General features: G+C 38.3%; 1 protein-coding gene and 1 long non-coding RNA gene across 2 annotated transcripts; one reads left to right on the top strand and one right to left on the bottom strand.

Annotated features, from left to right (window-relative positions):
* Window positions 1–23,741: 23,741 nt before the first annotated feature.
* On the top strand, window positions 23,742–25,061 carry LOC138900047 (uncharacterized). The gene is made up of 3 exons (XM_070186751.1): window positions 23,742–24,073; window positions 24,228–24,642; window positions 24,915–25,061. Exons 1-3 carry the CDS (start codon window positions 23,742–23,744, stop codon window positions 25,059–25,061), a joined length of 894 nt encoding a protein of 297 aa, XP_070042852.1.
* A 7,893-nt stretch (window positions 25,062–32,954) lies between these two features.
* On the bottom strand, window positions 32,955–49,357 carry LOC138900575 (uncharacterized). The gene is made up of 2 exons (XR_011411684.1): window positions 48,771–49,357; window positions 32,955–33,202 (listed from the first exon to the last, which is right to left on the bottom strand). It is a non-coding gene; the product is annotated as an uncharacterized lncRNA (long non-coding RNA).
* Window positions 49,358–72,089: the final 22,732 nt, after the last annotated feature.

Here is a 72,089-nt window from a genome sequence, read left to right as displayed (position 1 = left end):
GGTGAGAATAGGAAGTTTAAGTCCTGAAGTTTGACCGAGAAGTTGACATTTTGATATCGGGGTCAGAATCCAGTTCTGAAAATTTTTATAGGACCTTTATGACTTATGTACAAAATTTGAGGTCAATCGGACTTGATTGGATAGGTTTCGGCATCGAATGTAGAAGGTGGAATTTCTTAGTTTTATTAAGCTTGAATTGGGGTATGATTCGTGTTTTTAGCATTGTTTGATATGATTTAAGGTCTCGACTAAGTTTGTATGATGTTTTAGGACTTGTTGGTATAATTGGTTGAGGTCCCGGGGGCCTCGGGTGAGTTTCGGATGGTTAACGGGTTAAATTTGGACTTAGAAAAAGTTGAAACTTGTTGCGTACTGATGAAATCACACCAGCGGAACTTATCTCGCTGGTGCGAGCTCGCAGAAGCGAACTTGGATTGCGCAGAAGCGGAGGGCTGGCCTGGGGCTAGGCCGTAGGTGCGTGAAGGTCTCTGCATCTGCGAGCCCGGAGGTGCGAGCCATGCTCCGCAGATGCGGAATGAATGGGGCAAATGGATTCCTTAGAAGAGGCTTAGGCAACCGCAAAAGCAAGGCCGCAGAAGCGGAATCTTCACCGTAGAAGCGGTTAAAAATTCCGCATAAGCGAAATCTCTGGGCAGTGTACAAAAACAGAGGGGTCCGAGGTTTTCTCATTTTGGACATTTCAAATACGAGTTGAGGCGCTGTTTCAGAGAGAATTTACGGGAAATATTAAGGTAAGTCACATGTGATCATTTTTAGTCATTAATATTGAATTATCATCGAGTATTTCGACTAGATTACATATTTTTGAAGTGAAATTCGAGGATTTGGGCCTCGGGATTTGAACATAAGATTTGAGAATTTGAAGGTCGAGTTGATGTCGAAATTTGGTAAATTTGGTATGGTTGGACTCGTGGTTGAATGAGCGTTCATATTTTGTAACTTTTGTCATGTTCCGAGACATGGGCCCTACTGACGATGTTTTAGTTGAATTTCGAATTTTGTTTGAAAGATGTTTTAATATTTCTATATGGAATTCATTCCTATAATTTGTGTTGATTGTATTAAATTAATTGTGACTAGATTCGAGACGTTCGAAGGCCAATTCGCGAGGCAAAGGCATATTGGAATAAATAACTTGCACGGTTTGAGGTAAGTAATACTTCTAAACTTGGTTCTGAGGGTATGAATCCCTGAATTACGTGCTATATGAATAGTTTGGAGGTGACACACATGCTAGGTGACGGGCGTGTGGCCGTATACCATGGAAATTATGACTTTAAATAAATTCTGTAGAGTCGCACAATCAAAGAATCATGTCATTATTCACATGTTCCCCACGTGTTAGAAAATTTGAGTTGAGGCTCGTATTAAAGATCATGTTTAGGCTACGTGCCGATATTTTGGGACCCACATGATCGTGTTATTGTTGAATTAATTGTTTTAAAATGTAAATTTCATACTCAGTCATGTTCATCCATTTGTGAGGATATTTTTGGGATCGAGCTGCACGTCGCAGTAGACCATATTAGCTTTATATTTATTATTATATCGATCGGGGATGTACGCCACAGTAGGCCATATTGGCTTTCAAAAGCGCTTGGGCTGAAGGAGCCCCTCCGGAGTCTGCACCCCCCCCCCCCCACACACACACAGTGAGCGCAATTGATGTTTATATTTGGGATGGATTTCCCAGGGCATGTAGTTGCCTTATTCATCTATTTATATGAGGGATGGATCTTCCCTGGACTGGATTTGCCCATACAGTACTGAGTGATTGAGTACTCTGAGAGTGTGAGTACGTGAGATTTTCATTATGTTGTATGTAGACATAGAGACGTCATACTCCTCATATCATTCAGATTTGATCTATTTTTCTTATATTGAGTTTAACTGCTGAACTTGAAAATATGCCTACATTTTTGTACTATTATTTTTATATTGGACTGTACTTGTTGAGCTCGTCACTACTTCCATCCCAAAGGTTAGTCTTGTTACTTATTGAGTACATGAGGTCGGTTGTACTCATACTACACTCTGCACTATGTGTGCGGATCCAGGTACTTACGGATACGGGAGTTGCTAGATTTTGGAGTTTCATCTGTTGGAGACTATCGAGGTAGCTGCGTAGCGTCCAAAGACCTTGACTCTCCTTCCTTTCAGTTATTTGTATTGTTCTACATTTCCAGACAGTGTTGTATCAGTCAGACTATGTTATCATTTAGATGCTCATGTACTCAGTGACACCGGGTTTTGGTAGTGCATTTATATCGGTATTTGAAAGATTTTCTATTGAATTTAAATATTATGTTTTCAAACTTAAAACAAATTATGATTTATTGAGGTTGTCGGCTTGCCTAGTATTGAGATAGGTGCCATTATGACATGCAGATTTTTGGGTCGTGACATAAACATTTATCAAGTTTTGTATCCCAAACTTTGATCGAAGCGGCACCACTTCTTATATTTATATAGGTGAAGATTTAACAAACTCCTTAAGAGGGACTTCTTTAGTTCTTAAACCGAACTATTTTTCTTCAATAAGAGTATTTTTATACTCACCCTCCTTTTGCTAGGTACTAATGTCCAGTACCTACTATCCATCACGACTATAACTTTTTATTACCTTTTAAACCTTTAAAATTGTTAAACAATAAGGTAAGATTCATGTTACTAGTGACATATTTAAATTATCTTAGACCCATATCACTTGTTGTGCTTATTATCATATCCTTCGCGAGTCCTTTAGTGAATGGGTGAGCAAGGTTGTCTTTAGAGTTGATATATACAACTGTAATAATTCCATCCGAAATTAGTTATCTTATGTACTCATGTCTCAAAGCAATATGTCTAGCTTTTTCATTGTATATTTTGCTAAATTCCTTATACATAGTTGCTTCACTATCACAGTGCAAGAGAACAACTGGCATTGGTTGTGGCTACAACTTTATATCTAACAATAGATTTCTCAGCCATTTTTCCTCTCTTCCCGCAGCTGCTAAAGCAACAAACTTAGATTCCTTTGTGGAATAAGTAATATACGTCTGTTTCTTAGAAGCCCATTAAATTGCTCCTCCGCCTAAAGTGAATATCTACCCAGACGTTGACTTGTTATCACCAATACTAGTTATCCAACTAGCATCACAATATCCTTTTAATACTGAAGGAAATTTGTTATAATACAAGGCAAAAGTATTTGTCCTTTTCAGATAACCAAGTACTCTCACTATACCTTTCCAGTGATCACCACTTGGATTATGACTATATCTTGATAATTTATAAACTGCAAAAGTAATATCTGGCCTAGTGCAGTGCATAGCATACATTAAACTACCAAGTGCATTAGCAAAGTCTAACTGACTAACAGATCTTCCGGGGTTCTCAACCATCTTGATAGAAACGTCAAATGGAGTATTAAACTCTTTAATACCCAAATGATTAAATTTGGAAAGCACCTTGTCAATGTAGTGAGACCGACATAAGGAAAATATCCCATTATGTTATTTAACTTAATCACCTAAGATAGTATCAACTTCTCCTAAATCTTTCATTTTAAATTGAGAAGTTAAATACTTCTTAGTTTCATTTATGCCTTGCAAGTTAGTTCCTATGATTAGCATGTCATCAACGTAAAGACATACTATCACTCCATAATTCTTTGTAAATTTGGAATAAATGCATTTATCTGCTATGTTATGTTTAAATCATTTGATAATATAACACTATCAAATTTTTCATGCCATTGTTTTGGATATTGTTTTAATCCATATAAGGACTTAACTAATTTGCAAACTTTCTTCTCATTTTCAGGAATCACAAACCCTTCGGGTTGCTCTATATAAACTTTTTCATTAAGATCTCCATTTAAGAATGTCGTATTAACATCTATTTGATGGACATTTAGATTATATATTGATGCCAAAGCAAAAAATACTCTTATTGAGGTAATCTAGGCCACAGGAGCATATGTGTCAAAATAATCTATTCCTACCTTTTGTCTAAATCCTTTGACAACTAGTCTAGGTTTAAAAGTTTGTAGAGAACCATCAGTATTGTATTTTCTTCTGAAAACCCATTTACACCCAATAGGTTTAGTATTAGAAGGTAAATATGTCAATACCTATGTACCATTTGATAAAAGAGAATCCATTTCATCATTTACAGCTTCTTTCTAGAAAATCGAATCCCACGAAGCCATAGTCTCACTATAGGTTTTAGGATCCTCTTCTAAATTTAAAATAATGGGTATTTTATTTATTACTTCATCTCTACTTCCTTCTACCAAAAACACTAGTGCTTGAGAAAGAAATAAATTCAGAACCCATATTTTTCTCCTTTCTAACTCTTTAACTTGTCCTTAGTTCTACAGGATATTCAAATGCCTTTCTTTTATTGTTAGAAGAAGAACTATGTTCTGCACAATTTAATTTGAGTTACTAAATTATCACCAATGCTTGCTGCATTACCACCTTGTTTAGTAATTTTTGTATCCTCATGTGAATTATTAGAATCACCAATAAACTTTGTTTTCAAGAACTCAACATCTTTATATTCCACAATATATTTAGACTCAATGTCCAATAACCTGTATGCCTTTGAGTTCTCAGCATATCCTACAAATATGCTTTTAATTCTTCTAGGTCCTTACTTAGTTCTTTTAGAATCTGAAATTCTATAATAGGCAAACGGCCTCATACCCTTAAGAAATTTAAGTTAGGCTTTCTTATTTTCCATAATTCATATGGTGAAACCTTAAAATTCTTTGAAGGTACTCTATTGTGCACAAAATAAGCCGTTAACAAAGCTTTCCCCCACAAATTCGTTGGTAACTTTGCATGTAAAAGCATGGTATTAACCATATCTACCAATATTCTATTTTTTTTTCAGCAAGACCATTTTGTTGTGGGGTATACGGTGCACTACCTTGATGAATCAAACTATTTTCTTCACAAAATACAAAAAAATTATTGGAAAGATATTCGCCTCCTCGATCACTACGTAGGATTTTAATCTTCTTTTCCAATTGATTTAAAATTAATGCTTTGTAACTCTTAAACATATCAAATGCTTGAATCTTTTGTTTTCATTAAGTAAACATGTGTATATCTAGAATGATCATCTATAAAAGTAATAAAGTATCTATTTTTAGCTCTAGTAAAATGACCATTCAATTCGCATATATCGGAATGCACAAGTTTAAGTAAATTACTTGTTCTTTCATTCTTTGAAAAAGGATTTCTTGGTCATCTTAGCATGCATGCATGCATATTTCACATTTTTTATCATTATTCTCAACAACAGAAATTAATTTATTTCTAGACATAAACTTAACATACTGAAAATTAACATGTGAAAGTCTAGCATGCCATAAATTAATAAATGACTCAATCATATAAGTAGAAACTTGAACTTTAATAATACTTAATTTAAACATGCCCTCACAAGAGTAGCCTTGTCCTATAAATACACCATTCTTAGAGAAAATAATTTCTGCCTCTAACAATTTTGAGGCCTTTTTTACATAATAAACTTGTAGAAATTAAATTCTTCCTGACATCAGGTACATGATGAACATTCATTAAAATAAACTTTTTTTCCGAAGTGAATTGTAGTACAACTATTCCTTTTCCAAAGACGTTGGCGGTGTCATGATTTCCCATTAAAATATTTTCATCAATTGTTGCAACTTCATAATGTTTGAAGAAACTCTTGTCATTGAATACATGAACTATAGCATCGGAATCATACCACTAATCTGCACACTTCATAGTTTCTGCCATGTTACATTCGGTCACTATACTCACATTCAAATTAGCAAAGGCAGAAACCATAGAAACGATATCCAAAGAAGAAGCTTGTTGTTGTTCAACATTATTTACCCTCTTCTGTCCAGCATTTTCTTTATTTTTCTGTCTCTTACGAAATCTGCAATCTCTCTTAAAATGGCTAATTTTTCTGCAAGTATAACACAGACCTTTCTTTATGTTAGAAGAATTTTCCTTTCGAGCAGCCTCAAACTTTCTCTTCTTTCCAGCCTTGTTTCTAGATTTTCCAGAATTGTTTGCCTTACTAGACTCAACATAATTCACCTTTGAACTAGTTTTCGCATCATATTTATTTTCATGTTTCCGTGACTCTTCTTCAATCCGAATATGCTTTGTCAACTGGTCCATATTAAAGTCTTCGGAAGAATGTAATAATTTTCTCATATAGTCATTCCAAGTGGCTGGTAATTTTGCAAGTACAGCAGCCACTTGAAGAGATTCAAAAACTCGACGTTAACATCTTTGAGTCTATATATCAAGACAAGCAACTCATCAACCTATTCCATGACAGATTTCCCATCTACCATTTGAAATTCAAAAAAACTCATTCCAAGGAATCTGTCTATTCTTTATTTCACAACAGTATATTTATGTTCCAAGGCTTTCCAGATTTCTTGTGGTGATTTGTGAGGACGGAACAAATCATATAAACGATCAAAAAGTAAGTTTAAAATAAAACCTCTAAAATGCACCTCATCATCTTCACGTATTTTACGTACCGCCTTAATTTTGCCAGAATCTTGAGCAGTAGGTTCTGGTATTGCAAGAAGATCATAACTCAGCATGTATGCTATTCCCAACTCCATGCGAAAGAACAACAATTTATCTATCCAACGGGTGAAATTTGAGCCATCAAATCGATCCAGTTTGAACACTTCGAATATCTTGTTAAAACCAGAATCACTACTAGAAGTATCCATTGTAGTGTTGTTTAAGTTTCTTAAGATTGTTAGAAAAAATAACAGAATATGAGACAAAATATTTAGGCCTTGATAGTCTAGTCACCGTCCTTAAGGAATTTAAGTATCCCAATTTTGTTGCTGCAAGGATTATGGAAGAATTCCTCCAAAATTCTACAAAGTCTCTGAAATTCGAGTAACGGCAATTTACTCAAATTTCCAATATATCAAACTTTGTAAATTGTAGATAGCAGAAAGAGAAGAAGATGAAAAACTGTTATTTTTCTGATGATTTTATTTTGGAGATGATATGGGTATTTATAATACCTCTAGAAGTCTGTTGGAATTAACAGACTCGTCTTTTCATAACAGACACCTTTTTGAATTTAAAAAGAAAGTTGTTAAAAAAATAATTTATCAAATTTAATTTAAAAGACGTTTTAAAATAATTAATAAAATAATAGATGACTAAAATACTAATTCCGGACTACTTAATAGGCCCAAAGCGCAAGTGCCAAATCTTGACTATTAATAATATAGTCAAATTTCGAATTTCCCTCCAAAACATCCTTTAAGATATTCAAACTATATAAGACAAAGAATTGATTTTAAACACTTCTTTCTTACTTTCTTTTTCCAATGAAGGACAAAACAAACTCTTCCCAAATACTCCCATCAAATACTAACTAATCTAACAATTCCCCTCTTAGTTAGTGATTGATGTTGTTTATAAGATTCATGTATATAATAGGTATATTTTGATTTAAACCTACTACTTGTATAAACTATTCAAGACCTTGTCGAAATTGATTGTTAGATTAAGCTCTATTAAACCACAATTCCTATATGACAAGATGGAAAAGTTTTATACACATAAATCGCACCAACTCCACAACGTGTTCACCGTTAGTTTTAGCACCCGATTATGGCCTTATGCTACTTTCTTAATTCATAAACACTTATCAAGTTTTGTATCCCAAACTTTGATCGAATCAGCACCACTTCTTGTGTTTACATAGGTGCAAATTTGACAAAGTCCTTAACACAGACTTTTTTAGTTCTTAAACCGAACTACTCTTCTTCATCAAGAGTATTTTTATACTCACCCTCCTTTTGCTAGGTACTAATTTCTAGTACCTGCTATCTGTCATAACTATAACTTGTTGTTACCTTTTAAACCTTTAATATTGTTAAACCATAAGAAAGGTAAGGCTCCCGTTACTAGTGACAAATTTAAATTACCTTAGACCCATAGCACTTGCTACGCTTATTATCATATCCCTTGTGAGTCCTTTCATGAATGGTTCGTCAAGGTTGTCTTTAGACTTGATGTACACAACAGTAATAATTCCATCCGAAATTAGTTGTCTTATGTACTCATGTCTCAAAGCAATATGTCTAGATTTTCCATTGTATATTTTGCTAAATGTCTTAGACATAGTTGCTTCACTATCACAGTGTAAGAGAACAGCTGGCATTGGTTGTGGCCACAACTCTATATCTAAGAATAGATTTCTCAGCCATTATGCCTCTCTTCCCATAACTTCTAAAGCAACAAACTCATATCCATTGTAGAATGAGTAATATACGTCTGTTTCTTAGAAGCCCATGAAATTTCTCCTCCGCCTAAAGTGAATATCCACCCAGATGTTGACTTATTATCACCAACACTAGTTATCCAACTAGCATCACACTATCCTTCTAATACTGAAGGAAATCTGTTATAATACAAGACAAAAGTCTTTGTCCGTTTCAAATAACAAAGTACTCTCACTATACCTTTCCAGTAATCACCACTTGGATTATGAGTATAGGTTGACAATTTTCAAGCCGCAAAGGCAATATCTGGCCTAGTGTAGTGCATAGCATACATTAAACTACCAATTGCACTAGCATAGTCTAATTGGCTTACAGATCTTCCGGGGTTCTCAACCATCTTGCTAGAAACGTCAAATGGAGTATTAAATTCTTTAATACCCAAATGATTAAATTTGGAAAGCATCAAGTCAATGTAGTGAGACTAACATAAGGCAAAGCTCCCCTTATGTCTTTGTCACGAACACAAAACCAAATGTCGTGACGGCGCCTATCGTGGAACTAGGCAAGCCAATTACTCAACTATTCCATCATAATCAAAAGCTTTGAAAACAAATTCGAAAGCAGTTAATATTTAAGGAAAGCCTTTGAAAACAAAAATAAATACACAACCTAATACAATCTCTCCCAAAACTGGGGTGTCATTAAGTACATGAGCATCTACAACGGATGATAGTTTAATACAATGTCTAAAGAGTAAAAAATAAAATACAAGTAAAGATAACAAAGGAGGGTCAAGGTCTGCGAACGTCATGCAGCTACCTCGATAGTCTCCCGAGATCCTGACTCCACACTCAGCAGCCGCCGTGACCGAAAGCACCTAGATCTGCACACGAGGTACAGGGTGTAGCGTGAGTAAAACTAACTCAATAAGTAACAAATCCAAACTTTGGACTGAAGTTAGTGACGAACTCAACCGACACAGTTCAATATAGAAATAACTATGCAGAAACGTAGGCATGCTTTCAAGTTCAACAGATAAACTCAAAACAGTAAAATAAATCAAATCTGAATGATAAGAAGAATATAACTTCTCTACTTCTACATGCCAATGCACATGCTAAATGTGATGCACTATGCTGACAGCTTCATGTGCTCATACTCTCAATTGTTCAATCACTCAGTACTGTATATGGCCAATCCGGCCCAGGGAAGATCCATCCCAGAATATATACATCGACTGACCATCAGTCACCAAGTACTGAGTAGGACCAATCCGTCCTGTGGGGAAGATCCATCCCCAGGTATATAATGGTTCGGACAAGATCCATGTCCAGGGAAGATCCATCCCTCAATATAATCAACCGCGCTCACTAGGGTGTGGGTGCAGACTCCAGAGGGGCTTCTTCAGCCCAAGCGCTATCATAAATCAGTATAACTGGTGCGGTGTGCAGCTCGATCCCATAAATATCACTTATAATCAGGCCCTCAGCCTCACTCAGACACCAATCTCTCCAGTCTCTCTCACGGGCTCACCGTATCAATGAAACTAGCCCGAAAATAATGATATGATGCATCAATAAGTAATAACAAAGACTGATATATGATGTGAAATGAATGAATATGACTAAGTACGAAATATCAATGATATCAATAAGACAACAGCAAGAAACGACAATTATGGGTCCCAACAGTACCGGCATATAGCCTAAACATGATCTCTAGTATGATTAACAGCTTAATTACCTTATCACATGATAAAACACGGACATCAACAAGATAAGTCCACTATACAATGCCATGGAATCGACCAGGTCACAATGCACGCCCGTTACTTGGCATATGCGTCACCTCAACACCAATCATATAACACATATTTCGGGGTTTTGAACCCTCAGATCCATGTTTAGAAGTGTTACTTACCTCAATCTAAGCAAAACTCTACTGCAACATGCCTTTCCATCGTAAATCGGCCTCCAAATGCCTCGAATCTAGCCATAAAAGTACGATACAATCAATACGGGCTAAAGGAATCAATTCTACAAAAAATTACGAAATTATAACTCCAAAATCCGAAATCGGCTCAAAATCGGCCCCCCAGCCCACGTCTCGGAATCCAACAAAAATCACCAAACCCGAAAGCCCATTCAACCCTGAGTCAAACCATATCAAATTTACTCAAATCCGATAACATATTCAAAACCTCAAAAATCTAGCCCAAGAACTCTTCTTCAGTTTCCTAACTTTTCCACCCCAAATCACAAATTTAATGGTAGAATCAAAGGCATAATCATGAAAATTAAATAAAACTAGATAGGAATCACTTACCACAAACACCCACGTACAAATCCCTCCAAAAATCGCCTTCTACTGAGCTCCCAAATCAATTTTGTGATATGAACTCGAAACCCTTGTGTTTTAATCTTTTATTCTACCCAGTTACGCCTTCATTTCGAACGCTTCCCTCCCCTCGCGTTCGCGTAGAACAACTCAGACTGCCCCTCAAATTAATCCTTTGCGAATGCGTCCTCTAACTTGTGAATGCGAAGCTTTGCTGACCCACTCATCGTGAACGTGACCTCACCCCCGCGAACGCGTAGGCCAATAGCATGGGTCCCCAACTGTCTCTTCCCTTCTTCGCGAATGCGTCCCCCTTCTCGCGTTCGCGATGCATTCTCTGTCCAACCTTCGCGAACGCATCCTCTTCTTCGTGAACGTGAAGAAAAATTCTCCCTCAGCCTCTAGATGCACTTCATAAATGCGAGACCACTCTCATAAATGCGTAAGAGGAAATCAGAACAGCTATACCAACAATCTTTTGCCAACAAGCCAAGTCCAAATATGATCTGCCAACTATCTGAAACTCACCCGAGGCCCCCGGGACCTCAACCAAACATACCATCAAGTCCCAAAACATTATACAAACTTAGTTGAACCCTCAAATCACCTCGAACAACATCAAAAACATGAATCACACATAGATTCAAGCTTAATGAACTTTGAATTTCCAAATTTCTACAACCAACGCCTAAACCTATCGAAACACATCTGATTGACCCCAAAGTTTTCACACAAGTCCCAAATGACATCATGGACCTGCTCCAACTTTCGAAATCGGAATTCGACCCTGATATCAAAAAGTCAACTCCTAGTTAAGTTTTCCAAAAATTCAACTATCGCCATTTTAAGCCTAATTCCGCTACAGACCTCCAAATCACAATCCGGACACGCTCCTAAGTCCAAAATTACCCAACGGAGCTAACGGAACCATCAAAATTCAAATTCGGGATCGTTTATACATAAGTCAACATCCGGTCAACTTTTCCAACGTAAGCTTTCCATTATGAGACTAAGTGTCTCAATTCATTCTGAAATCTCTCCAGACCTGAACCAACTAACACGATAAGTCATATAATAGCTATAAAGCACAAAAGGAATAGTAAATGGGGGAACAGGGCTAAAACTCTCGAAATGACCGGCCGGGTCGTTACAGTCTTTTAACTTTAACACCTAACATAGTATCAACTTCTCCTAAATCTTTCATTTTAAATTGATAAGTTAAATACTTATTAGTTTCATTTATGCCTTGTATGTTAGTTCCTATGATTAGCATATCATCAATATAAAGACATACTATGTGTAACAATCCGACTGGTTATTTTGCTTTCTAGGTCCCCGTTCCCCTAATTTAGATTCTATGTATGTGCCTTTATTATTTTATGACTTGCGGGGATGGTTGGTTCGGGTTTGTAAGGGTTCGGGTTGAAATTGTAACACTTAGTTCCTTAATAGTGGCTTATGATGGTTAAGATTGACTTGGTTCAACATTTTGAGTAAAGGACCTCGGAACCGGGATTTGATGGTCCCAATAGGTTTGTATGATGAATTCAGACTTGGGCGTATATTCAGATCGGGTTTTGGATGACCCGGGAGAGTTTCAGCGCTTAATATTGAAAGTTGGCGCATTTAAGATTTTCAAGTTCTTTAAGTTTGGTTTGGGGTAGATTTTGGTGTTATCGAGGTCCGTTTAGGATACCGAGCTTGGGAATAGTTTCGTATGTGATTTATGACTTGCTTGCAAAATTTGGTGTCATTCTGAGAAGTCTATGTATGATTCGGCGCGTGCAGAGTAAATGGAAAAACTTGAAGTTCATAAGTTGATTCGATTTGATTTGGGGTATGATTCTTAGTTTTTATGTTCTTTTACGCATTCCAAGGGTTCGAACGAGTCCATTTTATGTTTGAAAACTTATTGGTATGTTTGGACGAGGCCCTGGGGGGCTCGGGTGCTATTCGGACAATGTGCGGAACATGTTTGAACTTTAAAGAATGGCTGAAGCAGCAAGGATATGGTGCATTCGCACCTGCGAAGAATTAGCTACAGGTACAGCACCGCAGAAGCAGCTGGCTAGCCACAGGTTCGAAGCTTGGCAAGGTGGGCTGAGCTTGCAGGTGCAGACGTGGGGGCACAGGTGCGCGACCGCATAAGCGGTTAAAGGTTAGTTGAAGCGGCATAGAGTTGAAGGGGCAATGGCGCAGTTGCGAGAGTTCGACCGCAGATGCGAAGAAGTCGTCGTAGAAGCAGAAGGAGGCCAACTGGGGAGGACAACAACTGCAATGCAATTTTCACAGATGCGGAGCCGCAGAAGTGACAATATTCCGCAGAAGCGGAACCACTGGGGGTAGAAGGGTGCATTTAAGTTGGGACTTAGGCTTATTTGTCTTCATTTCTCTCACTTGTTGGTCGAAATTAGAGCTCTTTGAGGAGGTATTTTCACCTAGCACTTGGAGGTAAGTAATTTCTTTACAATGTGAGTTTAAATGATGCATTATGGATAGATTTTAACGTAGAAATTGTGAAAATTATAAGCTTAGTGGAAAAAGCTAGGCCTTTGATAAAAATGGAATTTGACCACGAAAATGATTATGGAATTGAGTAGAAATTATATATTTGGATTCGTGAGGCTATGGGTAATATTTATCTTCAAAATTTTCCAGAACCCGGGCACGTGGGCCCGGGGGAAAAGTTTAGGAAACTTACAATTTGGATTGGGTTATGACTCTATAAGCTAAATTATGAACTTTTAGGTATATATTGATAAATTTATATAATATTTGGCTAGTTTCGGATTGTCCGGCATCGACTTAAGGATTTTAGATTGATTTGGGGACCGGAAAGTGGACTTTGGAATGAGGTAAGTCTCGTGCCTAACCTTGTAAGATGGAATTTATCCCATAGGTGTTTTAAATTACTAATTGCTACTAATTGTGGGTGCTACGTACACACGAAGTGACAAGAGTCCATGCGTAGCTACAAATCATGCTTATGTCCGGGTAGTTTTAGAACTCTATCATGTAATACGTGTATTAATTGCACTCTACTTGTTAATTTAGGTGCTTAAATTATATTTCAACTTGATAAAGGATTCTTAAATACCGAATTTCATTTACTTTGAGTTTTGGCGGGTTGCTTGACCGTTAGTAGAAATTGTGCCTCCTTGTGTATTAGTCTCGTAGTAGCCATTAAATTGGAGTATGTAGAGTATTCTCTCTTCTTGTGTAGCGGGCCGAACGCCTCAGCAGTATAATAGATGCATCTATGGTTCGTGCTGGTCGACTTATGGCAGTGTACACATTATTCTGAATTGGGTCGTACGACCTCGGCATAAATTGTGCGTGATAATTATCGGAGTCCGATTACACTTGATATTATTATCATGACTTTTGACATTATAATTTACTTGATGGCCCGTATTTGTTGAATTAGTGTGTGTCAATTGGAGATTTTAAATTGACTTATAATTAAAGAATCACTTATTTGGTGTTTGTTATTGTGTTATTATTATTATTGATGTATTCCATGCCTATTTAGAATTTTTGTACTCTATTTATTAGCCCATAGTAAGTGTCAATATCGACCCCTCGTCACTACTTCTTTGAGGTTAGACGAGATACTTACTTGGTACACGATGTTTATGTACTCACGCTATACTTCTGCACCAATCGTGCAGGATTTGAGGCAGGTGCATCTAGCAGTCATTCAGGCGCACACCCCTGTTACCCCAAGGCATAGTGGTGAGCTACTCTTTGTGTCCATTCTGCAGCACCCGCCGTCTCTCTTTTGTATTTACTTTTGCTCTATCTTATTTCGGACAGTAGCATAGGTGGTTTATATATTCTACTAGTTATTCATACACTTGTGAAATCGGGTTTTGGGAACATTCTAGTAGATACTTTATTGTTTTGAGCATTAAATTTACTGTATTTATTTTCTCATTAGTTTATGCTTTACTTTACTATAATTTTTTCACTAATCATTTTCTTAATAAATAAAAATCAACTACTTTGAAATTATTAAAAAGAACAAATACATGACTAGTTCACCGTTGGCTTGCCTAGCGGCAACGTTGGGCACCATCATGGCCTAAAAGGGGAGTCGGGTCGTGACAACTTGGTATCATAGCACTAGGTTCACGTAGGTTTCACAAGTTATGAGCAAGCCTAATAGAGTCTTGTGGATCGGTGCAGAGATGTTTATACTCATCTTTGAGAGGCTACAGGTTATTAGGAATCTTTTCTTCCTTCATCTCCTATCGTGCAGTTGATGTTGTGCTAAGTATATTTATCTTATTCTCTCACAGATAGTGAGAATGCGTGCGACAGATGTACCTGACCATGGAGGAGTTGTTCTCTCTATTGCTAGAGGCCGAGGGAGGACTCCAGCTCATGCTAGAGGATGAAGGCATCCTAGAGTTGCTCCAGTTGTGCCACCAGTGGATCCAGTGGAGGATCCTGTTATTGAGGAGTAGGGCGAGGTACCAGCAGTGGAGCCGGCCCCATCAGATTTCATATCCGCACCAGGATTCCAGGAAGTCATGGGTCGTATGCTACGAATTATGGACTCTATGACGCGGGCTGGTTTATTTCTAGCAGACCTAGGCACATCCTAGGCAGGAGGGGGAGCACATACCCTTACCACTCTGGCTCCAAGGCATGCCGCTATCATATTTCAGTCTCCGGGTGCACTACCCGTGGGCGGATCTCATCCAGTTACAGAGGCTATACCAGAGCCCAGACCAGCCGCGACCGATGAGCCGCATAAGCTATTGGATAGATGGATCATGATAAAACCTCCTGCCTTTGGCGGTGAGCAACATGAGGACCCCCAAGACTTTATTTATTGTTGCAGGGACATACTGCACAACATGAGCATATTGGAGTCCCATGGGGTAGACTTTACAATCTTTCAGCTGAAGGGCAGTGCCCGTAGATGGTGGCAGTCCTATCTTCTCGGCAGACCAACAGGTTCACCTCCCTTGACTTGGGACCAGTTCACATGTCTCTTTCTGGAGAGATATATCCCACCCTCTCATAGGGAAGAGATACGGGGTCAGTTTGAGCGGATCTAGCAGGGTTAGATGTCTGTGACCGACTATAAGGCGAGATTCTCTAAGTTGTCTCGCCATGCACTTATGATACTCTTCACTGATGTAGACAGAGTGCGGAGTTTTATTGTGGGTTTGCACTATGGTATGCAGGTCACTATGGTCTGAGAGGTTGAGAAGGGGACTCCTTACGAGCAGGTTATGGAGATAGCTCGGAGGATCGAGGGTATTCATCAGTAGGGCCGAGACCAAACACCAAGGGACAGGCGGTTTTAATATTCTAGAGGGTTAAGTGGTGCTCTATCTGGGGATAGAGGTCAGTCTGTGAGGGGACAGTCTAGTAGGCCTACGTATCCAGCACAACTGCCTTCTCGGGGTGCTCTAGTAAGGCCATATTTCAGCATCATTCCAGAGAGCTCCTACCGTCCACCGGCAATTCAGGGTTTCTCCATTGGGAGTTTAGGTCCCCAGATTCATAGTCAGGGTCAATCATCTTCTGCACCGAGAGGTTATTTCTAGTGCGGGGATCTTGGTCATGTGAGGAAATTCTTCCCCAGCCTTCAGGGCAAGGCAGTAGAGCAGGGTCATCAGCCTATGATTACCGCACCAGCTGACACACCATCCGTCCGGCCATCCATAGGTAGAGGGCATGTGGGTAGGGGACGTCCTAGAGGTGGAGGCCAGCTAGGTGGCGCTCCAGCTAGGTTCTATGCCTTTCCATCCAAACCAAATATAGTAGCCTCAGATGACGTGATCACATGTATTATTTCTGTCTATGGTACGGATGCTTCGATACTATTTGATCCAGGGTCTACGTATTCATATATTTCATCTCTGTTTGCTCATTTTTTAGGTGTTCCTCGTGAGTCCTTGGGTACTCCTGTATATGTGTCCATGCCAGTGAATGATTCTGTTGTTGTGGATCAGATTTACCGGTCTTGTATCATGACTTTATGTGGTTATGATACCAGAGCAAATCTTTTGTTGCTCGATATGACCGACTTTGAGGTCATCCTGGGCATGGCGTGGTTGTCTCTGTACCATGTTGTCCTTGATTGCTATGATAAGACTGTTACCTTGGCGATATCAGAGTTGCCTAGATTGGAGTGGAAGGGTACATCTATCAGTGCATCTAGTCAGGTTATCTCTTTCCTGAAGGCTCGACACATGGTCGAGAAGGGTTGTTTGGCTTATCTAGGTGACGATTTATTCATTGCCCACGGTGCAGGAGTTATCTGATGTGTTTCCTTCTGATCTACCATGCATGCCACCAGGTCATGATATCTTAGGGTGTTCTCTAAGATCAACTTGAGATCGGGGTATCATCAGCTGAAGATTCGTGATTAGGATATTCCGAAGACGGATTTCCGGACTAGATATGGCCACTATGAGTTTCTAGTGATGTCCTTCGGCTTGACCAACGCCCTGATGGTATTTATGGATTTGATGAACCAGGTGTTCAGGCTATATATTGACTCGTTTGTCATTATCTTCATTGATTGATCTACTCGCGTAGCTTGGAGGAGCACGAGCAGCATTTGAGAGTTGTGCTTCAAACCTTGCGGGAAAAAAGATATATGCTAAGTTCACCAAGTGCGAGTTCTGGCTAGATTCTATGGTATTCTTGGGGCATGTTGTATCAGGAGAGGGTATTAAGGTAGATCCCAGGAAGATCGAGGTAGTCCAGAGTTGGCCTTGTCCTACCACAACGATCGAGATCAGGAGCTTCTTGGGGTTAGCAGGTTATTATCGCCGGTTGGTGGAGGGCTTCTCATCTATTGTAGCACCCTTGACTAGATTGACATAGAAGGGTGTTCCATTCGGATGGTACGATGATTGCGAGGCAAGCTTCAGAAGCTCAAGATCACATTGACTACAGCACCGGTGTTAGTGTTGCCTTCCGGTTTAGGAATGTATACTCTATATTCCGACGCTTCATGCATTTTCCTGAATTGTGTATTGATGTGGGAGGGGAAATTTATTGTATATGCTTCATGTCAGCTGAAGCCCCACGAGAAGAATTACCCCGTACATGATTTGGAGTTGGCCGCGATAGTTCATACTCTCAAGATCTAGAGGCATTATTTTTATAGGGTGTCCTGTGAGGTTTACACCGACCATCGCAGCGTGCGGGATTTGTTCAAGTAGAGAGATCTCAATTTGAGACAGTGCACGTGGCTTGAGTTACTAAGGACTATGATATTACCATCATTTATCATCCGGTCAAGGCGAATATGGTTGTGGATGCCTTGAGCAGAAAGGTTGAGAGTATGGGTAGTTTGGCATTCATTTTAGAGGAGAAGAGGCCATTGGCTTTGGAAATTCAGTCCTTGGCTAATAGACTTGTGAGGTTAGATATTTTCGAGCCCAGTCAAGTTCTTGCATGCGTCATCGCTCAGTCTTCATTATTCAAACAGATCAAGGCTTGTTAGTATGGTGATCCACACTTGTTGGTTCTTAGGGTGACGGTACTTCGGGGTGGTGCCAAGGAGGTTACTATCGGTGAGGATGGTGTTCTACGACTCTAGGGTCGTCTATGTATCCCTAATATTTATGGATTGAGGGAGAAAATATTAGAGGAGGCACACAGTTCTCGGTATTCTATTCATCCAGGTGCTACGAAGATGTATCGCGACCATAGGAAGCATTATTGTTGGCGGCGGATGAAGAAGGACATAGTTGAGTATGTAGCGAGGTTCCTAAATTTCCAGCAAGTTAAGTATGAGCACCAGATGCCTGGTGGCCTACTTCAGCAGATGGTTATACCTTAGTGGAAATGGGAGCACATCACTATGGACTTTGTAGTTTGGTTGCTTCGGACTTTGAGGAAGTTTGATGCAGTTTGGGTCATTGTCGACAGGTTGACCAAGTCAGCACACTTTATTTTGGTTGTGACTACGTATTCCTCAGAAAGATTGGCCCAGATTTACATTCAGGAGATTGTTCAGTTGCATGGTGTGCCTGTTTCCATCATTTCAGATAGAGGCCCTTAGTTCACTTCGCACTTCTGGAGAGCAGTTCAAAGTGAGTTGGGTACCCGGGTAGAGCTTAGCACAACCTTTCATCCGCAGACCGACGGACAGTCGAAGTGGACGGTTCAGATCTTGGAGGATATGCTCAGAGCATCCGTGATTGACTTCGGAGGGAAGTGGGATCGATTCTTGCCTTTGGTCGAGTTTGCTTATAACAACAGTTATCAGTCCAACATTGAGATGGCTCCACTTGAGGCTTTGTATGGTCGGCGATGTCGTTCGCCCATTGGATGGTTTGAGCCCTGCGAGTCTAGGTTATATGGTACTAATTTAGTGAAGGATGCCTTGGAGAAGGTGAAGTTGATTCAGGAATGACTTCTCACAGCACAGTCCATACAGAAGAGCTACGCGGATCAAAAGGCGCATGATTTATTATTTGTGGTGGGCAAGAAGGTTCTCTTGAAAGTCTCGCCGATGAAGGGATTCTGGAAGAAGGGCAAGTTAAGCCCAAGGTTTATAGGTCCATTTTAGGTATTGAGGCAAGTTGGGGAGGTTGCTTATGAGCTTGCCTTGCCTCCCAGTCTATCGAGAGTTCACCCGGGTTTTCACGTGTCTATGCTCCGGAAGTATCATACCGACAAGTCGCATGCGTTAGACTGTCGCACGGTTCAGCTAGATGAGAGCCGGGGTTATGAGTAGGAGCCAGTTTCCATTGTTGACAAGTAGGTTTGCTAGTTAAGGTCTAAGAAGATTTATGCTGTAAAGGTTCAGTGGAGAGGTCAACCAGTCGAGGAGGCAACTTGAGAGACCGAAATCGGAATACTTAGTTCCTTATTAATGGCTTATGATGGATAAATTTGTCTTGAGTCAACGTTTTGAGTAAACGAACTCGGAACCAGGATTTGATAGTCCCAATAGGTTTGAATGATGATTTTGGACTTGGGCGTATGTTCAGATTGGGTTTCATATGACCCGGGAGCGTTTCGACACTTAATATTTAAAGTTAGCTCATTGAATATTTTCAAGTTCTTTAAGTTTGGTTTGGGGTAGTTTTGGTGTTATCGAGGTCCGTTTGGGATTTCGAGCCTGGAAATAGTTTTGTATGGTGATTTATGACTTGCACGCAAAATTTTGTGTCATTCCGAGTAGTCTAAGTATGATTCGGCGCGTTCGGAGTAAGTTGAAAAACTTGAAGTTCATAAGTTGATTCGATTTGGTTTGGGGTGCGATTCTTAGTTTTCATGTTGTTTTACGCGTTCTGAGGGTTCAAGCGAGTACGTTTTACATTTACGAACTTGTTGGTATATTTGGATGAGGCCTTGGGCCTCGGGTGTTATTCGGACGATATGCGGAACATGTTTGAACTTGGAAGAATGGCTGAAGCAGCAGGGATCTGGTGCGTTCGCACCTGCGAAGAATTGGCCGCAAGTGCGGCATCGCAAAAGCGGCTGGCTAGCCGCAGGAGCGAATCTTGGCAAGGTGGGCTGAGTGCACAGGTGCGGACGTGGGGGCACAGGTGCACGACCGCAGAAGTGGTTAATGGTCTGCGGAAGCGGCCCGGAGGTGAAGGGGGTAATGGCTCAGGTGCGAGGGTTCGACCGCATCTGCGAGCCTGCGGATGCGAAGAAGGCGTCGTAGAAGCGGAAGGAGACCAATTAGGGAGGACCGTATCTATGATGAAATTTTCACACATGCAGAGCCGCAGAAGCGGCCAATATGCCGCATAAGTGGAACCACTGGGGGCAGAAGGGTGCATTTAAGTCGGGACTTAGGCTCATTTATCTTCATTTCTCATACTTGTTTGTCGAATTTAGAGCTCTTTGAGGAAGGATTTTCACCTACCACTTGGAGGTAAGTAAGTTATATACAATGTGAGTTTAAATCATGTATTATGGGTAGATTTTAACATAAAAATTGTGAAAAATATAAGTTTAGTGGAAAAAGTTAGGTCTTTTATAAAAATGAGATTTGACCACGCAAATGGTTATGGAATTGAGTAGAAATTATATATTTGGGTTCGTGAGGCTATGGGTAATATTTATCTTCAAAAATTTCCGGAATCTGGGCAAGTGGGCCTGGGGATGAATTTTAGGAATCTTCCAATTTAGGTTGGGTTATGACTCTTGAAGCCAAATTATGGACATTTCAGTATATATATTGATTAATTTATATAATATTTGACTAGCTTCGAATTGTCCGGAATCGACTTGAGGGTTTTAGAGAGATTTGGGGACTAGAAAGTGGACTTTGGAATGAGATAAGTCTCTTGCCTAAACTTGTAAGAGGAAATTTACCCCATACGCAATTTAAATTACTATTTGCTACTAATTGTGGGTGCTACGTACGCACGAAGTGACGAGAGTCCGTGCGTAGCTACAAATCATGCTTATGTCCGGGTAGTTTTAGGACTCTATCATGTAATACTTGTATTAATTTCACTCTACTTGTTAATTTAGGTACTTAATTTATATTGAAACTTGATAAAGGATTCTTAAAGACCGAATTTTATTTACTTTGAGTTTTGGTGGGATGCTTGACCATTAGTAGAAATTGTGCCTCCTTGAGTATTAGTCTCGTAGTATCCATTAAATCGGAGTTCGTAGAGTATTCTCTCTTCTTGTGGAACGGGACGAACCCCTCAGCAGTATAATATATACATGTATGGTTCGTGTCGATCGACCATCGCCACTGTACACATTATTCTGGATCGGGCCGTACGACCTCGGCATAAATCGTGTGTGATAATGCTCGGAGTCCGATTACACTTGATATTATTTTCATGACTTGAGAAATTATAATTTACTTGATGGCCCGTATTTGTTGAAGTTAGTATGTGTCAATTGGAGATTTTAAAATGACTTTTAGTTAAAGAATCACTTATTTACTATTTGTTATTGTATTATTATTATTATTGATGTATTCCATGCCTATTTAGAATTTATGTACTTTATTTATTGGCCCATAGTAAGTGTCAATGTCGACCCCTCGTCACTACTTCTTCGAGGTTAGACTAGATACTTACTGGGTACATGTTATTTATTTACTCACAGTACACTTCTGTACTAATCGTGCAGGATCTGAGACAGGTGCATCTGGCAGTCATTCAGGCGCTCACCCTCGTTACCCCTGGGCATAGTGGTGAGCTGCTCTCTATGTCCGTTCTGCAGCACCCGCCTTCTCTCTTTTGTATTTACTTTCTGTCTATCTTATTCCAGAAAGTAGCATAGGTGGTTTGTATATTCTACTAGTTGCTCATACACTTGTGATACCGGGTTTTGGAAATATTCTAGTAGACACTTTATGGTTTTGAGTATTAAATTTACTGTATTTATTTTCTCTTTAGTTTATGCTTTACTTTACTATAATTTTTCCACTAATCATTTTCTTAATAAATAAAAATCAACTACTTTGAAATTATTAAAAAGAGCAAATACATTACTAGTTCACCGTTAGCTTGCCTAGTGGCAACGTTGGGCACCATCATGGCCTAAAAGGGGAGTCGGATCATGGAAACTTGGTATCAGAGCACTTGGTTCACGTAGGTCTCACAAGTTATGATCAGGCCTAATAGAGTCTTGCGGATCGGTGCGGAGATGTTCGTACTCATCTTCGAGAGGCGATATTGGGCATCATCATGGCCTAAAGGGGAAATTGGGTCGTGACACTATCACTCCATAATCCTTTGTAAATTTGGAATAAATGCATTTATCTGCTCCGTTATGTTTAAAATTATTTGATAATATAACACTATCAAATCTTTCAAGCCATTGCTTTGGAGCTTGTTTTAATCCATACAAGGACTTAACTAATTTACAAACTTTCTTTTCATTTCCAAGAAGCACAAACCCTTCAGGTTGCTCCATATAAACTTCTTCATCAAGATCACCATTTAAGAATATTGTCTTAACATCCATTTGATGGACATTTAGATTATATATTGATGCCAAAGCAAACAGTACTCTTATTGAGCTAATCCTGACCACATGAGCAAATGTGTCAAAATAATCTACTCATGCCTTTTATCTAAATCCTTTGGCTACTAGTCTATCTTTAAAAGTTTGTAGAGAACCATCAGTATTGTATTTTCTTCTGAAAATCCATTTACACCCAATAGGTTTAGTATTAGAAGGTAAATCTACCAATACCTATATACCATTTGATAAAAGTGAATCCATTTCATCATTTACAGCTTCTTTCCAGAAAGTTGAATCCCCGAAGCCATAGCCTCACTATAGATTTTAGGATCCTCTTCTAAATTTAAAATAATGGGTATTTTATTTAATACTTCATCTCTACTTCCTTCTACCAAAAAGACTAGTGCTTGAGAAGAAATAAAATCAGAACCTGTATTTTTCTCCTTTCTAACTCTTTGATTTTTCCTTAATTCTACAGGAGATTCGTCCTTAAGTGCATCAAGGACGAAGAAGGTAGAGTTTTTTTAGATTAGGAGCTTATCCGTCGGAGATGTCAGACCTACTTCCATAGTCTCTTGAACGAGGAGGAGGAGGACATGAGCATTGTATTGAGTGATTTGGAACTCTCTGAGAGACATTGTGACTTTGCGTATTGTAGGCAGATTAGAGTTGATGAAGTTGGGGGGCTATGCGTAAGATGAGCAGGGGAAAAGCGACCGGGCCGGATGAAATCCCGGTGGAGTTTTGGAAGAGTGCGGGCAAGGCAGGATTGGAGTGGCTCACTAGGTTATTTATTATCATTTTTAGAACAAAGAGGATGCCCGAAGAGTGGAAGTGGAGCACGATGGTTCCTGTATACAAGAACAAGAGTGATATCCAAAATTGCAATAACTATCAGGGTATCAAGCTGCTTAACCATACTATGAAAGTCTGGGAGAGAGTGGTAGAGATAAGGGTGAGGAGGAGGGTGTCTATTTCCGAGAACCAGTTTGGGTTTATGTCGGGGTATTCGACTACAGAAACCATCCACCTTGTTAGGGGATTGATGGAGCAGTATAGGTAGAGAAAGAAGGACTTGCATATGGTGTTCATCGACTTAGAAAAGGCGTATGATAAAGTTCCGAGGGAGGTTTTGTGGAGATGTTTGGAGGCTAGAGGTGTACATGTTGCCTACGTTAGGTTGATTAAGGACATGTATGATGGAGTAAAGGCCCGAGTGAGGATAGTGGGTGGGGACTCGGACTATTTTCCAGTTATGATGGGGTTGCATCAGGGGTCGGCACCCAGCCCTTTTTTGTTTGCTCTCGTGATGGACATACTGACGCGCCACATCCAAGGGGAAGTGACGTGGTGCATTCTATTTGTAGATAATATTGTATTGATTGATGAGACGCGATACGGTGTGAATGCGCAATTAGAGATATGGAGGCATACCCTGGAATCTAAAGGTTTCAAGTTGAGTAGGACCAAGACAGAATACTTGGAGTGTAAGTTCAGTAGCGAGACTCAAGGGGGGAAGGGGAGGTGAGGCTGGACTCGCAGGTCATCCCTAGGAGAGGGAGTTTTAAGTACCTTGGGTCATTAGTCAGGGAGATTGGGAGATTGATGAAGATGTCACACATCGTATTGGGGTGGCATAGATGAAATGGAGAATCACTTCCAGTTTTTTGTGTGACAGGAAGGTGCCACCAAAACTTAAAGGTAAGTTCTACATAGTGGTGGTCAGACCAACGATATTGTATGGGGCTGAGTATTGGCCAGTCAAGATCGCTCATGTCCAGAAGATGAAGATAGCAGAGATGAGGATATTGAGATGGCTGTGTGGGCACACCAGGTTAGATAGGATCATAAATGAGGTTAATCGCGACAAGGTGGGTGTGGCCCCTATTGAGGACAAGATGCGAAAATCACGGCTTAGGTGGTTTGGTCATGTGAGGAGGAAGAGCACAGACGTCCCAGTGAGGAGGTGTGAGAGGTTGACATTGGAGGGCCTACGGAGAGGTAGAGGTAGGCCAAAGAAGAGGTGGGGAGAGGTGATTAGGAAAGACATGTCGCAGCTTCAGCTGACCGAGGACATGACCCTTGATAGGAAGGTATGGAGGTCGAGGATTAGGGTAGTAGAATAGGTAGTCTAGAGTGTTCATAACAGTAGTATTGGCACGCAGTCTCGCTTTCTGTGGGTAGTAGGTTTTTATGACAAACCGTTATTTTTTTTCATTGTTGATTACCTTACTATCTTGTTATTTTTATTATGCTTTTATATGGTTTTTGGTACTGTCCCTTCTTGTCTATATTTTCATTAATGCGGTGCTTATACTTTCCTGATTCGAGGATCTATTGGAAATAACCTCTCTATCCTCACAAGGTAGGGATAAAGTCTGCATACACACTACCCTTTCCAGATCCCACAGTGTGGGATAATACTGGATATCTTATTGTTGTTGCTACAGGAGATTCAATTGCCTTTCTTTTATTGTTAGAAGAAGAACTAGGTTCTGCACAATTTTCTTAAGTTACTGCATTATCACCAATGCTTGCTGCATTACCACCTTGTTTTGTAATTTCTGTAGCCTCATGTGAATTTTTAGAATCACCAATAAACTTAATTTCCAAGAACTCAACATCTTTAGATTCCACAATATATTTAGACTCAATGTCCAATAACCTGTATGCCTTTGAGTTCTCAGTATATCCTACAAATATGCTTTTAATTCCTCTATATCCTAACTTAGTTCTTTTAGGATATGGAATTCTATAATAGGCAAACAGCCTCATACCCTTAAGAAATTTAAGTAAGCCTTTCTTCCTTTCCATAATTCATACGGTAAAAACTTAAAATTCTTTGAAGGTACTCTATTGTGCACAAAATAAGCCGTTAACAAAGCTTTCCCCCACAAATTTGTTGGTAACTTTGCATGTAAAAGCATGGCATTAACCATATATACCAACATTCTATTTTTCTTTCACCAAGACTATTTTGTTGTGGGGTATACGGTGCACTAACTTGGTGAATCAAACCATTTTCTTCACAAAATACAAAAAATTCATTGGAAAGATATTCGCCTCCTCGATCACTACGTAGGATTTTAATCTTCTTTTCTAATTGATTTAAAATTAATGTTTTGTAACTCTTAAACATATCAAATGCTTGATCTTTTATTTTCATTAAGTAAACATGTGTATATCTAGAATGATCATTTATAAAATTAATAAAGTATCTATTTCTACCTTTAGTTAAATGACCATTCAATTCACATATATCGGAATGCACAAGTTCAAGTAAATTACTTGTTCTTTCATTCTTTGGAAAGGATTTCTTAGTCATCTTAGCTTATATGCATATTTCACATTTTTTATTATTATTCTCAACAGTAGGAATTAATTTATTTCTAGATATAAACTTAACATACCGAAAATTAACATGTGAAAGTCTAGCATGCCATAAATTAATAGATGACTCAATCATATAAGCAGAAACTTGAACTTTATTAATACTTAATTTGAATATGCCCTCACAAGAGTAGCCTTGTCCTACAAATACACCATTCTTAGAGAGAAAATAATTGCTGTCTCTATAACAGTTTTGAGGCCTTTCTTACATAATAAACTTGCAGAAATTAAATTCTTCCTAACATCAGCTACATGATGAACATTCATTAAAATCAACTTCTTTCCCGAAGTGAATTGTAGTTCAACTGTTCCTTTTCCAAAGTCCTTGGCGGTGTCATGAATTCCTATTAAAACCTTTTTATCACTTGTTGCAACTTCATAAAGTTTGAAGAAACTCTTGTCATTGCATATATGAACTGTAGCACCGGAATCATACCACCAATCTGCAGACTTTATAGTTATTGCCATATAGCATTCGGTCACTATACTTAGATTCAAATTAGCAAAGGCAGAAACTATAGCAACGATATCCGAAGAAGAAGCTTGTTGTTGTTAAATATTATTTACACTCTTCTGTTCAGCATTTTCTTCATTTTTCTGTCTCTTACGAAATATGCAATCTCTCTTAAAATGGCCCATTTTTTCGCAAGTATAACACATACCTTTTCTTAATGTTAGAAGAATTTTCCTTTGGAGCAGCCTCAAACTTTCTCTTCTTTCCAGCCTTGTTTCCAGATTTTCTAGAATTGTTTACCTTACTAAACTGAACATGATTCACCTTTGAACTAGTTTCCGCATCATATTTATTTTCACGTTTCTATGACTCTTCTTCAATCCGAATATGCTTTGTCAACTGGTCCATATTAAAGTCTTCGGAAGAATGTAATAATTTCTTCCTATAGTCATTCCAAGTGGCTGGTAATTTTGCAAGTATAGCATCCACTTGAAGAGATTCAAAAACATCTACTTTAAAATATTTGAGTCTAGATATCAAGACAAGAAACTCATCAACTTGTTCCATGACAGATTTTACATCTACCATTTGAAATTCAAAAAATTTCATTCCAAGGGATATGTTTGTTCCTTGTTTCACAGCAGTATATTTATGTTCCAAGGCTTTCCATATTTCTTGTGATGATTTGTGAGGATGGAACAAATCATATAAACGATTAGAAAGTGAGTTTAAAATAAAACATCTACAGCGCACCTCATAATCTTCACATTTTTTGCGTGCCGCTTAAATTTCGTCAATCTTGAGTAGTAGGTTATGGCATTGCAAGAAGATCAGAACTTAGCAGATATGCTATTCCTAACTCCATGAGAAAGAACAACAATTTATCTTTCCAGTGGGAGAAATTTGAGCCATCAAATAGATCCAGTTTGAACACTTCGAACATCTTGTTAAAATCAGAATCACTATCAGAAGCCTCCATTGCAGTGTTGTTTAAATTTTTTAAGATTGTTAGAAAAAAATAACAGAATATGAGATAAAATATTTAGGCCTTGATAGTGCAGTCACTATCCTTAAGGAATTTAAGCCTTTCAATTTCGTTGTTGCAGGGATTATGGTAGAATTCCTCCAGAATTTTACAAAGCCTTTGAAATTCGAGTATCAATAATTAAGCTGAATTTCCACTATAACAAACTTTGTGAATTGTAGATATAGCAGAAAGAGAAGATGGAAAACTGTTATTTTTCTAATGATTTTATTTTGGAGATGATATGAGTATTTATAATACCTCTAGGAGTTTGTTGGAATTAACAGACTCATATTTTCATAACAGGCACATTTTAAAATCAATAGTCACCTTTTTGAATTTAAAAAGAAAGCTGTTAAAAAAATATTTTGCCCCAAGTGATCAATTTTGACTATTAATAATATAGTTAAATTTCTAATTTCCCTCCAAAACATCCTTTAAAATATTCAAACTATATAAGATACAGAAGTGTTTTTAAACACTTATTCCTTTCTTACTTTTTCCAATGAGGGACAAAATAACCTCTTCTTAAATACTCCCATCAAACACTAACTAATCTAATAATCCCCCACTTAGTTAGTGAGTTGATGTTGTTTATAAGATTCATGCATATAATAGGTATCTTTCGATTTAAACCTACTACTTGTATAAACTATTCAAGACCTTATCGAAATTGATGGTTAGATTAAGTTCTATTACACCACAATTCCTATATGACAAGATGGAAAAGCTTTATACACATAAATCGTACCAACTCCACAACTTGTTCACCGTGAGTTTTAGCACCCGATTATGGCCTTGTGCTACTTCCTGAATTCATAAACACTTATCAAGTTTTGTATCCCAAACTTTGATCGAGTGGCACCACTTCTTGTATTTACATAGGTGAAGATTTAACAAAGTCCTTAACACGGACTTTTTTTTATTCTTAAACCAAACTATTCTTCTTCATTAAGAGTATTTTTATACTCACCCTCCTTTTGCTAGGTACAAATTTTCAATACCTGCTATCTGTCACAACTATAACTTGTTATTACTTTTTAAATCTTTAATATTGTTAAATAATAAGAAAGGTAAGGTTCCCGTTACTAGTGACAAATTTAAATTACCTTAGACCCATAGCACTTGTTGTGTTTATTATCATATCCCTCGCGAGTCCTTTAGTGAATGGGTCAGCAAGGTTGTCTTTAGACTTGATGTACACAACAGTAATAATTCCATCCGAAATTAGTTGTCTTATGTACTCATGTCTCAAAGCAATATGTCTAGATTTTTCATTGTATATTTTGCTAAATGCCTTAGACATAGTTGCTTCACTGTCACAGTACAAGAGAACAACTGTCATTGCTTGTGGCCACAATTCTATATCTAACAATAAATTTTTCAGCCACTCTGCCTCTCTTCCCGTAGCTGCTAACGCAACAAACTCAGATTCTATTGTGGAATGAGTAATACATGTCTGTTTCATAGAAGACGATGAAATTGCTCCTCCGCCTAAAGTGAATATCCACCTAGACGTTGACTTGTTATTACCAACACTAGTTATTCAACTAGCATCACAATATCCTTCTAATACTTAAAGAAATCTGTTATAATACAAGGCAAAAGTGTTTGTCCTTTTCGGATAACCAAGTACTCTCACTATACCTTTCTAGTGATCACCACTTGGATTATGAGTATATCTTGATAATTTACAAACTGCAAAGAAAATATCTAGCCTAGTGCAGTGCATAGCATACATTAAATAATAGGTGACTAAAATATTAATTCTGGACTATTTAATAGGCCCAAAGCCCAATTGCTCTAAGTGTCCCAAGTGCCCAATCTTGACTATTAATAATATAGTCAAATTTTTAATTTCCCTTCAAAACATCCTTTAAAATATGTAAACTATATAAGACAAAGAAGTATTTTTTTAGACACTTCTTCCTTTTTTTCTTTTCCCAATAAAATACAAAATATCCCCTTCTCAAATACTATCATCAAACACTAACTAATCTAACACTTGCGTTTACTTAGAGAACCAACAAACTACGTTGCCTTTTGTTATGACCACGCTGGAAGATAAAAGAGGTGTCCCATCTAGTAGGTTTATCTCATAAAATGTATGTAGGTTGCTAGCCAAATTTGGCAATCTAAATGCCATGCATGGCATTACCGTCATTTGTAATGTTCTAGGGGATTTCATTTCCCTTGAACCCTGACTAGTTTCTATCAAAAATAGAAGTCTTTGTTTATAAATTAGAAAAAACACATATGCACAATAATATCAGTATTATAGACCAGTGTTTTAAAAGACGAAGTGTGAGGCGGAGCATTTTACTTGGTACGAGACAAGACGTAAGTCTCGACACATGGGGTGTGCGCCCGGATCTTTAAGTTTATAAATTTATAAATTAATAATACAACAATATAACACAAAAAAATATAAAAAAGCATTAAACGTGCAAGAAAATAAAAAAATGTTGAAAGACTCATAGAAAATAAAATATTTAGCATATTTTACATGAATAAATAATGCAATATTGTTTAAATCGCTATGAAATATAAATCAACTATAATGTCTTAACTTTCAAATAATTAAAAATCATAATTTCTTAAAAATATTATCAAACTGTACATTTTACCTCACTAAAAGTAAATACCCAATAAATTTTACCAATCCTGTAATTTAAAATATTACTCCTTCATGAGTAAATGAAAAATTACTTTCAAGTAAAGATAGTTTTGAGAGGCGTAGAACTAAGACACATGAAGATCTAGCAAGTAAAAATATAAATTTTTGCTATCTATTTTTCAAAAGAAATATTCAAATGACGTCTCACGATGTGCTCAATTAGTAAATATGCAATATTATGATTCGTTATTTGGGTTATTCACAAATTTAATATCCCTAAGATGGAAAGAACTTTAATAATTCATTTGTCGAAGAATTTTGATAGTTAACATTGCTAATTAGTGAATTCGACACTTGCATAAGAACTGTTGGGCGAGCCCCGAGCATTGAGCGTTAGGCATATTTAGGACGTACAATTGGATACTTGGGGGCGTAAACCTCACATAACTAAGCGTCACACATGAGGCTCAAGGCGTTTTTAATAGTGTCCTAGTCCCAAAAAACCTTTTAAACACTGTTATAGACTAAATGTATCTCTCACTCTTGACTTAAATTATACTACATTATTCAATAGCGTGAACTAAATTTTGTACAAGTGTTATCAGTAAATTGCAACTATTCAACTTATAAATGGAATTGAATATGAAAATATGGTGGTTGTAAGTTTTACTTCTTATTCCAAATTGCTTATTATTTATAAGTTTTATTTCTAAGTAGTGTCGGTATATTGTATATATGATAAAGAATTCTATGCAGAGCAGTGTCAAACGACACCCTTTAGTAGGAGGTTGTCCAACAACATCCCTATTATAAAAAGCTTTCCGAATTACATAGTTCCTTTAAGTTCCTAAATTGTAGGAAAAAACCAGTGACTTCAACATTTTTTGTATCTACCGACTAATTTCTTTTCATAATAGTCTATTGGCTGCTGAATATACGTACATAGTTGTCGTATCTATCTCCAATGTTAGTGTCTAGTGAGCTACAACTCAACTTATGAGCTCAGCTGGGATCACAAGTGGCATAATTTATAGAGTAGTATTTGTAGATTCCTCCAAAAATAGGGCATTGGACGTCTTGTCATTTAGCAGTTATATATAGGTTTTTTCCTTCAATGGAAGATGGTGCTTAATTGTTTATTAGTTTAGTCGTGTCAATTGGATTCTATGTAATAAATATTACTTTATTCTTCCAATTTTCTGGTCCCTACACTTTATGCCAGTTCCTTTTAACTTGGAGAGTGGAGAGAATTATATTTGAAAACTGATTCTAGATTCTTCTCTTTTGGTTTATAATTAGATTGTCACTTTAGTGCGTGCATAGTTCCATAGGTTAATATTAAAAAACGTTGTGCTCACATAGGGGAGTAGTCGGAGAAAAATATATTTAGAAACAGTTTTTAAAAGTTTGATCAAATAATAATTGATGTTCAAAGATATTTTTTAAATGAATTAGCCAAACACAAACTGTTTTTTACCAAAATTACTTTTCTGAAAAGTATTTTTTTTAAAAAAATACTTTCAAAATAAGTTGATTTTAGAAGTTTGGCCAAATAGGCTATTCTTAAACTGATGAGAGGCCCAAGATGGAATCATGGAATCATCCCGAATGAAAGTTTATGTACTCGTTTGTATGTTTAGAGTTTGAAAAAAAGTACCAACAATAAAGATGAAATTTTGTAGATTACGGCGTGTCAATGGGGCTTCAAGCACTCAAAATAAGTCAAAATTGAAATTGACTACTATGTGGGATCATATAGCCAACTTTTCATTGCGAATGATTTATTAGAGTAAACGTAAACAAATGTGATAGATTAATAAAATTGATCCGCTAATCATATACCGTCAACCCTGTTTAGCAGCTAGATAGCGAGCGAAAATCTTATGTGTTCGCACAAAATAAATAAGGAAGACACCAGTTGGTACGCGCATAAAACTCAGGACTAAACAAATTACACAACTGCCAGCTTCTATTTTGGAACAAAGGAACCGACAGAAACTAACTTGAGTGTAAATGTGAAAAGAAACAAGTGCAGATTGAGAAAGTAAACTAAGGAGTAAGGAACTTTTCAAATGATAGCCATTTGAGAAAATATCTCCAACCTCGTAGAAACCTTTTGAGGAAATAAATTGGCGGATTGACATTAAGAAATAAAATCAACTCCTCTATATCCCGCTTTCCATACGTAAGATTTTACTTATAAATTAAGTTTTTTTTTATGAATTAATCTTGTTGAATTTATTCATAGAGTAAATGTAATTTGGGGCATTTTCATATATACTCACTTTTGGGGCTACCATTGAAGTTATTGTTGCTCCAAAACACACAAGCAAGTATACGTGGTCGACAAGTAATAAAGTGATAAGTATAGTATCGTTCTCACGAGAACTTGCGATTAACTATTAACTAAAATAAACTCAATCAATTAATCTATTAAAATGACTTTGGTCGGTTTTTCGTCCGATTGTTTCACCGACTGAAGTCGGCCGGTCGATCGCAGTCGATTTTGGCCGAATTTCTAGTAGTGTAATCTAGAGTAGTAAACTAAGAAAGTAAAGGAAACAAGTCGGCAATATTAGATGCGAATTCAATGGGAAAAAATATTCCAGAGTCATGGGCTAGCTAACAATCATGTTGAGTCTTTCACTTAAATTGTCTAATTAATTTATCTAGTTTATTGATTGATAAGGTTAATATGACTCATAGTATTCTTCCGAAGTACTACTCGCCTAGTCAAGCTAACCTAATGCATATATTCCTATGAAATTAGGATCAACAATAATGCTGTCACAACCCGAAATCCCCCACCGTCGGGACCGTGATGGCACCTAACATCCCACTTGCTAGGCAAGCCGACGTTAAAGTATTATGAAGTTAACTCTTATACATTGCAATAATTAACAGTAATTAAGCTATAACGAGTGCGGAATATTATAACAACTTCATCATTTACCACTTCTCGGATCTGGTGTCATAATTCACGAGCATTCTAGAATTTACTACAAGTAATAGTCTGAGAGAAGTACAACTGTTTGAATGAAAGAAACAGTAAAATAGAAAAGATAGACATGGACTTCAAGGTCTGTGAACACCGACAGATCTACCTTAAGTCTCCGGATAGCGGGTCCAACAGCTAAACTCTCGATCAACCCGAACCAGTACAAAAATCTGCACAGAAAGTGCAGAGTGCAGTATTAGTACAACCGATCCCATGCACTCGTAAGTGTCGAGCCTAACCTCGACGAAGTAGTGACGAGGCTAAGACAAGATACCTACAATCAAACCTGTACAATATAGCAGTGTATATGCAAATAACAGTAAAGAACTAAACAAGTAATATCGGGAGGGAAAAACATGCTGAGGGGTAATACGAGGTAAAGAGCTACATCAGAAGGATAACTTGAACAGTAGATACACTATGAACCAATGAACACAGCAAAGGAAAAGTGCACGGCATCACCCTTCGTACTTTTACTCTCATCCTCATAATGAAATTAATAGAAATGGCACGACATCACCTTTCGTGCATTAACTCTCATAACATGGCACGATATCTCCCTTCGTGCATCACACTCACAATATGACACGACATCACTCTTCGTGCATTGCACTCACAAAATGGTACGACATCACCCTTTCGTGCATTAACACTCTCAACCTCACAGTCAATAGAAACGGCACGGCATCACCCTTCGTGCATTAACACTCTCCCTCACCAAAATAATGAACAATAACAGCAGGGAGATAGAAACAACAAGATCAGATCTTACTTCAACATATGGTTCCGCAATACCAACCTCAACTCGAATCAACACTCAATAAATACCAAAGTCTGTAAACATGATAAGAATGATCAACATCACAATTAACTCGTCTAAGCATGAATAACATGATCAAGGAAAGCAACAATTATAAGAATAAGACCCACCCGCATGCTATAACCCGACAACAAGGCATAGGTACTCATCACCTCACCTATACGTGGTACCCAATATCTAAACACGTAGCAAATAGACAAATAAGTCCTAATCCCTCAAGTCAAGGTTAACCACGACACTTACCTCGCTCCAACGACCAAACTCAAACCTTAATCACATCTTTTCCTTTCCGACAAGCCTCCGAACCGATAGAATCTAGCAAATTACCAACCAAAAAATTCAATTTAAGCCTTAGGAACTTTCTACAATTGTAAAGAATTCAATTTAGGCCATTTTTTTTTGAAAAGTCAACAAAAGTCAACACCCGGGCCCGCTTGGTCCAAACCCGAAATTCGGACCAAAACTCGATTACCCATTCACCCCCCGAGCCCGGTTATATAACTGGTTTTGAAATCCGACCTCAATATGAGGTCTAAATCCCCAATTTATCAAATCCCTAGTTTCTACCCAAAAAAACCCAATTCCACCATGAAAATCTTAAATTTTTAGGTTGCAATCTTAGGAAAAGTAGTGAAAGATTTAAAAAAATTAGCTTAAGATTGCTTACCAATGATTTGGGGAAGAAATGTTCTTTGGAAAAATCGCCTCTTGTGCTTCTAGGTTTGAAAATATGGGAAATGAACCAAAACTCCCGTCTAAGTCCTATTTCATCAGCTACAGATGTCGCATTTGCGATTTGGGTTTCGCAAATGCGAAGTCCTTCACACCTTTGTTGTCTTCACAATTGCAAAGAATTGTTCGCAAATGTGAACTCTGGATGATCACAAATGAGACACTATCGTCACAAATGCGAAGGATGCCTTCCCCAAACCCACTTCGCAAATGTAAAGGTTATTTCGCAAATGCGAAACCTGTGTGGCCCAGCTTCTCTTCGCATTTGCGAGAAGCTTCGCAAATGTGAACCCCTCAGAGGTCGCAAATGAGATGCCTGATCTTGCAAATGCGAGATCAAAAGCCTACAACAAGATCAGTTACACCAGCAAATTTTACCAAGTCCAAATTCACTCTGAAGCCTATCTGAAACTCACCCGAGCCCTCGGGGCTCTAAACCAAAAGTGCACACTAGTCTAAAAATATCATAAAAACTTGCTCGCTCGATTAAATCACCAAAATAACACCTACAACTACGAATTAAACACCAAATCAAGTGAGATTTTTCAAGAAAGCTTTGAAATTTTATTTTTACAACCGAACGTCCGAATCACGTCAAACCAACTCCGTTTCTCACCAAATTTCACAAACAAGTCATAAATGTGGTATTGGACCTATACCGAGTTGCGGAACCAAAATACGGATCTGTTATCCAAAAAGTTAAATTTTGGTCAAACATTTCAAATTCAATAAGCCTTTAACTTTCAAATTTTGATAAAGTCCGATATCTCGGGTTAAGGACTTCTAAATTCGATTCCGAGCATACGCCCAAGTCTCAAATCACGGTACGGACCTAGCGGGATCGTCAAAACATAAATTTGGGTCCGTTTACCAAAAACGTTGACCGAAATCAACTCAAATGAAGTTTTTAGGTAAAATTCCTTATTTTTATCAGTTTTTAACATAAAAACTTTTCGGAAAGATGTTCGGACTGCGCACACAAATTTAGGAAGGCTAAATCATGATTTTTAAGGCTTCAGATCTCAGAATTAGGTTTCAAAATACGAGATGACTTATCGGGTCATCACAAACGCATTAATAATTCCCGTATAATAACCAAGCAAGGTGATTTAGTATATCCATATCCTAACCACGAACCCATTCTCCAATGCCCAGGTTCAAGATCTTGCTCTATCCAATCCTATATGCAATCTAGAATTCCCTCTCTCGAGTTCAATCCTAGATTCGTAGATAGATCAAGCAATCAAATAGTTAAGCACAAGATTGAATAAATAAACTAATATGATAAAATAATAAGAACAATCCAAGTTTCAAACTACAATGTTCATGTAGCACCCACAACCCTTGAACTAATAAACTATGGGAATGAACGAAAAGAAGAGAAGAAAACTAGTTGGAAGCCTCCTCCAAACGTGGTTTGTGTTCTCGTACGTAAATGTTCCTTCAAAATATGTTAGATATCCTTCAAATTGGATTTATGATCTCTTTTATATGAGTTGGGATCATGTAGCCAAAATAACCTTATTCCGAATGAAATAGAAAAAATTCCGCAAGGGAGGGTCGCGAGCGAGGCACTAGCCCAGCGCTGGAACCAGTGAGCTTTTCACGCTCAAATCCTTGCTTGCTGCCTAACTTTCAATTACTAAATTTATAAACCAACCAATCATAATGTAATGATTACTAACCAAGTAATCATGATGATTGAAAAATTATTATTTTTGCTCCAAAATTCCATCTTTTTCTCTCTAATATACCTACATTATCAATTAACACCCAAATAATTATAAAGCTCAATACTCAAGCTAAGTTGGGCATATACAATATAAAATACATCAAAAAGCGGTAAAAATATAGAGTAAATAATATCAAAACATATAAAAATACGCCCAACATCACCACCCCACACTTAAACCCTTGCTTGTCCTCGAGCAACCAAAACTTTACTACTTCAACCACACAACTCAAGAGATCACATCATGAGGGATCATATAACCATTAAGCACACTATACCTATGACTATGATTGATACCAACAATTAAGCATGTACATACACATTTTACACACTTCTCAACTTCTACATGCCCAAGGTTTAAAAAATTTAAAGCTTCAAACAGCCTACCCATAATCACCTCACCTTAAAGACTGACTCGTTGCCACTAAGCACTCTCGGCTTACACCTTACCCCAATAAGAGAAGTTTAATAAATTCACCTATCCATTTTAAGATCATGTGCCCTCACTATAAAACAAGAGAAAAATAATTTACACACTCAATTCAAGAGATCAAATGTAATTCAAGTACTCCACACACAAGAACAAGAATTTACTCGCTCTCAAAAAGATATGCATGCGCATCCCAAGTTCGTACCATAAGCTTGCCCGTAGTGTAGGACTCGACTAATCTAAGCTTGCTAAAACTAGGATCAATTAGGACTTTATGGACTGTAATGTAGAATAAGGAACGGGTAGGATACATTTGGTAAGAGTGACTAACCCTCCTAAGCACTTTTTAATGCAATACAACAATCAATTCGAGCGCAAACTTATCATAACCCAACCATTACATCAAGAGTAGACTGTTGTGATGACCTGATAGGTCGTTTTAAGTACTAGCCTTAATTTTTATATTTCGAAACCTCTCATCGATTTTTTTTTATGTTTATTGATTTGCGTGTGTGGTCCATGTCGCTTTTCAAAAAGCTTTTATGTAAAATTTTGAAGAAAATGTGATTTTTGACTTAAACTAAGGATAGAGTTGACCACAGTCAATTTTTTTGATAAACGACATCGGATCTGTGTTTTGACGATTATGGTAGGTTCGTATGCTTCAGAACTTCAGATTTTGAATCTGAAGTTGTCTGAAGGTGTATTGAAAAATTGAACAACTTAAGATTTCAGATGAAAGATAGAAGAACTTCATATTCGAAATTTGAAGTTGTTGTGAAGAGCTTGAACTACTTAAAATTTAAATTTCTGAAGTTGTAGTTGAAAGATTGGAGAACTTCAGATTTGATTTCTGAAGTTGCATTGAAAAGATTGAACTACGTCAGATTCGTGAAGGCACACTTTGCAAGTTTTATGTAATGTGGGTATAAATTCAACGGTGACATCAAAAATGGATATATATGCAAGTCCTATAAGGGATAACTAAAATTTATCCTACTATTAATTAATATCCATAATCAAATATATGGGATACATACAATTTCATATTCTATCACGAAATTAGTATTCTTATCGTAACCAAATGACCCCTTAAGGCATATAACATGTGGATTATATACTTCAATGGTTTTTAACGTACATATCAGGTTGGGTATTTTGTAAATACTTTTCTAAATAAGTATGAGAGTAATTAATGTTAGGATCGATTATACTATAAATTGATAATTACATTACATAGAAGTGTATTAGTGACAATTAGCTTATACATTGATAATTACACTAAGTACAAGTGGATTAGCTGATGATTTATTGTAAATTGATAATCACACTACCTAGATGTGTATTTCATAGAAATATCCTTAAGATTATTTTGCAGTTTAGAATAATTATTGATAATTTCACTAAGTGAAATTGTATTTGTAATAATTATACTAAATAATAATATAGTAGTGGTAATTAGCTTATAAATTGATAATTACTCTAAGTAGAAATAAATTTGTGGTATCCTTAAGTAATATTAGTTATTGATTAGCCTATTCATTACTAATTACACTCTAATATAAGTGTATTAATGGTATCGACAAGAAATATTAGTGATTGTTTATCTTACAAGTTGATAATTACCGTAAGTAGAAGTGTAGTAGTGGTATGCTTAACTAATGTTATTAATTAATTAGCATATACATTGATAATACACTAAGTAGACGTGTATTATTTGTAATTAGTAAGTGTATTAGTTGTAATTAACTTATAGATTGGCATTACACTAAGTATAAGTGCATTAGTAGTATCCTTAACTAATGTTGGGTTCGATTAGATTGTAAATTGATAATTACATTACGTAGAAGTGTATCAGTGATAATTAATTAGCTTATAAATTAATAATTACACCAAAATTATGGGTCATTAATTTTAGTTTATATAATTACGTGTTAGATTCTAAATAATTATAAGTTTGATATTGATTCATGGTAATTTGTTAGTTAGAATTTTATTAATTGTGAATTGTGATTTTTTTAATACAGTATAATATTTATAAGTGAGAGAATTATTTTAGAATTTAATCATTAAGTTACACAATTATTTTTAAAAATAAGTTTCCTTAGGCAATGTTATGTCATGCAAAACACCTAACTTAGCCATTTTCCTCTTTTCTCTTTCTCCGCCTCACTGCTCCTACGGCGAATCCCCAAGTTTCACCGGCGTTGTCGGCACTCAATTCAAGCGGCCATCGTTGTCGTCGGCGGCGGCAATCCAAGCGGCAATCGTCGGCGCTCAGGATCCACTCTATCTCCGGTAAGTTTTCTTTTTCTTCGACCTCTCTAACTGATTTTAGAGATGCATTTTTCATGGTTGACTTTGGATTGTAAGCCGAGTTTCTGGGGTTGTTTTAAATTGGAAGAGAGCTAGTTTTGAGGGTAGTTTGAGGTCGTTTTTGGGTGGTTTGAAATTGTTTTTTCAGCTGTATTTTTGGGCATTTTTTACTAAAATTTGAGGCAGAATTTCAGGTGTGTTTAGGGACTGTTTTGGGAAGGTTTTGGGGTTCATTAAATTTGTCTCAATTTGCTAAACAACTCCGCAAAAATAAGAGCTCTGAGCTTCATGATGAAATTGAATATATGTTGATTTGAAAAATTAATTGGGAGCCTTTTTTCCAAGTCTTAAAATTTTGTTTCTTTCTAACAATAGTCTTAAAAGTTGATGCTTTTGCCCTCTGTTTAAAAGTTGATCGCTTTGTTGAGATTAGGCATATGTATGCACATGCACGTGCTTTCTTGGCATGCTCCTTTATGATTTTGTTAAAGACTTTTTGTTTTAATTCATGTTATCCATAATGAATTAAGAGGAGATTGGTAATTATTTAAAGATCTCAGTCTTGAATTTTTCTAACATTACTTGAATTTATTAACTCTTTTTGTTTCATTTGCAGGAAGTTGTTCTTAAGAGACCCATGAAACGTGATGAGGTTTGGAAGAAGAAGTCGGGGAAGAAGCATGAGTTGAGCCACAGGCTGAGAAGACTTATGTAAGATCAAGATTAACTTAAAATTTTATTTATAATAATTGTTTATGTACTAAATTTCATTTTTAATGTAGAATCGGTATAAACAAGCATTGGAAGAGCTCACTAGGAGTCAACCGACCGATGAGCAAGGCCAGCCAATCATGCCATCGGAGGAAGAAACTCTCCCATATTGGATGTAACGACCCGACTGGTCGTTTTGAGCATTTGCACATCGCTCGGTAGTTTACAGGCTTGAGTAGCTCTGTATGATGTATTTTGACTTGTGTGAATCGTCGGTTTTGGTTTTCAGGTTATTCGAGACTAATTTAGAAGAATGATTCTCAACTAGGGAGCTTTAAATTTGAAAGAGTTGACCAAGTTTGAGTATTTAGCATTTGACCTCAGATTGGAATTTTGATGGTTCCGGTAGGTCCGTTGGGTGATTTTGGGCTTAGAAGCGCGTCCGGATTGTGATTTGGAGGTCTGTAATGGAATTTGACTTGAAATGGCGAAAGTTAAATTTTTTAAATATTTGACCGAGAGTGAACTTTTTGATATCGGATTCGGATTGTGATTTTGGGAATTGGAATAGTTTCGTTATGTTATTTGGGACTTGTGCGCAAAATTTGAAGTCATTCCGGATTGATTTGCTATGTTTCGGCACGAGTTATTGAATTTGAAAGTTTAAAATTTATAGATTTCGATTTGAGGTGCGATTCTTTATTTCGATATTGTTATGCATGATTTGAAGCCTCGAGTAGGTCCGTGTTATGTTATTGAACTTGTTGATATATTAGGACGGGGTCTCGAGTGGCTCGGATGAGTTTTGGACGAGGTTCAGATCATTTTACTTCATGTTGCTGTTGCTGGTTCTGGTGTGACCACACCTGCAGCTGGTTTGTGCAGGTGCGATGGTCGCAAAAGTGACAAAGGGGTCGCAGGATCGAAAATAGTGCTGGGTGAGGAAGACCGCAGAAGTGGAGATTTGGGCGCATATGCAGATGCGCAGGTGCGAGGTGATGGAGCGCATGAGCGAGGTATTTCGCAAGTGCGGATGGTGGCTCGCACCTGTGATGTCGCAGAATCATATATGTTATCCGCAGGTGCGAGGGTCGAGTCCTCAACTGATTCTACAGAAGCGGAGGTTATGTCACAGAAGCAACACCGCAGAAGCGGCTAATGTGTCGCAGGTGCGAAAATGCTGACAGAAGCTATAAATCGAGATTTTGGTTCTTTCTTCATATTTTGTGATGTGGGACTCGGATTGAGGCGATTGTTGGAGCAATTTTCATCATAAGGATTGGGGTAAGTATTCTCTACTCAGTTTTTGGCTATATTTCATGAATCTACTTTCGTTTTGGGTAATTGGATTGTGAATTTTAAAGAGAAAATTGGGGGTTTTGGCCTAAAGTTTCATAATATAAATTTTTGAGTTTTGAGCCGCGAATTGGAGTCGGATTTGAGTGAAACTAGTATGGTTGGACTCGTAATTGAATAGGTTGTTGAATGTTATAAATTTTATCGGGTTTCGAGGTACGGGCCCGGGTTGGACTTTTGGCCGATTTTGGTCTTTTGATTCAAGATTTGATCTTATTCGACCGAGATTGGTTCCTTTAGCATTATTTGATGTATTTGAGTAGTTTTTGGTTAGTTTCGAGCAGTTCGGAGGTCGGAACGCGCGGGATGGCATTTTGGAGCATCGCTTGGCTTGCTCAGTGTTGGAATTGGCTTGTTCGAGGTAAGTCACTCTTCTAATCTTACTGCTGAGGGTACGAAACCCCGAATTACGTGTTATGTGATTGGTATTGAGGTGATGCACATGCTAGGTGACGAGCGTGTGGGCGTGCACCCTGTGAATTGTGACTCCGTTATTTCTATGGCACTGTATAATGGCCCTATTTTTGTTGATATCTGTGTTATCACTATGTGATAAAATAACTGAGCTGTCAATCATAATAAATATCATATTTAGGCTTTATGCTGATATTGCTAGGACCCATAGTGATCGTTTCTTGCAGTCATCTCACTGATTTCATTGATATTTCACACTCAGTCATATTCATGCATTCATATCATATCTCAGTCGTTATTTATTGATACATCATATCATTGTTGTCGGGCTAGTTTCATGACATTATGAGCCCGTGAGTGAGACTGGAAAGATTGATGACTGAGTGAGGCCGGGGGCCTGTTTGTGAAGATATCGACACTATAGCACGTGAGTTGTCCGTGCGGATCTAGATATTGATACTATAGCACGTGAGTTATCCGTGTGGATCCAGATATTTATATTATGGCATGTGAGTTGTCTGTGCAGCACGTGAGTTGTCCATGCGAATCATAGCACTTGGTCTGTAAGAGCCCCTCCGGAGTCTGCACACCCCCAGTTAGCACAGTCGACTATATATATGTGGATCGAGTTGTATGACGCAACGGGCCTTATGGTCATATATGAATCGGGCTGCATGCCGCAACAGGTATTGTACAACGCTGAGTGATTGAGTGTGCTGAGCATTGAGCATAGTGAGAGAGAATGCGAGACAGTGAGATTGAGTACTCTGAGAGTGTGAGTACATGAGCTCATCATTGATATGTATTGCATTTGACATGCGTACTTGAGATACATGCATAAAGATGCATTTCCTTCTGCTACCCGGTGTAGGTAACATTTATGATTTTACCTATTTCTTTACATGTAGGTGTAAACACGTAATTTCCTCATGCTATTTGAAAATGAAACATCTTACTTATTATTGAAAGGAGTTTTGGGAAAAATCACAGTTTTTACGCTTACTCGAATTTTGACATTTTCGGTAAAAGATTTGGGTTTTCACTAAGATACTTGAAAAGAAATGCCTATTTTTCTGGAACTGTGAACGATCTGATCATTTTATTTCTGAGATATCTCTTTTATTACTTGTACTATATTGTTATGAACTGTGGTGGAAATATTGGTGTTGAATCCGACCTTCGTGTTAGCTCGTCACTACTTTCAACCTAAGGTTAGGTTTGTTACTTATTGAGTACATGGGGTCGGTTGTACTCATACTACACTTCTACACCTTATGTGTAGATATTGGCTGCTGATGTTGTGTTCGATAGGAGCCGGATTTGAAGATATACCTATATCCCGGTTGTAGCTGCCCCTTGTTCATGGTAGATTTAGATCTATAAAACTATGTTTATGTACTTTTCAAATAGATGATGTATTTATTTCATTTCAGCTTTGTAATTTCTATTCTTAGAAGCTCATGATTTGTACTACCAGCTCTTGGGGAATATATTAGATTCATATATTTCTTTACTTAATTGCTTTATTAAATTGTTATTGGAATTGGTTGTGGTTAATTGGCTTACCTAGCGGGTTGGGTTAGGTGCCATCACGACTAGTCGGATTTTGAGTATTTGAGTTATGGTTACGGATTTTAGTACAGCTTGTTCATACTTATATAGTGTGTAGGTTGCGCGATTCAGATCTATAAGAAATTTTGGATGTTAGAAATTGGATTCTAAGGCTTGTGGGCTAGGTTGAATTAAGACATTATAGTTATGTGGTGTTATCAGACCTATATGGGATAGGGTGATGTGGGGTCACCCCCGGGTATATGCATGGTAAGGTTACACGACGCTTTGATGGCTTTTGGAACAACTCTTGGCATGTTCGAGGACGAACGCATGTTTAAGTGGGGGAGGATGTAACGAACCCACCAGTCGTTTTGAGCATTTGCACATCTCTCAGTAGTTTATAGGCGTGAGTAGCTCCGTATGAGGTATTTTGAATTGTGTGAATCGTCGGTTTTGATTTTCAGGTTATTCAGGATTGATTTAGAAGAATGATTCTCAACTAGGGAGCTTTATATTTGAAAGAGTTGACCAAGTTTGACTTTTTAGCATTTGACCTCGGATTGAAATTTTGATGGTCCCGATAGGTCCGCTGGGTGATTTTGGACTTAGAAGGGCGTCCGGATTGTGATTTGGAGGTCAGTAGTGGAATTTGGCTTGAAATGGAGAAAGTTAAAATTTTGGAAAGTTTGACCGGGAGTGGACTTTTTGATATCAGATTCATATTGTGATTCCGGGAATTGGAATAGATTCGTTATGTTATTTGGGACTTGTGCGCAAAATGTGAAGTCATTCCGGATTGATTTGCTATGTTTCGGCATGAGTTATTGAATTTGAAAGCTCAAAGTTCATAGATTTCGATTTGAGGTGCGATTCGTCATTTCGATATTGTTATGCGTGATTTGAGGCCTCGAGTAGGTTCGTGTTATGTTATTGGACTTGTTGGTATATTCGGACGGGGTCCCGAGTGGCTCGGATGAATTTTGGACGAGGTTCGGATCATTTTACTTCATGTTGCTATTGCTAGTTCTGGTGTGACCGCACCTGCAGCTGGTTTGTGCAGGTGTGATAGTTGCAGAAGCGACTAAGGGGTCGCAAGAGCGGAAATAGTGCTGGGTGACGAAGACAGCAGAAGCGGAGATTTGGGCGCATATGCGGATGCGCAAGTGCGAGGTGATGGAGCGCAGGAGCGAGGTATTTCGCAGGTGCGGATGCTGACTCGCACTTGCCATGTCACAGAAGCGGATATGTTGTACGCAGGTGCGAGGGTCGAGTCCTCAACTGATTCTTCAGAAGCAGAGGTTATTTCGCAGAAGCGACGCCATAGAAACGGCTAATGTGTCGTAAGTGCGAAAATGCTGGCAGAAGCTATAAATCGAGGTTTTGGTTCTTTCTTCATATTTTGAGATGTGGGACTCAGATTGAGGCGATTGTTGGAGTAGTTTTCATCCCAAGGATTGGGGTAAGTATTCTCTACTCAGTTTTTTGCTATATTTGATGAATCTACCTTCGTTTGTTGTAGTTGGATTGTGAATTTTAAAGAGGAAATTTAGGGTTTTGGCCTAAAGTTTCATAATATGAATTTTTGAGTTTTGAACATTGAATTGGAGTCGGATTTGAGTGAAACTAGTATGGTTGGAATCGTAATTGAATGTGTTGTTGAATTTTGTAAATTTTGTCAGGTTCCGAGGTGCAGGCCCGGGTTGGGATTTTGGCCGATTTTGGGCTTTTGATTCAAGATTTGATCTTTTTTTATCGGAATTGGTTCCTTTAGCATTGTTTGATGTATTTGAGTTGTTTTGGTTATTTTCGAGCCGTTCGGAGGTCGGAACACGCGGGATGGAATTTAGGAGTATCGCTTGGCTTGCTCGGTATTTGAATTGGCTTGTTCGAGATAAATAACTCTTATAATCTTAGTGTTGAGGGTACGAAACCCCGAATTACGTGTTATGTGATTGGTATTGAGGTGACGCACATGCTAGGTGACAGGCGTGTGGGCGTGCACCCTGTGAATTGTGACTCCGTTGTTTCCATGGCACTGTATAGTGGCCCTATTTTGGTTGATATATGTGTTATCACCCTGTGATAAAATAATTGAGCTTTCAATCATGCTAAATATCATGTTTAGGCTTTATGCTGATATTGTTAGGACCCATAGTGGTCGTTTTTTGCTGTTATCTCACTGATTTCATTGATATTTTGTACTCAGTCATATTCATGCATTTATATCATATCTCACTCTTAGTTATTATTTATTGATACATCATATCATTGTTGTCAGGCTAGTTTCATGACATTGTGAGCCCGTGAGTAAGACTGGAGAGATTGATAACTGAGTGAGGCCGGGGACCAGTTTGTGAAGATATTGATACTATAGCACGTGAGTTGTCCGTGCGGATCCAGATATTGATACTATAGCATGTGAGTTGTCCGTGCGGATCCAAAAATTGATATTATGACAAGTGAGTTGTCTGTGCAACACGTGGGTTGTCCGTGCGGATTATAGTGCTTGGGCTATAGGAGCCCCTCCGGAGTCTGCACACCCCCGGTGAGCGCAGTCGACCATATATATGTGGATCGGGTTGCATACCGCAACAGGCCTTATGGTCATATATGGACCGGGCTGCACGTCGCATCAGGTATTGAACATCGCTTAGTGATTGAGTGTGCTGAGTATTGAGCATAGTGAGAGAGAATGCGAGATAGTGAGATTGAGTACTCTGAGAGTGTGAGTACATGAGCTCATCATTGAGATGCATTACATTTGACATGCGTACTTGATACATGCATAGGGATGCATTTCCTTCTACTACCTAGTGTTGGTGACATTTATGATTTTACCTGTATATTGACATATAGGCATAGAGACGTACTTTCCTCATGCTATCTGAAAATGAAACATCTTACTTATTATTGAAAGGAGGTTTGGTAAAAATCAAAGTTTTCAAACTTACTCATATTTTGGCATTTTCGGTAAAAGATTTGGGTTTTCACTCAGATATTTTAAAAGAAATGCCTATTTTCTGGAATTGTGAATGAACTAAGCATTTTATTTCTGAGATACCTCTTTTATTACTTGTACTATGTTGTTATGAACTGTGGTGGAAATATTGGTGTTGGACCCGACCTTTGTGTTAGCTCGTCACTACTTTTAACCTAAGGTTAGGTTTGTTACTTATTGAGTACATGCGGTCGGTTTTCACTAAGATACTTGAAAAGAAATGCCTATTTTCTGGAACTGTGAATGAACTAAGCATTTTATTTCTGAGATACCTCTTTTATTACTTGTACTATGTTGTTATGAACTGTGGTGGAAATACTGGTGTTGGACCCGGCCTTTGTGTTAGCTCGTCACTACTTTCAACCTAAGGTTAGGTTTGCTACTTATTGAGTACATGGGGTTGGTTATACTCATACTACACTTCTGCACCTTATGTGCAGATGTTGGCTGTTGATGTTGTTGTGTTCAATGGGAGCCGGATTTGAAGATGTACTTGCGTCTCGGTTGTTGCTGCTCCTTGTTCATGGTAGCTTTAGATCTATAAAACTCTGTTTATGTACTTTTCAAACAGATGATGTATTTATTTTATTTCAGCTTTGTAAATTCTATTCTTAGAAGCTCATGATTTGTACTACCAGTTCTTGGGGAATATATTAGATTCAGATATTTCTTTACTTAATTGCTTTATTAAAATGTTATTGGAATTGGTTGTGGTTAATTGGCTTACCTAGCGGGTTGGGTTAGGTACCATCACGACTAGTCGGATTGTGGGTCGTGACAAGGTAGTATCATAGCTCTAGGTTCTACGAGTCATGAGCAAGTGTCTAGTAGAGTCTTGTAGATCGGTATGATAACGTCCATACCTATCTTCGAGAGGCTACAAGACATTTAGGATATACTTCCCGTCTTTCTTTCCTTATCCTGCGACATTGATTCATCTTGAAGCGTAACTCATTGATTCAGCAGTGGTTCAGGGTTTGGTAAGTGAATTTGTAACAATGTAAATGTTCATAGTAGTCAGAAGTATTTGGAGTTCAAAATGATGTGGAAGAGCTTCTTAATCAAAATCTTTAGGATTTCAAAAGGAAATGATTCAGCTATATAAGTTATCACCTACTGTTGCCAAGAATCATAAGCGTTTCAAAGGTAGTTTAAGTCATCACCTACTGTTGCCAAGAATCTTATGATTTGCAAAAGCAGTATTTGCTTGGCCTAGTCTCATTTAGGAAAGGAAATTTTATTTAGAATTGGGATCCACGAGACAGTACATCTTATGATACAATTATTTGGTAAGTATTTTTTTTCTTTAGGGTCACATTCTGTGTATGGTTCAAGAGGTGAAATCTTTTAGCTCATTGCTAGACTTTCTCGGAAGGTAGCTAAGATATTATATAGTTGGAACTTGTGATTCATTTTCAAAAAAATATAAAATTTTATTCTAATTGTGCACTCTGCACATAATTGTGCAGATCTAATGGTGCACTTCTTTTGGTGGTAGAGGCAAATTATGCAAGCAGAACTGATGATAAAAGAAAAGTTCAAAAGCTTAAAGAGTTTATTTGCTGGAGAACTTTTTCTGGTTACTTTTTATGAAGTTAGGTGCTGAATTATTTTGAAGTTAGGTGCCGAAGTTGGGATATCCGCCACCGTGCAAAGTGAGGACCTAGAGGAGATGTGACGAACGATTCAACGACTTTTTAGGAACTATGTGGATGAACAAGAAAGAAGAAAGCATGAAGAGAAGATTAGGACCGCATTTAGGAATGACATCAACTCCCTCAAGGCTCAACTGAACCACTTAATCGGCCTGCCCTGCTCTCCACCAAAAAGCCACATTTATAAAAAGGATGAAAGTGATGGAAACAATATAAATGATGATGAAGATAAGGGGGAATCCGAAGACGAGGAGTGGTTTTATATTTGGTTGGATTGTTGTTTAGTTGGATGTTGACTTTGAATATTACATTTTGAAGTTTGGTTGGATAGTTTAGATGTTTGATGGGATAATTTGGATGTTTGGATAGTTTATAAAGTGTGAAGAGTAGTACTATTTTTATATCAGATTCCATGGCTGCTTTTAGTTATTTTTCTTTCTTTCTAATCCTTTTATTTTTATTTTTTACCTCTCACACCCCTTACCCGACCTCTTTTACTTTCTTAATTACCAATTGGTCCTTTTCTACACTCATCTGGAAATTAATTGAGAGATTCCCTAAATCTATTTCCCCAACTACCCACTAGAACCTCTGTTAATTACCATTCATCATCACCCTAAGTCTGACCAAATGGCTTTCAGTATCAAGCTTCAATCTAACTAAAGAACAGAACAAAGTCAAAATAAAATAATAATTAAAAAAAGATAGAAAAACTCAACAACAAGACTAAACCACTGAACAATTATTATGCGACTATAGAAATGAACTAAATCCAACAGATAATGATGAACACAACATGCGTATTAATTACTGAAATAGTTTATCTCTATATGAAATCCTAAGGTGTTTAATCTTAAAATTTGGAAGCTAATTACAAAATTGAGAAACTGAATAGCCTATTGTAACAATTAACTTCAAACAAGTTGAGCACCAAACATACTTTCTTGACAGAGATGGAGTAAAAGAGAGATAGGAATGAGGATGCAACTGAAACTTAAAGAAACGAGATGAGAATCATACATATTGGACTTGAACCAATCGGAGCAACAAAAATAGAGCAATTGGAGAGGAAACTTGCCAGTCAACGGGATTTGATATGATACCTGTGGCCATAAAATGAACCATAACTTACGTCAATCAATTACACTCATCAAGAGAAACCAATTAACGTAGGTTTCAAGTCCGAAATTTCTAGATTTACTAAACAACGTAATTGAAGAGTTTTTAGGAGAGATGGACTAGAGATTAAAAAATAAGAAGGGTGAGAGGATTATAGGGTAATAATTCATGATGGTTTGGAGGTGGCTCGCCGCCGTGGGCGATTTTCGGCGCCGACTTTGGGTGGAGAATGAGAGAGACGGGAAGAGTGTTTGAGAGGTCTTTGGGGGGTAGGGGGTCTGTTAGGAAATTTTTAAGGGGGGAGGCTATTGAGTTCCAAACCGTTGGATCAAAAGAGATGAAGGGCGGTGATGAATTCAACACCAAAATGGCGTCGCTCAGCCGTTGATAATGGCTTGGACCGGATAAAGGGATTGGGTTGGGGCAGTGCTGAGAGGTAATTCGGCCATCCAATTTGGCCCCGGATGTAACATGAGCAGCCCCTTTTTTGTTGTTTTAAGCTTAGCCATAACCCAATTTTGCACAATTGGCCTATTTATCTAGTTTGACCAATATTAAATTACTTAAATGGTGAATTAACAAATTAATTAATTAATTGAACCTAAAAATGCAAAGGATGATCAATGTAACCCCCTTTTGTGAGTTTTGTATTTAATCAATGCATTTAACAATGTAATTAAACCCTAAAAATGCAAATAAAAATCTAAAAATGCAACACATGAATGATAAAAATATTTTTGAAATTTTTATGATTTTAAAATGCTCCTAGTAATAAAAAATGCAAATGATCTATTAATTCAAACATGAAATCAAATAAAATAACCAAAAAATCCAAAAATTCTATAAGAATAATTTTGGAATATATTTTAGGAGTAATCTTCATGCTGGACAAAAATTACATGCTCACAGTTGCCCCACTTTGCTCGAGAACATGGAGAGTTTTCGAGCAAAGATAAAGTGAGCAATTATGAATAATTTTTTTCCGTTTAAATACTCCATGGGAAGCTTTAAAAAAGTTTGACCAAACCTTGTTTCCGAGGTTGCCTACATATCCTTGGCTATAAAGGAATCAGGTTAGTGTAGTTCTGGAAGTTCTTGTAGCTGGGAATACCGAAGAGCTGTGATTTTACTGCTGTTGCTGCTATTACTGCTTGTTGAACTCCTTATTACACCAAAATCAAAATATAAAAGAAACTAAACATACCTATCAGCTATGAGTTACAAGATTCCTATCTATTAGTCTACTAAAGCTTAGTCTTGAGTCTTACTAGTTCTTCGTGTAGACTCTAATCCAAACCTTGACGCCTGTTAGCTGCAGGTGCTAGTTCACTTTTTTATGGCTCCATCTTGATAAAAATAGGGAATGTAATACTCATAACTTCAGTCATGTCTTGAGCAGTCCATATCTCTTTCTATTTGCTTTTGCACCTTGGATTCACTTCTTTTCTTTTCTCTTCTTTTATTCTAGATTAAGACTTCTTCTTTCGGTCATCTTAACCATGTGGCCCGAGGTAAGATTTGCTCAGACACCAAAACAAACAAATGAACAAAATTGGTAAAATTATCTCCGGGCCACCTAAACTTGTACCCATTTGTCAACCTGGTAAGTAAACTTAGGACTTTCCCACTTAAGCACCTCTACTTGATGAAATGCAACCCTCCTTGAGCGTGTTCTTCAATCGCTGAGATATTATGACACGCCACATTTTAACCTATTATTTTTTTACACCTATATTTTGTAGATCCCATTAACTAATTAGTAATAATAATTTTAAAATCTATTCCCACTCTTCTTCTAAACATGGCAACCACACTAAGCAGCGGTCACTAGCGGAATTGAGGGGAGTTGCTTTATACGATCTATTTTTTTTCTTTCTCTTCCTTAATACAATAGCTCCACTAGGACCATGGAGGAGTTGATGAGAGTTGATGGTGTCACTAATCCGGCAACCTGTCTCGCCAGAATTTCTGAAAGCTATGGCTACAACCTCTTTCTCATTTAGTAATACATTCAAAAAGTTTTAATATTCTCTATGCAGAGGGATTCAGAACTCCTTGAAATTGAATCTGCCGCTGAATCTGCTGTTATCTGAATTTTTTAGACACCAATGAACTTGCTGGAGTAGTTTTGTGGGATTTGGCAGGTTTTAAGAGTACCTATTTCATTTGCAAAGAAAAAAGGGTTTCCAGAATTGCCGGACTGGTTTTGTGGCAATGAAAGCTTGAATGAAGAAGAGGAAAAATTAAAGAAAGAAAGATGAAGGGATGGGGTGGGGGGAGGGGGGTTAGGAGAGATGGACGTGAAGAAAGAAGGAGACGAAGAGGCTATCCGGAGAAATTTTCCTTTTTCTTTTTAATTTTTGGTCTTTTTTATTTATTTATTATTTTTTGTTTCTTTAAAAGGCTAAAATCACCAAATGCACGCTCTTTATGAGCGTGATAGACACGCATCTTTACCACATTAGTATTGTAATTGCCACGTAAGTATGGTAAACAGTCAGATATGTTTATTAGTAGGCATTTCATCAAGTAGAGGTGCTTAAATGGGAAACTCCTAAGTTCATTTACATGATTGACAATTGGGTGCAAGTTTAGGTGGCCCGGAGGCTATTTTTCCAACAACATTTTCTGCGCAAGTTTTTACTAGGAAACTTTTGTGAGCTATTATAATAAAATTCTAAGCTGCAATCTTTTATTGAAAGCAAGAAAATATCGGGAATGGCATACCCTGGAAAAAAATCATGATTCGTCGTGGACAATGTACCCTTATTGTCAAAATGATGCCTCAACTAAGGACTGATGTACCTTAAATTGGGCAAAATATGGTGTCGCGACCCACGATCCAGCCATTTATGATGGAACCTAACCCAATCCGCTAGGTAAGCTAAATGATAGACAACCCAACTCAAAAAGGATAACAGAAATATACAAATCCTAAGGATTTATAAATGTAAAGCTACCAAGAACAAGAGGCAGCTATAACCGGAATGCAGGTACATCTTCAATGCCAGCTCCTGCCGTACACAGCAACATCAACTCCAAAATCTGCACGCAAGGTGCGGAAGTGTAGTATGAGTACAACCGACCCTATGTACTCAATAAGTAACAAGCCTAACCTTAGGTTGAAAGCAGTGATGAGCTCGGAAGAAGGTAATCGTCCCACACCAATAGCCAATATTAACTCATAATAATATAATAGAGGCGGTAAAAGTGATAGCTCAAAAGATATTATGCACAGCTCATTCATAGTTACAGAAAAGTAGCCATGTTTTCCAGGTATAACAGTCAAGCCCAGATATTACAACTGAAAAGCAACTAAACATGAGTTTATCAATAGAACTGTATTTCCAATTCACAACACCAGATAAGAATTTTCATTTACCAATTAGCAAGAGGAAAATACGTCTCTATGCCTACATGTCAATATACATGTCAAGTCATCAATTACCATATACCGTCTAGCATGAGAAATATACATCTTTATGCCTACGTGTCAAATGTACATGTCAAATCATGAATGTCACAGTACTGTCTAGCATGAGGAAAGATGCATCTTTATGCCTACATGCCAAGCATTCATGTCAAATAAATGATTTCATGGTGAAATTCTCAGGTACTGTCACCCTCAACATACTCAAATTGTTTGTTTCAAATGCCCACTTCATCACACATACACACACACATACACAATCACTCATCACTGTACGAGTGTTGGCTCATAAGCCCTTCACCAAAGCACGTGTATATATATCATTATGCCTGCGCTCTCTGCTGGTATGTCAGACTTCTGAGGGGCGGATCCTGCCCAACCGCTAATCAAAAGCCTATAAGGCCTCCTGCGGCGTGTAACCCGATCCACAATAATAAATAAGCCAATAAGGCATACTGCGGCATGCAACCCGATCCACAATAACACTCACAATACGGCTCTCAGGCCCACCTCAGTCATCAATCTCTCAAGTCTCAAGGGCACACAATCTCGTACCACTCAGCCCAAACAAGATAACATGTGATGTAACAGTGAATAATGAACAGAGACTGAGATATGATATGCAAATGAAGAATCATGACTGAATATATAATTATAGTTACAGTAGAAAACTCAAAATAATAGAAATAGCCTCTTTAGGTCTCAATCGAATAATCACATAGCCTAAACATGATTTCTAACATGAATCACAACTCAATTACTCTAACAAGTACGAATTACATAGATAGAACAAGATATAACATCAAAACAAGTTTGATCATAGTCTAATAGTTAACTTGAATCATGATTACCTCGGTGCACGCCCACACGCTCATCACCTAGCATTTGCGTCACCCCAATACATCTCTTATAACATAGTTCCCAGGGTTAAATACCATCAAGTTCAAGTTTAGATATGTTACTCACCTTGAACCAGTCAAATCAAATACCAAGCAAGCCAAACAATACTCTAGAAACTCCATACCGCGCGTATGAACCTCCGCACGGCTCGAAACTAGCCAAAAGCAACTCTAAAACATCAAATAATGCCTAAGGAAACAATCCCAAATGATAAAGGTCGAATCTTTACGCATTTACTCAAAGTCAACCAAAGAGTCAAATACGGGCCCGCACCTCGAAACCTGATAAAACTCACAAAATTTGACGACCCATTCATTTATGAGTCCAACCATACAAATCTCACTCAAATCCAACTCTTAATTGACGTTCAAAACGCAAAAAATCACTTTAGGAAAGTTTAGACAAAACCCCCTAATTTCTCTTTTGAAATCATCAATCAAATGCCAAAAACGAAGATGAAATCACGAAATATAATCAAAACCGAGTAGAAAATACTTACCCCAATCCATGTGATGAAAATCGCCTAAAACTCGCCCTAATTCGAGCTCCATAGCTCAAAATATGATAAAATGTCTAAAACCTTCGAAATAGAGTACTTATAATCACTGAATAGTAATAACCATCGCGATCATGGGATTTCCTTCGCGATCGTGAAGAACAATTGCAACTACCACCAAAAATGCTTTACGCGTTTGTGATACTGTCCACGTGAACGTGATGACCACGGACACCAACGCTCTACGAATGCGACCTAGCTTACGCGAACGTGTTGAAGAAGCCCCCAGTTCTCAGCTTTGCTCTATGCGAACGCGATGCCACATACGCGAACGCGAACAGTAACCAATACAAACCTACGCGAACGCGTTCTTGATGTCACGAACGTGAAGAAGAAAAATACCTAGCTCCAGAATTCCTCTACGCAATCGCGAGCCTAGCTCCATGATTGCGATGCTCTGTAGACGTACTAGCAATCAGCAATATAAAAACCATCCATAATGATCTGAACCACGCCTAAAAGTCACTCGAGCCCCTCGAAACCCCGTCCGAACATACCAATGAGTCCCAAAACATAACACGGACCTACTCAAGGCCTCAAATCACACATAAAAACATCAAAACCACGAATTGCACCTCAAATCAAACTTAATGAACTTTCAACTTTCAAAACTTGTGCTGAACCAAATCAAATCAAGTCAGAATGACCTCAAATTATGCACACAAGTTCCAAATGACATAGAGAACCTATTCTATCTCCCGGAACAACAATCCGAACCTGATATCATCAAGGTCAACTCCCAGTCAAACTTATGAATTTTCCAAACCCTTAAATTGCCAATTTTCGCCAAATAGTGTCGAAACCTTCTAGAGACATCCAAATGCAAATCCCAATATACGCCCAAGTCCAACATTACCATCTGGACCTAACATAACCATCAAAACTCCGATCTAAGGTCAAGTAAACAAAAGTCAATCTTGGTCAACTCTTTCAACTTAAAGCTTTCTAGTTGAGAATCATTCTTCTAAATCAATCACGAATCACCTGAAAACCAAAACCGATGATTTAAACAAGTCATAATACATCAAATGAAGCTACTCAAGACTTCAAACAGCTGAACGGAAGGCAAATGCTCAAAACGGCCGATTAGGTTGTTACATTCTCCCCCACTTAAACATACGTTCGTCCTCGAACGTGCCAAGAGCCATTCCAAAGCCATCAAATCACTGTGTAACCATACCATGCACATACTCGGGGGTGATCCCACATCACCCCAATCCAAATAAGCTTGACAACACAACATAATTGAAGATCCTTACTTCAACCTTAGTCTGTAACCCATATAACCCAAATTCCAACATCTGGAATTTATTACAAGACCCGAATCTTGCTCCTACACACTGTATAAGTCTGAAAAAGTTATATCAAGCCATAAGTATGACCCAAGATGTAATCACATGATATACCACATAACTCTCATACGCGTAGCTATAATTTTCGATCATAGTTGTTGGTAAAAAATAAACCCAGTACCGGTAATAAACCTCATATTAAATAAAGCCTGTTCAAAAGCTTTATACACTGCCTATGATGAAAGAAACACGTAGAAACTCTTAACTACTCATCAGATCAGCAAGTCATGGAGCTCTCTCTCGTTTGACAAAAACCCAAGCAAATTCTAAGTCGACTTCCGATATTATTCTCCCAAACATACCGTAATCAAATCCGATAGCACCCATTCTTGGTCCAATGACCTCATCTTATCAAACACAGCTATTCTACTGACATTACACACAAATACAACCTAAAGTCACAAACCGTGCAATCCGTGCACCAACAAGCAACAATTCAAATGTATTCAAACATGAAAAATGACTCAAATGAGAGAATCGCCCTGCAAGATCAACAAGTTCCACCACAAACGCAATGCTATGAACCCATCACACATAGTAGAACCAAGACACACGAATCTAACACAGAGGATCATATCCAAACATAACCCCGCTACAATGCGTGACCCATCCAAACACCGGTCCATATGAAATATCTCAAGCCACAATGCTCAAAATCAACAACCACACGCAATGCGACAACAAGTACACGAAGTGCATGACCATAACCATGGAAAAGCGAATAACACAATATACCACAGCCCGAAAAGACTATAACTAAGGTACAATCAACCATTCAACACCCCAATTTCCATCTCGCTCGAATTTCGCTGCAAGGCCCAAACGAAAACGCATCTAGTGTGAAAATAACCATCAGATCGCCACCCATTGTAGCATAGAAGAGTAACACATAGAATATATCGGAACACGAACATGCTCAACTCCAACTGAGTGACTCAACCCTTAACAAACTCCCCATGCTTGTTGACTAAACAAACCTGACTCGGTGTAGAATACACATCCTCATTGGCCCTACCAATGAGCCCCCAAATCAACTCCGATCATCCATAATTAGATAAATAACCCCCCAAAATTTCACAATAACCTAACGATAACACATACTATTAGCTGTCTAACTTTGGCTATACTTTCACAGTCCACAACCAAGGAACAATCTGCCTCTGAGAACTCCCGTCTCTAAATCCCTAGAATACCAGAATCACTATATCCGATCCTAGCTCGACCACTCAAGTGACTGACATATCCTTCATACACAATCATTCCACGAGAAATACTTCAATAATTCTTTCGTGCCACAAAGCAAAATCTGAACATTAGCAGTTGATCAACCGGGCGAGTATCACAATATCAATGAAGCATCCGTAAGCCAAAACACAGTGCGCCTTATGAAATGCATGCCCTTCTCAGGTAATACCAAGTATTACTAGCATACATCTAAACATTTGGACCGTACATGTTGTCTAAAATTCATGACCTTCCCTCTAAAACTGAATCACCACCTTGTACATGCAAATCTCAATCCCACACGACGCACCACATCTATCATGCCATCATATGAAAACACGAGAACTACATTATCAACCATGAGTCACAAGCAGATTACCTACTCAATTAGCTAAAAACCATCCACCTGATCTTATTCAGGAGAAAATCATAACAAACTCCCCATTCCTATAGAAAGTATCCATCTTAAGGCGTGGTAAAAATCATCGAGAACTCTACGAGGCCCATTTGCACATAATCAAGCCATCAGAATTGAATCCCTCTAACTCAACCAAGTCACGCACGTCACCAAACACAAAAGTATTACCACAAAACACCTGTAAATATCACCACATCATAAGAACCCAAAGAATAGATCATAACCATTACTATGCTGATCCGATCTACCACCAAGTTGTCCTATTTCTCCGAGTTCCTTCCGAATTGCCTTCAAGTTAACACTTCTCCTTTCCCGCACACTAGAACCCTTAATCCAACGCTCACCATGAGAGAACCTAGCATAAAGCCACACCACCCTAAGGCCCATGAGCCATTGTATTCCCTCTTAAGCACCCCAAAGTACAACAACTGAGATTCCCACTCTAAGAAGGCCTTCTGTGAATTTAAAGTTTTTCCTTTTACCTTTCTGATACTGAAATGTAATCGATAATGATATAGAAATTTCGCGAGTCTCGACACCATTCAATGAAAATCTCAGATTCTAGCCATATACAAATCTGGAAAATTTTTAATTGCCACATATAAATCTTGAATCCATTAGAACCTTCTCGAGATCATCCACTCTGCTCAAATCTCAATTGCACCGTCTAAACTGACCGAACGACCTGTGTCCCATTAACACAACAACACCCAAAGAATTAACCCTACCTTAATGTAACCGAGTAAATTACCATTCCATGCGCACTACATCTGTCACGAATAATAACTCAAATCATTCCATGATTTTTATATACCCATAAAGTGTAATATAACCCGTATCCTAAAATTTCCTTACTCAAGTCACCATCGATCTCAACCTCTGCAAGTCATAACTGATTCACAAGTATGCCTCAAACAGAAACTAGTGCAACACATAACCATGCAATCAAATCGTCGATCGCAAATGCCCCCACTTGGCTCAAAATCCATAGAACAAAACATTCAATAACTCACAATACCCATACTCTATTACTGTCATAATCTCTCATTGAAATTCAACTAAATCCTTCATAAGCTCATGCAACACAAACCATAAAATACCTCAAATCATCCGCTAAGCTCGCATTCATCCTCATGATAGTCAGGTCAAATTTCTCAATCGAACCAAACTCAAATCGCAACACATATAACCCACTGATAGAACGAAACTCTCCACACAACATCATAAGGATCATACATCCATAGACCACCCTATCGGAGATAACCCATCTACTTAGCCTCAAATTAGAATTTCACTACTCCCTATCATGTCCACAACCATCATGTAGTCACTTAATCTTCCCGATTCTAAACTCGTCAAAAAGACTTAAGAATCCACCTGACCCATAATTGGACACCATGAAAGATCCCTCAATACGATCATAACTCGAGACTGTACAACACATCAAGACAAAAATCAAGCATCCAATAGTCCTTTTCACATCCCAAGGAACCCTTCTTATCACATCAAAGCCATCGGAACACATCCCACAGTCACCTCATATTCATCATATAGCTATCCAACCACTCACCAAGCCATAAATCCCGCTACTAGGGATACTACTGGACATATAAGCCCAAAAGCACATGTTTACACCACTAAAACCATCATGCCCAAGTTGTGATCAAAACCCGGCCACAAGTCCTCCAGACTAGCCTACCGCCAAAACACAAAAATATATCTCGTACCTCGTCCATGGAATCACAAGCTGTTGATGCATAGCTGATACCGAGCGCTCACATAACATGCGGGTGAGTGGAAGAAATTTAAAGAGATACTCTTCGAGCTGAATCAATGCTGCACGATAAGGAAAGAAAGATGGATAGTTTATCCCAGATGCCCTGTAGCCTCTCGAAGATAGGTATGGATGGCATCATACCGACCCACAAGACTCTACTAGCTATTTGCTCATGACTCGTATAACCTATGAACCAGAGATGAGATACCAACTTGTCACGACCTAAAATCCAGCCAGTCGTGATGACACCTAACCCAACCCGCTCGGTAAGCCGAATGATAGACAACCCAACTCAAATAGGATAAAAAAAATCAATAAATAGAATAACTGACCTTTCGATACAAAATCCCAAGGATTGGTAGTACAAGTCATGAGCTTCTAAGACTTAGAATTTATAAGGATGGTACGAAATAAATACATCATCTGTTCGAAATATACATAAATATATTTATAACTATAAAGCTACCAAGAACAATAGACAGCTATAACCAGAACGCATGTACATATGCAATGCCAACTCCCGCCATACACAACAACACCAGCTCCAAAATCTGCATGCAAGGTGCAGAAGTGTAATATGAGTAAAACCGACCCAATATACTCAATATGTAACAAACCTAAACTTAGGTTGAAAGTAGTGACGAGCTCGAAAGAAGGTCAGTGTCCCACACCAATAGCCAATATTAATAAATAATAATATAATAAAGGCGGTAAAAGTGATAGCTCAAAAGATATGATGCTCAACTCGCTCACAGTTACATAAAAGTAGACATGCTTTCCAAGTATATCAGTCAAACCTAGATATTACAACTGAAAATCAACTAAACATGAGTTTATCTATAGAACTGTATTTTTAATTCACAAGACTAGATAAGAATTTTCGTTTACCAGTTAGCATGAGGAAAATACGTCTTTATGTCTACATGCCAATATACTTGTCAAGTCATCAATTACCATATACCATCTAGCATGAGGAATATACATCTCTATGCCTACATGTCAAATGTATATATCAAATCATGAATGTCACAATACCGTCTAGCATGAGAAACAATGCATCTCTATGCTAACATGCCAAGCATGCATGTCAAATGAATGATTTCACGATGATATACCCAGGTACTCTCATCCTTAATATACTCAAGCTGTCTGTTTCAAATGGCCACTTCATCACACACACACACACACATAAAATAAATCACTCAACACTGCACGGGTGCCTGGCTCATAAGCCCCTCACCAAAGCACGTGTATATATATATATATATATATATATATATATATATATATATATATATATATATATATATATATATATCAATGCTCCTGCGCTCACCGCTGGTATGTCAGACTCTGGAGGGGCGAATCTTGCCCAAATGCTAATCAAAAGCCCATAAGGCCTGCTGCAGTGTGCAGCCAGATCTATAATAACACTCACAACACAACTCTCAGGCCCACCTCAGTCATCAATCTCTCAAGTCTCAAGGGCACACAATCTCATACCACTCAGCCCAAACAAGATAACATGTGATATAACAGTGAATGATGAACTAGGAGTGAGATATGATATGCAAATGAAGATCATGACTGAATATATATAATTACAATTAAAGCAGAAAACTCAAAACAACAAAAATAGCCTCTTTCTACCGAATAAGCACAAAGCCTAAACATGATTTCTAACATGAATCACATTTCAATTACTCTAACAAGTAGGAATTACACGGATAGAACAAGTTATAACATCAAAACATGTCTGATCATAGTGTAATAGTTAACTTGAAACATGATTACCTTGGTGCACACCCACACACTCATCACCTAGCATGTGAGTCACCCCAATACATCTCTTATAACATAGTTCCTAGGGTTAAATACCCTAAAGTCCAAGTTTAGATATATTACTCACCTTGAACATCAAATCCAATACCAAGCAAGCCAAACAATACTCTAGAAACTCCATCCCGCATGTATCAACCTTCGAATGGCTCGAAACTAGCCAAAAGCAACTCTAAAACATTAAATAATGCCTAAGAAAATTATCCCAAATGATAAAGGTCGAATCATTACACATTTACTCAAAGTCATCCAAAAAGTCAAATCGAAATTCGCACCTCGGAAGCCGACAAAACTTATAAAATCCGACGACCCATTCAATTACTAGTCCAACCATATAAATCTCACTCAAATCTAACTTCGAATCGATGTTCAAAACTCAAAACTTCACTTAAAAAAGTTTTGACAAAACCCCCAATTTGTCTTTTGAAATCATCAATCAAATGACAAAACGAATATGGAATCACACAATATAATAGAAAGAGTAGAAAACACTTACCCCAATCCATGGGGTAAAAATCGCCTCCAAAATCGGTCAAATCCGAGCTACATAGCTCAAAATATGATAAAATGTCTGAAACCTTCGAAATAGAGTACTTATAATCACTTAACAATAATACCCATCACGATCTCGGGATTTCCTTTACTATCGCAAAGAACAAACACAACTGCCACCAAAAACGCTCTACGCGTTTGCGATACTGGCCACGTGAACACGATGACCACAGACACCAACGATCCGCGAATGTGACATAGCTTACGCGAACATGTTGAAGAAGTCCCTAGCTCCCAACTCTTAGCTCAGCTCTATGCGAACGCGATGCCACATACGCAAAATCGAACAGTAACCAATACAAACCTACGCGAACATGTTCTTAATGTCGCGAACACAAAGAAGAAAAATACCCAGCTCTAGAATTCCTCTACGCGATCACGAGCCTAGGTCCGCGATCGTGATGCTCTGCAGACACACCAGCAATCAGCAATACAAAAATAATCCGAAATGATCTGAACAACGTCCGAAACTCACCCGAGCCCCTTGGAACCCTATCTGAACATACCAACAAGTCTCAAAATATAACACGGACTTACTCGAGGCCTCAAATCACACACAAAAATATCAAAACCATGAATCGCACCTTAAATCAAACTTAATGAACTTTTGAACTTTCAACTTCCAAAACTTGTGTTGAACCATATCAAATCAAGTTAGAATGACATCTAATTTTGCACACAAGTTTCAAATGACATAATGAACTTATTCTAACTCCCGAAACAACAATCCGGACCTTATATCATCAAAGTCAACTCCTGGTGAAACTTATGAACTTTCCAAACCTTCAAATTGCTAACTTTTGCCAAATAGTACCGAAACCTTCTAGAGACATCCAAATGCAAATCCGGGCATACGCCCAAGTCCAAAATAACCATCCAGACCTAACAGAATCATCAAAACTCCGATCCAAGGTCAAATACATAAAAGTCAAACTTGGTCAACTCTTCCAAGTTAAAGCTTCCTAGTTGAGAATCATTCTTTCAAATCAATCCCGAACACTTGAAAACCAAAACCGATGATTCACACAAGTCATAATACATCATATAAAGCTACTCAAGACTTGAAAAAGCTAAACGGAAGGTAAATGCTCAAAATGGCCGGTTGGGTCATTACTTGCGGCCAGGGAATGGTGTACCCTATATTGGCAATGAAATCAGGGAATGGTGTACCTTGAATTTAAGATCATCAACTAAGGAGTGGTGTACTCTACGTTGAAAAACACGACTGGGGATTAGTGTATCCTATACTGGCAAATAGGTGAGGGAGTGGTGTACCCTGTATTAGTAATGAGATTAGGGAATGGTGTACCATGTATTTAAGGTCATCAACTAGGGAGTGGTGTACCCTATATTGGAAACAACATCTAGGGATTGTTGTACCCTATATTGGTAAAAATACTAGGTAATGGCCTATCCTATGTTTAAAACATCAACTAGGGAGTGGTGTACCATATGTTGGAAACAACTAGGGTTAGGTGTACCCTATACTGGCAAAGAAACTAGGGAGTGCCATACCCTATGTCTAAAAATCATCAACTAGGGAGTGGTGTAACCTATGTTGGAAAACAACTAGGGATTGGTGTACTATATATTGGTAAAGAGACTAGGGAGTAGTGTACCCTATGTCTAAAAATCATCAACTAGGAAATGGTGTACCTTATGATAGAAAATACAACTAGGGATTAGTGTACCCTAACTGGTAGAGAGACTAGGGAGTGGTGTACCCTATGTCTAAAATAATCATCAACTAGGGAGTTGTGTACCCTATGTTGGAAAATACAACTAGGAATTGGTGTACCGTATACTGGTAAAGAGACTAGGGAGTGTTGTACCCTATGTCTAAAATAATTATCAGCTAGGGAGTGGTGTACCCTACTTCACACAATATAGTTAGAGACTGGTGTACCCTATACTAGCATGATTTGTAATGCATTTAAAATGTGAGCAAAATGTGGGGAAGAATTTTAAGAAGACTTCCCTTTTGCGATTTTTGTGTTACGGTGTTATTTTCAATCTCCGCATGATTTCTTTTTGGTTATACCTGCTTTTGCGAGGTTGTTCTTATGCATTGTGCATGTTTCATATTTTCAAAGAAAGAATAATTGTTAGTTTGGATTGGTGGTTGGTTTTGTGGCTTTTAGTGCTTCAGTCACTTGATCTCGGCCTATTCTCTACGGATGATGATTACAACTGCAGTTGATCGTTCCCTAAATACCAATTTGCCTTTATAGCCTAGGGAAACCTTTGGTTTTTTTAAAACTATTTTTATGACGGTCGGTCGCGGAGTGGGACTTACCTTTTCAACTTTATTTTCCTTTTTGGGGATTTCAATTTGACTTCTTTTTCCAAAGTTTTAAATTTCAGAGCATTCGCCAATCGTGGCTAGTTGGGGTCGACTTGATGCCTTTGCCAAAGCTGGGTGCCTTTTAAATATATCAGCTCAGGTCAAACAAGAGCCATGTAGTCGGTCTTTCTATATTTTCTTTGCCTTATTTTGGGACAAAGTTAGACCGAAATGGATTCAAAGAAAACTAAGCAATTAAATCGAGAATGAGTTTAAACAAGAGGTGTCCCTTTTGGGGAAAGGACATAAGGACTTATCTGGGGAGTACATGCGGACTTCAATGAACATGATATGCCTCTTGGACTAGGTGCCTGATCTGTGTAAACTGTTCGACTCTCAGAAATTTATCAAAACTTTTGTCCTGAAACTGAGAAACCATGCTCAGGACTGTGTTGACGCCATGTTGTTGTGGATCCTCTTTTCGATCAGTAGCACCCTTTTCGGTTTTTCACTAAGTTGATCTCTCTTATTTCTCTTCTTGATGTCGCCTTATAGTGCACTTTATGAGTTTTCACTAAAAATACTCTCATTTTTTCTTTTTTCTACTCACCATTGCCTTTCGGTGCCTGTGAGGGTTTTCACCAATAAGCCTCTCTCATTTTATTTCTATCATTTTGGTGGTGCTATGTCCAAGTAATCGTGGCCTCCAATTCTTGAATATTCTCGCCGAACGGTCGAAAGGACTTGAAAGAGATTTGGGTAAAAAGAATTTGGATTGAACTACAACTTTGGAACCTTTCGGGAAACAATATTTTCAATATATCATAACAGCTGCCCCAGGACCGAACCCTAGAGTGAGGCTGCCTAGGTATCCTTTTGGGATCAGGTCGGACGTAGTTCAATTAACAAGAACTTTTATTTTTGATTTTTTTTGTTTTCTATTTTATTTTGCTTTTTCTTTTTCTCCTTTTTTGTTTAGCACTAGATTCCAAATAGGGCAATCAAAGAAAGCTAACCGGCTCAAAGGGTTTGCAAAAGGGTTAATGGTGTTTGGGTAGTGAGAATGAAAGACTACGTCATCTTAATAAGAGAATGTTAACAACGAGTAATGAGTCAAACATAGTACATTTTAACTGCATCTGCATTAACAGTTGTCCTGGGGACATTTCCTTCGATGTCTCCCAAGTACAATGCTCCTTTATGTAGCACTTTTGTGAGAATGTATGGACCTTTTCAATTTGGGACAAATTTTCCTTTAGCCTCTTCATGATGTGGAAGGATGCACTTCAGAACGAGTTGCCCACTTCAAACTTCCTGGGCCGCACTTTCTTATTGTAGGCACGGTCCATTCTTTGTTGGTACAACTGTCCATGACAAACTATGACCAATTGATTTTCATCAATCAAAGTCAATTGTTCCAACCAGGTTTTGACCTATGCTTCATCCTGAATCTCGACTTCAACAATGATCCGAAGAGTGGTAATTTAACTTCTGTTGGTATCACAGTGTTAGTGCCATAAACCAATAAGTAGGGGGTGTCCCCAACCGATATGCGCACGGTTGTGGGATATCCCAATAATGCAAAAGGCAGCTTTTCATGCCACTGTCTAGAACCTTGGACCATTTTCCTAAGGATCTTTTTAATGTTCTTGTTTGTGGCTTTAACGACGCCATTGGCTTTGGGCCGATAAGTGGTAGAATTGCGATGCATAATTTTGAACTGCTTGCATACCTCTCCCCTCAAATGGTTGTTCAGATTTGTATCAATAATTATAGTTTTAGGGATACCAAAACGAGGAATGCACAAAGTCTACTACTGCGTTCTTGGTGACATCTTTGAAGGTAACTGCTTCGACCCATTATGTGAAATAATCAATGGCAACCAAGATGAATCTATGACCATTTGAAGCTTTCAGCTCGTTTGGCCCAATAACATCCATGCCATAGGCGACAGAATGCCAAGGTGCTGGCATGGGATGCAACTCTGAAGGCGGCGAGTGAATCAGATCACTATGTATCTAACACTGATGACACTTGCGGACACAACTGAAATAATCTTTTTCCATAGTCATCCAATAATAACCCGCTTAGAGTATTTTCTTTGCAAAGACGTACCAGTTCATATGGGGGCCACATACTCTTGAATGTACCTCATTCATGATCCGATCAGCTTCTTGAGAGTCCACACATATCAACAGATTCGGATATGTAGTTCTTTTGTACATGATTTCTCCACTTAGAAAGAAATTGATGGCAAGCCATATGGTAGTTCTTTTTTGATCCGCACTGGCTTGTTCGGGATATTATCTTATTTTCAGAAACCTTTTGATATCGTGATACCATGGCTCGTCATCCTGTTCTATTTTAACTTTATTGCAATAGTCGTTCCTTTCTCATATTTGAATTTCCAACGGGTCAATATGAGTATTACACGAGTACGGAAGCATTAAAGTCAAAGTAGCTAGTGCATCTTCTAGCTCATTATGGAATCGAGGAATATACCTGAACTCAACAGACTTAAACCGTTTACTGAGGTCTTCCATACGTTGTCTATATCGGATGAGCTTGATGTCCCGAGTTTCCCACTCACCTTGGGCTTGCCGAATAATCAAGTCAGAATCTCCCATGATCAATAACTCTTGCACATCCAGATCAATTGCCATGTTCATGCCCATTATGAAAGCCTTATATTTTGTGGTGTTATTTGTGAAAAAGAACACAAAGTTGGGCTGTGGCCGGATTGTGCTGACCAGTGGGCGAAATGCGAATAACTCCAATTCATGTACCTTTTGCGTTTACAACCCCATCAAAGAAAATTGTCTAAGCATTGCAGTTTTCTAGAACTACTTCAACCAAATTTACTTGCTCGTCCAGAAAGTAAGTGTTCAAGGACTGATATTCATCATCAATCGGGTTTTCAGTGAGATGATCCGCCAAGGCTTGGGCTTTAATTACAGTACGAGTGACATAGACAATGTCAAACTTAGTGAGCAGGATTTTCCACTTCGCTAATCTTCCAGTGGGCATCGGCTTATGGAATATATATTTCAGGGGATCTATTCTGGTTTTGAGGTATGTTGTGTAAGCTAGAAGGTAATGTCTTAGCTTCGGAGCGATCCAAGTTAGGGCGCAACAAGTTTTCCAAAAGCGTGTACTTGACCTCATAACTTGTGAACTTCTTGCTCAGATAATAGATTGCCAGTTATTTTTTTCCGGTTACATCATGTTGCCCCAGAACACAGCTAAAGAATTTTCTAAGACCGTTAAGTACAAGAAAAAAGGCCTTCCCGGCTCGGGCGGAACCAACACAAGCGGATTTGACAGATATTCTTTGATATTATCAAAATCTTCCTGACATTCATCTGTCCATTTAACTATTGCATCTTTCTTCTAAAGCTTAATTATGGGTTCGCAAGTTGTAGTAAGCTAAGAAATGAACCTGCTGATGTAGTTCAATCTCCTGAGCAGGCTCATAACCTCTTTCTTGCTCTTTGGGGGTGGAAGATCTCGAATGGATTTTATCATTGATGGGTCCAATTCGATGCCCCTCCGATTGACAATGGATCTTAAATGTTTCCCAGACGAAACTCTAAATGCGCATTTAGTAGGGTTCAATTCCAAGTCGTACATGCGCAAACTCTCAAAGAACTTTATCAAATCCCGCACATGGTCTTCTTGCGTTCTTGACTTGATAATCACATTATCCACATACACCTTGATTTTCTAATGCATCATATGATGGAAAATGGCAGTCATAACCCTCATATAAGTTGCCCGGGCATTCTTTAGACGACATAACCTTGTAATAGTATGTGCTCCATGGTATGGTAAAAGCGGTCTTTTCTGCAGCCTCTCCATCCATCATAACTTGGTGATACCCAGCGTAACAATCCACAAAAGACTGTATCTCATGTTTGGCACAATAATCGACGTAGATATGGATTTTTGGCAAGGGGAAGTTATCTTTGGGACATGCTTTGTTCAGATCCCGGTAATCAACACAGACTCGGGTTTTTCCATCTTTCTTTGGCACTAGTACCACGTTGGCTAACCACGTGGTGTATTGGACAACTCAGATCACATTGGCTTTCAACTGTTTTATGATCTCTTCCTTTATCTTATCACTAATGTCAGTTTTGAAATTCCTCTGCTTCTGTTGGACATGTGGAAAATTAGTATAAGTAGGTAGTTTGTGCACCACCAAATCAACACTCAGTCCTAGCATATCATCATACGACTATGAAAACACATCTTTGAACTCAAATAACAGTTTTCTGATCTATATGGATGCTTATCTTTGTTTCCCTGACGTCTTCTGAGTTTTCCAAATTAATTGGCTCGATTTCATTTAAGTTCGGCTTAGGCTTATTCTCAAATTGTTCCAGTTCTATGTTTATTTCCCTAAAATCCTCATATTCATCATATTCCGCTTCTTGATTCATTATTTCGAAGTTAGACAGTATTTTAGAATCTGAGCATGAATTTCGCAAGCATGTCATGTTATTAAAGTCCGCATTAATAGAAATGAAAAGAAGATAAGACAAATAACAAAATCAGGAAACAACAAAAGACATTTATGGATGATGAAATATTGATTTCATTTCATTGAATTAGAAATATAAAAGGGCTAACATTAGAAAGTATAGACAGTAACATAAAAATATTTGGATTACACCCTAAAATAACCCGAAATGTAGAAAAATCAGCAAGACCGACTACCGGGATTTCCGTTTGATAGGGAATGGGGTAGCCTCCCAATTCTTGAGCTTGAAATCAGGTCCCATGTATTGCACCTCGGCACGGCTCGTGCCTTCCCTAGGCTGGACCATGTTTGACTCATACAACATTCTTTTCATAGCTCCACAAATCTCATCTATTTCCTGCAGCATGAAGGGCTCTTCTTCTTCATCATCATACCTTGATTTAACGAAGGACCGAGAGAGATATGGGATGGGCTTTAACAAGACCCATCCATTTTCTTTGTGTTCCTTGATCCATTTCTTATCAGCTGGCGTGGGCAAGAAGCCTAACCCGAATGTTTTCTCATTCTTGACTGGGAGATGGGCTCAGTGACGCCCTGCAAAGATGCCCCAGCGCTTTTCTGGGCTTGTACCCATTTTTGATCATCTGAGTGGTAACCATAACTGATGCATTGGATAGACAAAGCTAAGGAAGCGGTATCCCCTATTCAAATTGGTCAGCGACCACAATTTCAAAGGCCTGGTAGGCAATATGTTCACTACCTTCTCTATCTTCAAGTCATGGCACTGAAGGGTCCTAATAAATTAATTGCTCATCCTCTCCGTGAACAACCATTTCCTGAGAGCGTAGAGGGAATAGCTCCGGTAGTGTGGATCCAAGGTCTGTCGAGAAGAAAATTGTAAGATGTCTCCACGTCCAACACTTGAAAAGTTACTTCAAAATCCACTGGGCCGATTGTCAACACCAAACCAATTTCCCCAATAGTGTACCTCTTGATATCAAAAGCTCGAACATAGACATTATTGGCACGGATCCATTCCGTACCGATTTCCAATCTTTGGAGTGTTGATAGAGGAAAAGTATCTACTCCGAAGCCACACTCCAGTGTAACCCTTTTCATATAATAACCTTCGCACTTGACAGTCAAATGAAGGGCTTTGTTGTGTGTTACTCCCTCAGCGGGCATTTCACTACTGCTAAAAGATATTTTATTTACTTCAAATAATCTTTGAACCATCCTCTCCAATTGTGCCACAGTCATCTCCTTTGGCACGTAAGCCTCATTCAGAGTCTTGAGAAATACCTTTCGGTGTTTGTCCAAACTCAAAAATAAAGACAAGAGTGATATATGCGAGGGGGTATTTCGGAGTTGATCGACTATTGAATACTCCGGAGCTTCCATTTTCTTGAAGAACTTTTCAGTTTTTTCATTGCAAATAGGTTTCTTTGACAGCATTTGATTATCCCAATTTTGCTTGGCTTTTCTTAACTCGTCTGGGGTATAGTACCTCCCAGACTGGTCATTTCATTAACCTCTCCCGCAATTTCTTTTCCCTTTTAAGTACCAACAATTTTATTGTGGTTCTAGAGGACTACCTTAGTATCTTTCACTTGACTTTGTGGTGCGGGGCTGATAACCACAGGCTCAGTCAGCCTTGGTGGCATTCTCGGCCCCCGCGCCACCTGCGGTGGTCCTCTTGGTACATACAACTTGGGTACGTTTAGTGTAAGATTTCTCTCATCAACTTTCTTTGGGATATTCAGGAAAAGATGCTCTTTCCCTGACGTTTTTGGGACATAGAGAACCAATTTCTTTACCGGAGCAGGATCAATTATGGTTTCAATATCCCGAGGGACCGGAGTTTCCTTCTTTTCATGATTTGTGGCTGCTTTAGGTTTCACCTCAGATGTAGCGATGGCGACAATGGCTTTCAGCACTAGGTTAAACTTTCGATCATAACAGATTATCCCGATGAGTTGCCCATTTTTGTGAGCGGGCAATGGGTTGTTAGTTAAATTAGGGCATCTTCTTCCCTAAGAACTATTCTTTTGGCCTCAATCAGATCCTGTACTACCCTCTTGAGGGTCCAACAGTCTTTTGTGTCATGGCCCACCACCCCCATATGATTCTCGCATCTAGCATCGGCCAAGTATGAAAGGACTCGAGATTTGGCCAATTCAGAGCCACGGGTTGTAACAGACCCAACCCGATCAGCTTCTGTAATAGACTTGAGTATGATTTACCAATAGGGATGAACTGGTTTCTCCTGGGGGGGCTCCCTTGGACGGGGGTTGTATTGGGGTACATTATTTTGAGGACGAGGATTATATGGATCTTGGTAGGGGCATTCATTTCTGGGAGGTGGATCTTTGTTTGGTGGGTAATATTTTATCGTGTATAGGGCTGCGCGTTCATCACCACATAATAGGGCGGTGCCACAACATAAATAACATCATGATGAGGGTAGTAATGTTGTGGGGTTCTGGGAGGCATATATGATTGGTTAAAAAATCTTTGAGGCCCCCTCGAACTCGAAGCCATTATGGCTCCATCTTCTCTCTTCTTTATGCTTTCCATACCTCCCGAGCCGTTCTGAATAGCCTGTGATATGGCTTTGAGGGCTGCCTGACTCAAGATTCTACCTGTTGTTTAACCATTCTCTACCATCTCCCCGATTTTGATGGCCTCAGCAAACGACTTCCCCATGGACGACATCATATTTTGGAAATGATCTGGTTCTTAGGCTTGTAAAAACATTGTAATTATCTCGGCCCCATCCATCAGAGGCTTTACCCTTGCGGCCTACTCTCTGCAGTTGATTTCGTATTCACGGAAACTTCTGTGGGTTTCTTCTTTAAGTTAGACAAGGAGTTTCTGCTAGGCGCAATGTCCACATTGTATTGGAACTGGCGAACGAAATCCCGAGCTAAATCATCTCATGCGTGCCAAATGGGATAGTTTCCTGATCCATATACCATTCAAAAGCTATTCAGGTGAGGCTTTCTCCGAAGTGGGCCATCAGTAGCTCTTCTTTCCAGCCAGAGCTCCTAAACTAGTTACAACAACATTTCAGGTGAGCGATCGAGTCTCCGTGCCTGTCATACTTTTCAAAGTCGGGGTTTTAAAACCAGCTGGCAAATGTACATGAGGGGACATAAATAGATCAGAATAAGATACACTCTTCTGGCTGGTTAGGCCTTGCATATTCTTTAAGCTTTGCCCGAGACTCTTCATTTTCCGAGGCATTTCTTTCTGCTCGGGATTCTTGACAACGTTTTCTTGATAAATTGTAAAGTCTTATTGAAAAGGTTGAGTGAATGAATCTGGGGCGACATATGTGACTTTTGGTGGAATGTATGGACCCAGGAAAGTGAAGGTTAGAGGCTCAGTGTACGGCCTAGGTATGTTTGGTTGTGGTGTAGTGAAGGTGGGTGCTGTGAAAAAAACTACCGGTAGTACCCTTGAAACCGGCGCCTAGGGACGAATCAAAGAAGGCATTCCGAGACCATTGTTTGGCATGGAAGTGTACCTGTATGGATTAAACAGGTTCGTCATAGAGATATTAGTGACCCCTCTCATTCTGGGAATTAGTTCTGGAAATACAAGGATGGCGCTTGGAGGTTCTTTCCCATTAGTCCACGCATCCAGCATCTCCATCATGCGGAGGCGCAACATTCGGTTTTCCTCGGCCGCAGCCAACTCTATCGGAATAGCCGATGTTGGGCTATCCTTAGGGTTGATGAATGGCAGATTGCTCTCAGAAGCCATTGATACCTTTCCTTTTGAGCGGTTAAAGTACATATGGGAAGCTAGAATACCACAAAACCAACCACCAAAAAATAGAACCTGACTTTGAGCACACAGAACAAACTTGTTAGTTTAGAGCATTTGACAGATAGGAAAGCGCACGTTGGGATGCAATGCACCTAGTAGTTAAAACTCTTCTATTATGTATTTGAGCGGTTGCATGTCTCATCCCGACATTCATTTCTTCATCTTTATTCTATATCTCTTTTCTTTCATTTCAAACACTCTTTTTGGTTTTATCGCTCATTATTATTCTCTTTTTGCTTACTTTTCACTTAGTTTATTTATGGCTTTAATCGCATCCAGTGGGGATTGTCTACGTATCTTGATGACGCATAAATCAGATCATTATGTAGTTCAGGAAAATAAAGGGAAAGTTAAAGCAAATAATTTTTGGATTTTAAATATTTCATTAAATAAAATGTTTTTGGGATTTTCATTACAAAGACTCGAAAACATCAACAACTGACTTTGAAAAGAAAATACAGACTCAATCATGAGAAAATAACAATAGACTCAACATGGACAATGAACAATATACTTTAAATAAGAAAGTAAACTACATACTCGATAATCAAAAACAACTGATACAATGGAA

This window comes from Nicotiana tomentosiformis, chromosome 10, assembly GCF_000390325.3.
Source record: "Nicotiana tomentosiformis chromosome 10, ASM39032v3, whole genome shotgun sequence".
NCBI classification, from domain to species: domain Eukaryota; kingdom Viridiplantae; phylum Streptophyta; class Magnoliopsida; order Solanales; family Solanaceae; genus Nicotiana; species Nicotiana tomentosiformis.
This window is presented reverse-complemented; position numbering and strand designations above follow the sequence as displayed.

What these genes read in the sequence shown, in the direction of transcription:
- LOC138900047 (XM_070186751.1), top strand. Translation starts at nt 23,742, where the DNA reads ATGTATGATGGAGTAAAGGCCCGAGTGAGGATAGTGGGTGGGGACTCG. An exon ending in ACTCAAGGGGGGAAGGGGAG is followed by an intron (nt 24,074 to 24,227) that starts GTGAGGCTGGAC and finishes TTTGTGTGACAG; the next exon opens with GAAGGTGCCACCAAAACTTA. An exon ending in ACATGACCCTTGATAGGAAG is followed by an intron (nt 24,643 to 24,914) that starts GTATGGAGGTCG and finishes TATCCTCACAAG; the next exon opens with GTAGGGATAAAGTCTGCATA.